This window comes from Panthera leo, chromosome B4, assembly GCF_018350215.1.
Source record: "Panthera leo isolate Ple1 chromosome B4, P.leo_Ple1_pat1.1, whole genome shotgun sequence".
NCBI classification, from domain to species: domain Eukaryota; kingdom Metazoa; phylum Chordata; class Mammalia; order Carnivora; family Felidae; genus Panthera; species Panthera leo.
In genome coordinates this window covers 75,811,819-75,882,574 of record NC_056685.1, presented here as the reverse complement: position 1 = coordinate 75,882,574, position 70,756 = coordinate 75,811,819, and the positions used below count along the sequence as shown (strand labels likewise).

The following is a 70,756-nucleotide window of genomic DNA, read 5'->3' as shown; positions in this document are numbered from 1 at the left end:
ACCCATATAATCCAGGATAACATCCCTGTCTCAAGGTCCTTAACCACATCTGCAAAATCCTTTTTGCCATATAAGGTACCACTCACAGATTCAGGGGATTGAGACGTGGACATCTTTGCGAGTGCGTCATTATTCAACCTACTACAGTTCGTTTAGTGTCTGTGTTTTTAATTTGTAGAAGTGGCATTACCATATGGTTTTGTTTTTACTTTTTTTTTCAGCCAGCTCTGTTTCTAGGATCCATCCTTATTGCTGGATTTAATACAGTCCTTTGTTTATAATAGTTGCATGGAATTCCATGGTAGGCATCCCTCATACTTTGCTTATCTATTCCCCACATCTATGAACAATGCTAAAGAATTATCCTCTTAAGTGGTCCCCCATGAACCTGTTCAAGGATTTCTCTGGGACAAATATCCCAGAGTGGAATTTCTGGGTCAGAAGGCTTATGCAAGCTTAACTCCGCTAAATACCACCAGATTATTTTCCCAAAGGTTTGTAACTGTTTACACTCTTAATATTACTTGAAGTTTCACCATCTCTCTCCTTCCCAACCCTTGATGTTATACAACTTTCTAATATTTGCAATTCTAATGGGTATTAGGTGGACTTTTGGTTATTTTCTTTCTTTCTTTCTTTCTTTCTTTCTTTCTTTCTTTCTTTCGAATGTTTATGTATTTTTGAGAGAGAGAGAGAGAGAGAAAGCACGTGCGAGCAGGGGAGGGGCAGAGAGAGGATCCAAAGTGGACTCTGTGTTGACAACAGAGAGCCCAATGTGGGGCTCAAACCCACAAACCGTGAGAACACGACCTGAGATGAAGTCAGACGCTTAACTGACTGAGCCACCCAGACGCCCCTGGTTATTCACAATTGCACTTTTCTAATTACCAGTGAGTTTGAGTGTTGCTTCATATTCTTGTTAGCCAACAGTGCTTCTCTCTCTCCCTGAAATGCCTGTCCGTGTCTCTTGTGCATTTTTTTTGTCATCTTTCCTGTCTTGAGTCTTGCTGATTTCTAAGATTTTACTGTATATTCTGCATAGTAATCCCACGTGTAAAGTGTAAAGTGTAAATCCCACTTTACACATTGCAAATATTTCATTTAGGCCTCCAGAGAAATAAAATTGATTTTCTTTCTTTCTTTTGTAAGTCATCTGTACGCCCAATGGGGGGCTCACACTGATGACCCCAAAATCAAGAGTCACATGCTCTACGGACTGAGCCAGCCAGGTGCCCCTATAATTGCTTTTCTTTTTAATTTAATTTTATTTTTTAATGTTCATTTATTTTTGAGAGACTTAGAGCACAAGTGGGGGAGGAGCAGAGAGAGAGAGGGAGACACAGAATCTGAAGCAGGCCCCAGGCTCTGAGCTGTCAGCACAGAGCCCCAGGCAGGGCTCGAACCCATGAACCCCAACATCATGACCTGAGCCCAAGTCAGACACTTAACCAACCGAGCCACCCAGGTGCCCCTATACTTGATTTTCTATCTGGCAGTTTTAATTAGCTCTTTCCTTGGTTTTCCTGGTTTTTCTACTGATTCTCTTGGGTTTTCTATAGAGATAATTATGTCTTCTGCAAATAAACAACAGTTACGGGATGGGGGGGGGGGATGTCATGATCTCATGGTCTGTGAGTTCGAGCCCTGCATTGGGCTCTGTGCTGACAACTCAGAGCCTGGAGCCTGCTTCGGATTCTGTGTCTCCCTCTCTCTGATCGCGCTCTGTCTCTCTCTCTCAAAAATAAACAAACATTAAAAAATAAAAAAATAAGAAAACAGTTACAGGGGCGTTTGGGTGGCTCAGTTGGTTAAGTGTCTGACTTCGGCTCAGGTCATGATCTCACCGTTCATGAGTTCAAGCCCAGTGTGGGGCTCTGTGCTGACAGTTTGTAACCTGGAGCCTGCTTCCGATTCTGTGTCTCTGTCTCTCCCTGCCCCTCCCCAGCTCACACACACTCTGTCTCAAAAATAAACGAACATTAAAAAAAAAAAAATTACATCCGTTCTCTTTCAGTCTTTACACCTTGCTGGGTTTTTTGTTATTCTTGTTTTGTTTGATTTCTTTTCTTACATTATTGTTACATCATTACAGAACTCCCAATATTATATTAACACAGTAGCAATGCCAGGGGAAACCTTGACCTGGGAAACCATCTAAAGTTTCTCCAAAGAGTAACCTTTTTTTCACCTTTTTTTTTTTTTTTTTTTTTTTTTTTTTTTTTTTCTGGTGAAACAATCTCAAACTCAGAGAAAATTTGCATGGGTAGCACCCAAAACTTTTTTTTCAACCATTTGAGAGTAAGTTGCCAATATGTTGCCCCACATCTCCCCCCAATGCTTTGATGTACATTTCCTGCTAATAAGGACATTCTCCTCCATAACCACAACACAACCATCAAAATCAGGAAAAGAATGCTGATACTTTCCTGCCATCTAACCTTCAGACCCCATTCGAGTTCCACCGCTTTTCTAAATGATATCTTTTATAGCAAAAGGATCCAGCCCAGAATCATGTGTTGTATTTAGTTGTCATGTTTCTTTAGTCTCCTTCAGTCTGGAACAATCCTTCATTCTTGAATTTCATGACCTTGACACTTTTGATCATTACAGGTCTGTTCTTTGCAGAATGTCCCTCAATTTGGGTTTGTCTGATGTTTCTTTCCTCGTGATTAGACCCAGGGTATGCATCCCCGGCAGGACTGTTGGGGAAATGATGCTGTTTTCTTCCTGCCTTTTTCTATCAGGTGGTACCCATCTCCATTTGCCCTGTTACTCTGATTATTTCATTAAATTAATGCCAGGTTTCTCTGCTGTAAATATCACTCTTTCCCCTTGTAATTTTTATTTTGTGTGGGGGGGAAAGTATGTTGAGATTATGTAAATATTCCATTCCTCATCAAACTTTCACTTTACTGAATTACATCAATATGGACTCATACTTTTCTATTATATTCAGTGGATTATTACCCAATTACCACTATGGTTCATTCTTGTACTCAGGTTGACTCTGGTTTGGTCAGCTGAGGTCCTTTCAAGTTGTCTTCTGTATCCTTTCACCTTGACTGCATCCTTTTAGCATTTGTCTTTTTTTTTTTTTTTTTTTTTTTTTTTTTTGCATTTCTTTTCTTCCTAGCATAGCAACAAGTTTCAGGGTCAAACTCTGTTTTCCCGACATCAGCCCTGGAATCAGCCATTTCTCCAAGGATCTCTGGTCCCTTTTATTGGAGTATGTTATTTAGAAGCCAAGAGATGACGCAAGTGAGTTGAAAGCTTATGTCCACATGACAACCTGCACATGGGTGCTTATAGTAGCTTTATTCATAATTGCCCAAACTTGGAAACAAGCAAGATATCTTTCGATAGCTGAGTGGATAAATAAACTGGCATGGCTATACAATAGAATATTATTTAGTGATCAAAAGAAATGAGCTATTAAGCCACAAAAAAGGAATCTGAAATACATATTGCTAAGTGAAAGAAGCCCATCTCAAAAGGCTATATACTATATGATTCCAACTCTATGACATTCTGATAAAGGCAAGAGCTTGCAGGAAGGAAAGTTGCCAGGAGCTGGGGGAGTGGGAGGGACAAACAGGCGGAGCACAGAGAAGTTTTAGGGAACTGAAGCTGTCCGTATGATAAGTAATAGTGAATACATGACATTGTGCATTTCAAAACACCCATAGAACCGTCCAACGGTGATCCCTAATGTAAACTATGGACATTAGTTAAAGAATAATGTGTCAACATTAGTTCATCAGTTGTAATAAATGTATCACACCAGTACACGACGTTAACAATAAGGGAAATACTAGGGCCCCTGGGTGGCTCAGTTTGTTAGGCATCTGACTTTGGCTCAGATCATGATCTCTTGGTTCATGAGTTTGAGCCCTGCATCAGGCTGTCTGCTCTCAGCATACAGCCTGCTTTGGATCTTCTGTCTCCCTCTCTCTCTCCCCCTTCCCAGCTTGTTCTTTCTCTCTGTCTCTCAAAATAAATAAATAAACTTAGAAAAAAAGTAGGGGAAATACTCTCCCTCTTAGTGTGGCAGAGGGAAAGTATTTGGAAACCTCTGTATTTTCTCTTCAATTTTTTCTATAAATCTAAAAATGCTCTAAAAAAAAAAAAGTAAAGCCTATTAAAACAATGAAAACAGAAACCAAGAGCTAGCACTAGCTGCATTCATGGCTATTAGGGTATTGGTGCCCCCAGTTGTTCTCAGTGAACAGAGCTGGGGAAAACAGTCTACACACACAAATATAATCTATACCCACACACACGCACGAACCCACCACATTTACATCTATATTTCTATATCTAAACATATTGAAAACCATGAATTCAAGACTAGCCTTTAAAAATCACATCATTTACCTGCTTTAAAATACTTCGAAGTTTTTCTGCTGTCCTTAGAAAACATCTTAGGAACTTCCCAAGTTAATGTGGACTCTCCTCTCTTTGCCAGACTCCAATTAATGAATCGAGATGGAGGGGCACCTGGGTGGCTCTGCCAGTTGAGCATCTGACTTCAGCTCAGGTCATGATCTCATAGTTCCTTCATGAGTTTGAGCCCTACGTTGGGCTCACTGATATCAGCACAGAGCCTGCTCCAGATCCTCTGTCCCCCTCTCTATCTGCCCTTCCCCCGCTCATTCTCTCTCTCTCTCTCTCTCTCTCTCTCTCTCCTCTTTCTTTCTCTCTCTCTCTCTGTCCCTCTCTCTCTCAAAAAATAAACAAAAATGAATTGAGATGGAAAATTTAGCAACAAAAAAGACAGAGATCAGCCAAAAGTTCATTTGTTTTAAAATTCATATACCCGGGGTGCCTGGGTGGCTCAGTTGGTTAAGCGTTCCACTTGGGCTCAGATCATGATCTCACGGTTTCTGGGTTTGAGCTCCGCATCGGACTCTGTGCTGGCAGCTCAGAGCCTGGATCCTGCTTCAGATTCCGTGTCTCTCTCTCTCTCTCTCTGCCCTGCTCACACTCTGTCTCTCTCTGTCTCTCAAAAATAAATGAATGTAAAAAAAATAAAATAAAATAAAATTCATATACCTGTTAATAATCAGACATCACCTGGGGCGCCTGGGTGACTCAGTTGGTTAAGCCTCCAACTTTGGCTCAGGTCATGATCCCATGGCTCATGGGTTTGAGCCCTGCTTTGGGCTCTGTGCCGACAGCTCAGAGCCTGGAGCCTATTTTGGATTCTCTCTCCCTCCCTCTCTCTCTCTCTCTCTGCCCCTCCCCACTTCTGCTCAGGCACTCACTCTCTCTCTCTCTCAAAAATAAACAAACATTAAACATTTAAAAAAAATAATAATCAGATACGGGGTGACTTGGTGGCTCAGTTAAGTGTCTGATTTCGGCTCAGGTCATGCTTTCATGGTTTGTGAGTTCGAGCCCCATGTTAGGCTCTGTGCTGACAGCTCAGAGTCTGGAGCCTGCTTCGGATTCTGTGTCTCCCTCTCTCTCTGCTCCTTTGTTGTTCACGCTCTGTCTCTCTCAAAAATAAATAAACATTAAAAAATTAAAAAAAAATAATCAGATATAACATAATCTAGTGTACTTTCTTTAACCTTCTGCTGGTGAGGTTTATTCTCTCATTTCAAATATTTGAGACTCGTTTGTCTTAAAAGAGGTGGTAAAGACGGGTTCATTTATGGTCAGGTTCTGTGGATGTGGCCTGATAACTATTTCCTTAGAAGAAAGGTGTCAGTATTCCTTCGTAGACTCTTTCCCAGTGTACAAATCATAAACTTCACTCTACAATCCAGCTAGACTTGGAGGGAAATAAGGAAATACGGAACAATTTTAGAAATCCAGCACCCCTAAATCAAGCACCCCTAAAATCAACCATTTTTAAGTGAGCAATTCAGTGGCATTTAGTATATTCACAGTGTTGTGTAATTACCATCTCTGCGTGGTTCCAAAACATTTTCATCACCTCAAAAGGAAACCTCATACCCATTAAGCAGTTACTCTTCATTCTTCCCTTCCCACAATCCCTGGCAACCACCAATTTGCTTTTTGTCTCCCTATTCCGGATATCTCATACAAATGGAATCACATAGGTGTAGCCTACCGTGTCCAGCTTCTTCCATCATGTTCCCAAGTTGCATCCACATTGTAGCCTATATAAGCACTCCATTCCTGTTTATAGCCGTATACTAGTCCCCTGTGTGGATGGACCACATTTTGTTTATCCATTTATCCACTGATGGACATTTGAGTTTTCTCCCACCTTGTGGCTATTATGAATGGTGCTGCTATGAACCTGCATTTGCAGTTATTTGTTTGAGTACTTGTCTTTTGGGTATATATCTGGGACTGTACTGAAAACAATAAAATGGGACCTCTAGGGAAAAAAAAGAATTATCTTGAGTTCTGGCCCACTAAGAATTCTTTTAGTTCGTTCGTTTGTTCGTTCATTTGTTTGTTTTAAAATGTGGCTAAGTATTCGTTAATTTGTTGGCATACGTTTTCTGCCATCTCTAAGGAGTTGCGCGTTCGAAGGTCAGTTCTATGTGTTGACCCGGCTAAACTACAGTCCCCAAACGCTAAGGTAGGTGTTGCTGTGAAGGTATTTTGTAGATGCGATTAAAATCCACCATCAGTGAACTTTAAGGGAGATTATCCTGGATCAGCTGGGGAGCCTGATTGGATCAGCTGAAAGGCCTTCAGAGCACAGCTGGGGCTTCCTTGATGAACAAGGGGTCCCACCTGTGGGCAGCAGCGCTGTCTCGGCCTGACAGCTGCAGCCAGCCCTTCCTAATGGCAGCCAGCTCTGCCCCAGGGGGGGTTGAAGACTGCCGTGGGAAGCCCCCCCAATCGTGGGATCCAGACCCTTGCAATAAATCACTTAATATCTATCTCCTGCTGTTTCTATTTCTCTGGTTGAACCCTGACTGATGCGGGTTTTGGTACCTGGAAATGGCTATTATAACAAACACCTAAAAATGTGGGAGTGGCTTTGGAATTAATTAATGGATAGAGTCTGGAATAACTTTGGAGGATGATAGGAAAAGCCTCGCTTGCCTTGAATAATAGACTGTTGGTAGTAGAAACAGGAATGTTACAACTTGCTAGCGAGGGCCTGGAGGGAGGCGAGGAAGCATGGTAGAGAATACCTAAGTCACCACAAACAGACTGTTGGTAGAAATATGGACAGTTAAGGTCCTGCTGGCATTGAGGGCTCAAAAGGAAATGGATAATATGTTATTGGAAGATGGAGGAAAGGGGATATTTTTTTAATACAGTAGCAGAAAGCTTAGCAGAATTGTGTCTTACAGTTCTATGAAAAGCAGCGTTTGTGAGGATAAACGGGGGTATTTATCTGTGTTGCCAGTGTTGAAGGTATGGCTTGATTTTTTTTTTTTTTCCTGAGAGGAACAAAAGAGGCAAAAAGGCACCAGAACTTGGTATTTTAGAAATTCTCAGCCTACCCAGATTGCAAACAATGCTAAAATTAGGCCATTCGCTGTCAGGAAAGTGTGCTCTGAGGAGACATCCGAGGATGTACCTGGACAATCTTTTGCTAGTGCCTAGGAAGGATCAAAGGTCAGAGTATTCAATCGCACAAAGGCCCCTTTGGAGAGATTAGCCATGTGACTTGTGGATTTCCTCAGCCATCTCGGCAGAAACCAAGCAGAGAAATGGGAGTGTCTAGAAAGATCTGTGGAGGTGTCTAACGGAGTGAATCTCAGAGCCATACACAGGAGACCCACATGGCTCTTGAGAATGTCTTGCAAACAAAGACACTGCCACCTTGTAGTGAAAGAGGCAGAGAGAGGGTACGATGGAAGAAAGCTCTCTGACCCCCCCACCCCCACCCCACCCCGAACTGTACGGCCAGGAAACGATCAGCTGAAAACACACAAGAAGGAAAGGGGGCCTTCAAGGTCAGGCAGTGAGGCTGGAAAGTAGGGCCAGGAGCCACAGAGGATTACTCCCAGGCCTTGAAACCTTATGTTGTTTTCCCGGGTGGATTTTCAATTTCCTTCACAACTTCCTTTTTTCTTTCCATTTCTACCTTTCTGAATGGGAATGTCTGTAGCTGTTATCCTCTGCCCATCCCGCTGTTGTGTTTTAGCAACAGGTAACTTGTTTTCTAGTGTCACAAGTCTGTGGATGGAGAGGAGATTCTCCCCAAGATCAGTTTCACCCAGAGCCTCACCCATACCTAATTTAGATGATTTCAGTGATGAATTTGAGATTTTTGGGCTGATGACATCTAGATGAGAATTTGCTCTTCAGCTGATGCTGCAGTGGGTTGAGATTTGGGGGAACCCTGAAACGGGGTGAATATATTTTGTGTGTGAGACCAACATGAATCTTTGGAGGCCAGAGGGCAGACTGTAGTAAGCATAATAATGCCTTCCCTTGTTTGCATCCCAATCCCCGGAACCTGTGAGTACTTCCTTATGTGGCAAACGGGATGTTAATGATGTGAGTAAATTAAGGATTTTGAGACGGAGAGATTATGCTAGATTATCTGGGTGCACCCAATGTAATAACAAGGATCCTTATAAGAGGGAAGCAGGAGGCTTGGAGAGGGAGAGGACATGATAAGCAGAGCAGAAATCAGAGATGAGATTGATGGCTTTGAAGATGGAAGAAGGCCACAGGCCGCTGAGCGTGGGCAGTCTTTAGAAGCTGAAAAGGCTTCTCTAAAGCTGCCAGCAGGAACACAGATCTGTCATCCCATTTTATTTTTTTTAATTTTTAAAAATGTTTTATTTATTTTGAGAGAGAAAGTGTGTGTGTGTGTGTGTGTGTGTGTGTGCGTGTGTGTGCGCACGCGCGTGCGTGCAGGGGGAGAGAGAGGGAGGGAGAAAGAATCCCGAGCAGGCTCTGCCCTTTCAGCGCAGAGCCCGACCCGGGCTTGAACCCATGAACCTTGAGATCATGACCTGAGCCAAAATCAAGAGGTGGATGCTCAACTGACCGAGCCACCTAGGTGCCCCCTTTTTAATTTTTTTAAATGTTTATTTTGAGAGGGGGGAGAGGTAGAGAGAGGGAGAGACAGAGAATCCCACATAGGCTTTGCACTGTCAGTACAGAGCCTAACTGGGGGCTCAGTCCCATGAACTCCAAGATCATGACCTGAGCCGAAGTCAGATACTTAACCAAATGAGCCGCCTATGCACCTCTAAATGCAGATTCTTAATCACTATGCTCTCAGTTAAAATACAAATTGTGCTTTTCACATTCTTTCACCAGTTTAAAAAATATTTGCTGCGGGATTACTAAACACGCATAAGCGTCAAAACAACTTTTATGCATTTATCAACATCTGTTAATCGGTAGGAAGGGAAGTGCACAGGGGATGAGAGCAGCCTGTCAGCCCCAAGAGCTCAGCGTTTGGGACATTTGTTGGTACGTCTCAGAGAGGGAATGGGAAATGTCAATTAATCTGTTAGGGCTCGTGAAGTGGGCATCTTCTGTGAAAGGAAGAGAAAGCAGAACCAAAGAAAGTCCCAGAAGTCAGCATGCAATCGCTATTAGGCCATGGAAGCCATAAGACAACCGAGACCAGAAGTAAGAAGGAAATAGGAGTTAGCAAAAGCCAGGGTGGAGGATGAGGTCATTTGCTCATTGTGACAGGACCAATGGAAGCAGTAGGGACCCTGCATCGGGGAGCAGTGGGCTCCTGCTGCCGAGGGGCCTGTCACTTCGGTTCGGTGAGGCCTGCGGGGCTACGGAGTCTATTCTTCCTGGGAGGCTAGGTCACCCAGGTGATTCTGGGTTCCTGTGAAGCCACTGTCACTCAGCCCCAGGCAGCGGCAATTCTCATTCCCCTCGTGCCCACGTGTAAGCCCACAATTCACCCCCCCTTGACTGAGATATTTGATTAGTCTCTGTTCCTTGCGACCCAGATAACCGAACTCCTCCTACCCACGGCAAGTGGCCCCTGAGGAATTATCCCTGCTGCAGTTGTGGGCACCTCCCTGGGCCCCGGGACACGCGCCCGCCACATCCGGTTCCCTCTAGGAACTACTAAATAAATGCGGCCACATCCTTGCTTCTGAGATGACCTTCTAATAGATGTCATGGATCTATCTCCCTGCTTCCAACAAGCTGAGTACAATAAAATCAATGTGGTATAAGCTTTCTTAATTACAGCGAAATCCCAGCCCTGTCTTCCGGAGGTTAACATCTGATCTCCTTGGTTAGAATTGGATTTGGAGTTTCCCTAAAACTCTTCAATCACAGCCAAGTCCGAGTTTGTGTCACTTCAATAGGTGGTTGGGCCTACTCATGACAACCCGTTTCTTTCCAGTTCTCCCCAGCATTTAAACGTGTTCACGTCTTTACCACAGTCCAAGATTTTAAAAAAATACATTTTATGTGACAAGCCAATACACATGTGTATAAATACATTGAAAAGTTTCACCCCACCCTAACACCCATTCATTTCCTTTTAAAATGTTGGTCTTGGGCTGGGCAGCTCAGTCAGTTAAGCATCCAAATTCAGCTCAGGTCATGATCTCATGGTTCATGAGTTCGAGTCTCACATCAGGCTCTCTGCTGTCAGCCCAGAGCCCACTTTGGATCCTCTGTTCCCATCTCTCTCTGCCCCTCCCCTGCTCACGCCTGCTTTCTCTCTCTCTTTCTCTCTCAAAAATAAATAAACATTTTTTTTTAATGTTGGTCTTGACCCAGCAATTTATATCACAATGTTTCACGATGCATGGTTTGAAAATCACGGGTCTTGTTTCTCCTTTCTTCAAAATTTCACTTCTCAGATGCAGGTCTTTCTTTGCTCTGGTTCTTTCTTGTCTTTCTTCCAATATCTGGAGAGAGTGGTCGGCTCTCCACTTTCTCATCTTGAATTCACTCATCAGTCGGCCACGTTTTGTCTCTGGCACCCTCCCCTGCCCTGAAGCAGCCCTCCCTGAGGTCTCTAACAGCTTCCTTGTTGATAGAGCCCAGATTTTCGAACTGTTGTCTAACCCTGGGTTCCCAGAATCCTCTGGTGCTGCCAGCCGCTTCCTCCTAAAAGCCTTCTCTTGCCTTGGCTTCCCAAGGCTGCATTCTCCTAGTTGTCCTCCTCCATCTCTGCTGGTTCGTTGTCAAGATTCTCTTCCACTGCTACTCTAGGAGTCTCCTCAAGGCCCTTCTCTGTTGTCACTTTATATACTGTTCTTAGGTAGTTTCATGCTTTCTCATGTGGGATACCAGGGAGGTCTCATGCCCTTCTCTTCGACTCAATCTCTCTTCTTTGTATCCAGTGCAAAACATAGGCCACAGATGTGAAAGTAGCCAAACTTAAAATCGTGCTCACTTGAAAGCCTGAACATTGAAATCCAAAGCTTTGGTCTGCTTTTCTGCAGTGATACGTCTCCTCCGAGGTAGTAAGTTGCAGTTGAACCTCAGCGGCTACTCCACATCAGATGGTTAGCCCAAGCCCATCAGTAGCTTTTCCTGGCAACTGTTACTGCTCCAGGATTGGGCACGCCAATGACCTCAGTCACACAATCTAAAGGAAAGGACTGTATCTCATACTGGGCAGGAGGCTTTTCTCTTTCCTCCGCTGGATGTGAAGGGAGAAGCATCACCAGGTAGCTACTGGCAGCCATCTTGGGACCATGAGGAGACAGGACAAAGCTTCAAGGAGGAAGGCTGAGTAGAACCTTGGCGAGAACTTGGGTCCTTGATGGTATCTTTGAACTGCTGAATCAACCAACCTCAGAGCCTGCCTACCTCTGGCTCCTTGTTACGCTAGCTATTTCTTTCTTTTTTCTTAAAAAAATGAGATATTATGTTACTTGTAGCAGAATGCATCCTGATAGATTCAGTATTTCAAAACATCCCATCACACCTGAACTCCAGACCTGTGGATCCAACTGCCTGCCAACTCTTCCTCTTGGCTCTTCCATAGCATCTCACACTCAGTCAGCCTAAAACTGACTGTCTGGGCCCCCACCTCCCCCTCTTCTAATCTTCCCTGTTTCTGTGAAAGACCCACCATCTGCCTGATTTAAGCCAAAACCTTGGGTCCTCTTTGCTATTTATTTCCCGTTCACCTACAGTGTCAATCTCTCCTTGGGTATTCCAGAATCCACCCCCTGAATACATCTCAAACCCACCCCCTTCTCTGCTCACTGTCACCTCTGATGCGTCTCACTGCAACAGGCTCTGACCTGGTTCTCCACCTCCTTCTAGTGGTTTCTGCACACTACAGCAAGAGGGGTCTTTTAAAAATGCAGATCTGAATACTTCACCTCCTGCTGAAACCCACTTCCTGTCCCTTTTCCTCGGGACATATTCCGAATGCCTCAATATGGCACGTAAGGTCCTCTGAGACCCAACTCTCATTTCATCTTTCCAACCTCAGCACTATTCCTCCTTCCAACCCTTCATTCCAGAATTATAGAACTAGTATAGTTCTGTATTCTCTTACCTCCTGGCTGACTTACCTACCTAGAAAGGCCTTCTCCTCTCCCTGCTTTAGCTGAACAACTCCTGCTTGCTCTTCAGTGCTCGGCGTGATGGTGTCACTTTTGGGAAACCGTGGCTGGGAACCCCAAGGCTGGGTGAGATGCTCTTCTTCATGTTCCCACAATGTCATCTTCTTTCCCAGTCATAGTACTCTTCACAAGGTTGGAACTATCTGCTTGTTGGTTTCTCTCCCCCACCCCCAGACGACCAGCTCCTTGAGAGCAAGGACTCTGGCTTATTCCTTGGCATGTAGCACTATAATTGAGTGAAAAGGATCATTTTAAACTCAGAAGTGGATTTTGACTTGAAAGTGAGGGCAGGGTGGAATAGAGTCGGAGGGCAATGTAGAAACAGACGTTTTCAAGTGGAGGGCGTGGCTAATGTGTTGAGTAGGTTTAGGTGGGTGGCAGGGCCAGGCCAGTGGCAAGAGACCACTGAGGGAGATGATGTAACTCAGGCAAATGATAACAGTGGCCTGGACTAGGGTGGTGGCAGTGGGGATGGGGAGAATGAAATAGACTTGAAAGATTTTAGAAGTGGAATGAACAAAATTGGGGAGTAGGTGAGGAAAGGAAAGGGGCAGAAGATGAGGTGAGTTCTAATATGGCAGCAGAGGTTCTTGGTGGTGCCTTCTTCTAGAGTGGGGAACCCAGAAGGAAGAACATGATTGCAGATGGTGGAGAGGGAAATGAGGAGCTCTGTTTTGGACATGTTGAGTTTGAGGGGTCTAGGGCACACCCAGAAAGCACTTGGACATTCAGGGCTGTAGATGGCAGACAGAAGCCGAGAAGGAGTGGACGTAGAACTAGAAGTACAGATAGGACCATAGATGCCAACATACGGGATTCAGAAAAGAAATGACCAGAGACAAGGGGAAAATACTGTTACGCCCCCTCCCCACAGGCACCCTCACTTCCACAGACACAAATGCACTGGCGAGGTTTCTCTTGACAGCAGTTTTATTTGATTCAAAAGCGAAACTCAGACCCCGGCCCAGTCCACTGGTCATGGGATAATGGTAGGAGTAGACTCGATCGGGGGATTGCTGGCCTCTGACTAGGACGCAATAAGGGGCACATATAGGTCATATATATGTATGTCAGGGCAGGGAGAGGGCTGGCTGGGTAGCACTTGGCCACAGGCCAGGGAAGGGGTGACTTGTGCCATCCCCTAGACACATGCAGAGTGAGAGAGGACTAATTCAGTACTGGTGTGAGGGTCTGGGACTTAGAGTAGGCCTAGGGCAGGGTCAGGAAACTCTGGACCAATGGGTTCAGTAGCTGTGAGTCGAAGACTTGTCCAGCTCACTGCGCTGCTCCTTCTGGGACTCAGTCACCACCTGCTGGGGGCAAGGCATGTGAAGGGCACAAACCATTAAGCACCACACTCTTTCAATCTCCTTTGGGGTATGGTGTCTCCTTCTCCAGCAAAACCAGCTGAGGCTCCAGACTGTCCATCCACCTTCTCTATCTCCTTGTCTCTCTGCCACCCCAAGGACCACTAACCTACAATACTCTAAGATGCAGCCAGGCTGGCGCTCAGAAATAATATGTGCCATGATGGGATCCTGGGCTTAAGTGGCCCATCTCACCTCCCCATCCTGAGTCTCAATGGTCTTGATCAGAACCATCTTCCTGCTGTGGATGTCCTGGGGAGGCTCCACCTCAGGCACTGGAAAAAGTAGGATGAGGAGTGGAAGAGAAGAGGCTTGGGGTTTCTCTCCTCTTAAGCCCTCACTCCCATCTGTGGGGGGAGGGGAGTGGCAGGACATGAGGAGTGGGGTAGCGTGTAGACCAGGACTCAGTAGTTTATGGACAGAATCGATCCCTGAGCAGGGCCATAGCAAGAGTCTGGTCAGGGCAGAAGTGGACAAGGGGACAGGTAGATTGGAAGCCAGGCATGGGAGGAGACTCACCAGTCGTCTTTATACTTAAGGATGCAAAAGAATGGACTGGCACGGAAATCCTGGGAGCGAAGCCAAGCGGTCAGTTACTGGGCCCAAGCCCCTCCCCTTCCCTGAACACACCCAATCCCGACCGTCCCCTACACTCCCACCCTCCAGCAGCTTTGCCCCCCACCTGCTCTCTTCGCCCTCCAGCAGCTTCCGGTAGGTGGCGATCTCGATATCCAGGGCCATCTTGACATTAAGGAGCTCCTGGTACTCGCGCAGGTGCCGTGCCATCTCCTCCTTCAGCTGTCGCAGCTCCTCCTCGAGCCTCGCGGCGCCCGCCTGATACCCGCCCGCCTCCAGAGCAAACTGCTCCTCCAGCTCCCGCAGCTGTCTGAGCAGCGCCTCGTTCTGGGGGGACCAGAGGGTCACCATTGGGGTAACAGCCTTCATCCTCCACCCACCCCACCCCCGCCCCCCGGGCCTGGGCGCGAAGCCTGGTACTCACCGTACCGCGGAGCCCGTCCACCTCGCATGTCAGGCTCTGTATCTGGCGTCGGGACTCATTCATCTCCTGCTTGGCTTGACGCAGGGCCTCGTGATTCCGGTTGGCGGCGTCGGACAGGTCCGCGTACTACGGCGCGCGAGGCAGTGCCGCTGTGAGCTGACGGGACGCGCCCTCCCCTTAGCGCCCAGCCTCCCCGACTCTCCCTAACCCTCCCGGGCTTTCGCACTTTGGACTTGTACCACTCCTCTGCCTCTTGCAGGTTCTTCGCCGCGATGCTTTCGTACTGCGCGCGGATGTCCCTCAGCGCCGCCGTCAGCTCAGGCTTCACGGTGGCCTCCACCTCGACCTGCTGCACCTGCTGGCTCTCCACGCTTACCTGCAGGTCTCGAAGCTCCTGCCGCCCAGGACAACAAGTTGTCGAGGTTGCCGCGCGGATCCCACGCGGGCCGCGCAGTTCACGCACAGAAAGAGAAGAAACACTCGAATGAACAGAAGGGGGCGCCAGGGAGTGCAGCGCGCATATGACGGTGCGGTCTGCGCCCTGGCCGGCTCCAAGCCAGCGGCCAAGTTTTACGGGGTGCAGCTCCGCTGCTCGCCACCAGGTGGCGCAGGGGTGGGAGTCAAACCACCTGTAGAGAGGGGGTTGAGGGGCTGCGTCTGCCCAGCGAATCTCACTACTCTTCCCCAGGCAATTCCTCCTCCCCATTCGCCAGTCTTCTGAACCAGCGCCTGCCTTCCAGCTCCAACGAGACCGCCTGCTACCTTCGAAGCCTCCCCTGACACTCGGATCCACCTACCTCCTCGTGCAGCTTCTTGAGGAACTCAATCTCATCCATTAGAGACTCAATCTTGCGCTCTAGTTCCAGGCGGGACAGGGTGGCGTCGTCCACATCCTTAGTGGGGTGGAAATGAGGGTTCAAGAGCCGGGAGGGGCTGCTCAGGCTGAGAAAGGGCCAGGACCTCCCTGCCTGTCTCTAGAGGTTTCTGGTCGCCTCCTCGCGCCCACAGATGCCACCCTAGTACAAAGGCGAGGGCAGAGGTGGGGAGTCGGAGTTGACATGGGGCCCGGGCTCACCTTGCGGAAGAGCACGAGGTTGTGCTCCGCATCCTCCCGCTTGCGCGTCTCCTCCTCTAACCTGGCAAGAAGAGGGGGCAGAAGCTGAATTGTAGGGTCACCGCGCACCCCAGGGTCTGGGCTAGAGGCTGCTTACTGTCCAGGACTCTGAAGAGGGGTCTTCATGCTGACCGATGGACTTGCCCACTATCTAACGGGCTGAGATGGTCAGACATAGTAACTCCCCCCTCCCCTCCCCAGAGAGTCAGCAAAGTGGTAGAGGGAAGGCAGGGGTCTTAGAGCCCACAGGCGAGCATGCTGCCTGCACACGCTGGGGTGGATGAGGGGAGCCACGCCCTTCGGCGGCTGGTGGGGAAGGGAGCAGAGCGACGAGCAGCCGCCTCGACGGCCGCCGCCCAGCCCCGGTCCTGCCCCCTGACCTCTGCTTCAGCGCCGCCAGGTCCTCCGCCAGCCCGTCGCGCTCCACCTGCACCCGGTCGCGCTCGCGGCCCAGCAGCTCTAGCTCCCTCCGCAGCTCGCGCAGCTCCTGCTGGCACAGCTGGTCGGCGCGCGCCGGCTCCTGGCCCCGGGCCTGGCTCAACTCCCCGCGCAAGGCCGCGTTCTGCTGCTCCAGGAAGCGCACCTTCTCAATGAAGTTGGCGAAACGGTCGTTGAGCTCCTGCAGCTCCTGCTTCTCGTTGCTGCGCGTGGCCAGGAACTCTTGGTTGAGGGCCTCGGCCATGGAGAAGTCGAGGCGCTCCGAGGGCAGGCGCAGGAGGGCGCCCGCGCCCGCCCGGGGGCCGCGGAAGCTGCCCAGGCGCACGGAGGAGCCAGGGGACGCCGAGCCCAGCAAGCGACTGCTCGAGAAGCGGGAGCTGGACGCGTAGGAGTAGGACCCAGGGGACAGTGAGGGCGGTGGCCCGAAGGTGCGGCGGTATGAGGTGGAACTGACGCTGGCTCGGAGGCCCGACGGGTGGCTCATGGTGGTCGAGGATGGGCAGTCACCGCTGGCAAAGCTGGTCCGGGAGCGGGGAAGGAGCCGCAGACCGCTGCGAGGCGGCTTTATAGCCCTGCGGGCACAGGGGGGGCACGGGCAGCTCCTCCCACTGGCCTGACGGCGGGGCTATGTGGGGAGGGGGATGCCCCACCCCTGCGGAGCTGCAGGAGCGCCGCACCCTCGCTCCTAGGTTTGCTGGCGCCCTGCCTAGTTGATTCCCCCTGTTGCAAGCGGGGAAGGAAGCAGGCCTGGCGACCACTGGCAGGCCTGGGCTGGGGTCAGCACCCTCCAGCAAGCATCTGGAGCTGGAGCCTTGGGTGGGAGGGCCTGACTGGAGCTGGGGTTCCTGCCTGAGAGAGCTATTGAAAATCGGAGATCTGCAAATGTAGAATCATTACATTGTCCACCTGAAATTAACGTTATGTCAGTTAAACCTCAGTTAAAAAAAAAAGGGGGAGATAGGAGGACTGGAAGTTAAAGGGCAGGCTTCTGGCATATGAGTGGGGAGGAGATGGCCCAGATAGATGGTGAGTTGGTCTGGCTTGGGCCCCAGGGCCTGTGCCTCCACTTGTCCCCTGAAGGCTAGGCTCTGCTTTTACCTGCTGTCAGCTACCCCTCTGCTACCACGCCCAGGGAGAAATAGGGGATGGGAGGGCAGGGGGAGCTGAGGGGGGTGGGAAGGGCTCATCCCTCCGTAGTCCCCAGGGCCCTGTGGAGGGCTGCTGCCTGGCGCCAGCTCTGCCGCTAATGGACTGGCCACTTCCCCTCCCCCTCCTCTGGACACTTGGCCAGGGGGTTGCCTGCTGATGGCTCAGCCTTAAAGACACAGCTCCCAAACTTGGACCTACACCAGGCCCCAACAGGGTGGGCACAACAGAGGGGGTTGAGGGTGGCTGGGCCCAACTCTGGGTCCCACTCACTCTGTGTCCTGCCAGAGGCTGAGCTGAGGGAGCTAGTTGTATGCTGTCTGGCTTTACTGGATTCTCCCTTCCCCCAACCAACTGCTGCTCAGTCATGGGCCTTACGGGAACCAAAGCAATTCCTGAGGTAGGAAGGGGAGGGGGCTGAGGGGCCGCAGCTGCTGCCAAGGCTGAGAGATGAATGGACTGGCAGGAACCGGTTACCCGTATGGAGGAGTTGCAGGTACCCAGGGATGGGTGGGGCTGGATGGGGAAGAGATGCGGAAAGAGAAAGTACTCATTCCTAGTGGTCCAGGGACTGAAAGAGGAGAGAGAACGTCCCAAAGCAGATCTACAAGCCTGTGCACACACACAGATGCATATGCACGCTAGCCACATTACCTATGTGCACACACATTACACACACACAACCACACATCCCTTCCTGCCCTCCCCCAACCCCGTTATCGTGAAGGCTGATGTCTGGCCTTTGCATGTCTGCGGCTTCCAGAACTCAGGCACAGGCCGCCCCGGAGTGGATAGAGGCAGCTCAGATGGTCTGCAGGAGCCAGGGTGCTGAGGCCTGCTGGGTTTGCCAAGAGCCATGGGGCTGCTGCTGCCGGGGACTCCAGGGCTTTCCAGCACGGACAGGTCCACCTCGACTGGCCCTGAGGATAAGAGCTGGGCATCTGGGGAAGCAGGTTTGAGACTCCAGGCTGACTCTCTGGCAGGGGAGGATGAGGAGGGCGGCTCCTTGGCCAGCCAGCTCCTCAGCATTGCAGGGCAGAGGAGCCGCCCCTCCTTTGTGTGTCCTCTGAGATGGGCCAACGCCCGCCTGCTCACAACCCTACCGCCTTCCTTCGCCTCCTCTCCAGGCCCCTCCTTCCTTCCGGGCCATTAGTCTCTCCCTGCACAGCTGCCAGGTCCTTCTCCTTGATGGGTCTGGTTTGGTTGCCAGGGGAATGGGAAGAGGGAGGATGGGAGAGAGGGGACAAGATGGATAAACCTGGGCCTGTCCCCTCTGACTTCTAGGAGTGGGGTGGGGTGGGGTCCAGCCTGGGCTGGGGGTGGGGGCTTGGCAGCTATGTGTGGGGTGGGGGAGGGGGTGATGGAGAAGCTTTGGTGTTTTCTGTTGCAACCCTAGGCTCTGAGCCCCAGCTGCCATTGGCCTGGAGTCCCACCAACTCCAGCCTAGGCCCTGCCCTGCCTCTGCCTGCTGTACCTAGGGAGCAAACTGGGAGTCTAAGCTGGTCCTTTATAGGGAGCTGCTGGTAGGTCTGGGCCTCTGAGAGTAGAGCAGAGGCCCCTTGGGCTGGGCCCAAGGAGTTCCAAGGGGAGTTCCCACCCCTTTGCTGCTTAAGCTCCCAGCTCACCACTCAGATGCCTCAGAGGAAAAGGGACCAGGACCTCCTCAGCAGGGCTCTGGGAGCTGTGGAGGGAGTAAGGAAGGCCAGGGCCTGGGTGGGGGAACTAGGCCTGCAGGCAAGTCAGAGGAGATCCCTCCCCCTTATTTACCCCTTACTCCTCCCCCCTTACGCCAGGGGGTGCCTGTGTAGCTTAGTTGATTAAGCATCTGACTTTTGATTTTGGCTCAGGTCATGATCTCATGGTCATGAGATGGAGCCTTACAATGAGCTCCGCACTGGGCTCTGCAATTCTCTCTCCCCCTCTCCCTCTGCCCACCCCTGCAACCCCCCACCATACTGAAAGAAAGAAAGAAAGAAAGAAAGAAAGAAAGAAAGAAAGAAAGAAAGAAAGAAAGAAAGAAAGAAACCAGCCCTGGGAGATCTTGAGGCCAGAAGAAAGGTAGGAAAGGGTCACCATTAAGAGCCAGGGTTCTGGGGGCACCTGGGTGATTCATCAGTTAAGTGATCGACTCTTGGTCATGATCTCGTGGTTTCATGGGCTCGAGCTTCAAGTCGGGCTCTGTGCTGGCAGCACGGAACCTGCTTGGGATTCTCTCTCTCTTCTCCTTTCTCTCTGCCCCTCCCCCACTCTCACTGTCTCTGTCTCTCTAAAATAAATACACTTTACAAAATTTTGAAAAAAGAGAGAGCCAGGGCTCTGGCATCCAGCTGCCCAGCTTCCCATCTGACTCCAACATTCTGTGTTGTATGAATTTAGGCCTGTTACAGTGTCCTTCCAGGTCCCCTAGTAAAACGCGGACAATTGTAACTTCTGCATACTGCTGTTGGGAGGATTAAACACTTAGGATAATAGAATAATGGATGAAATGTAAGTTAGTTTTATTATTATCACGGATCTCTCAAATGATCTTGTCAGCTGCCGAATGCAGTGAGGTTCTGGATTTCTTTTGGATTGTCCCTACTAGTGGCTGAGAGCAGTTCTGGACCCAGAGTGGAAGGAGCCAAGTACCTCCTTGCTGATCTCTTCTCAATGTCAGGGACTCTGGACAGACCTGGGTTTGATCATGGCCTCCTCAAATTAATTAGCTGTGTGCTTTTGAGTTTGGGTGAGTGATTTCACCTCTATCCACTCCATTTTCTTTATCCATAAATGGGGACAATAAGAATCGTACCTACCACATAGAGTTGGAGGATAAACTGAGTTAAATATGTGAAGCACTTAGCACTTGGCACAGAATATGTGCTGTGTACGCAGTAGTCAGTGGTATTATTACCCCTCCCCCTTCTGCTGCTCCAGTGAAGGGTTGGAGAGAAATGACAATCAGATGCATTCAGAGGTTTGCAAGGAAGGTGAGCAATGAAGTTTAGGTTGCTGGCAACAGTGCTACTGAATGACAGGCCATGGACTCAAAGATGGTTGAGGAAGGGCGTGTGGGCAAGAGGGTGGGAGATTGGGAGAGTAAAGAGGTCCGGAGCTGGCCTCCCAGGCAGGGCCAGAAAACAGTCACAGTACAATGGAATTGAAAGAGGCACCGAGAGGGTGGGGAGTGGATTTCAGAGAGCAAGATGCATGAATTTGTGATTCTGGAGCTGGGGTATTTATGGATGACAAGACTCCCAGGGCATTTCTAAGGGGGTGGACAACTGAGGCTAAAGCCAAATGACGGAAAAGGTCATGGGAAAAGAGATCAGGCCACCAGCCTGGGCACTTACTAGCTGCATGACGCTGGGCAACTTACTTGTCCTCTCTGAGCTTTAGTTTCTTCATCTGTAAAACAGGAAAAATGACACCTTCCTTCCTGGGCATTGTGGCCTCTAGGTGAGATATTGTACATGAAGTAATTAGCACGTCATGAGCCTCATAGTAGGTTCTCAACACTGTTGATGGCCTTCTTCCCCTCCTATGTGACAGAGAGGAAGCTGAGACACGGGGGAGCAGTGTCATAACCCTACTTACTTGTAACTAAGTGTCAGCTGGGGTCCCCCTGCCCTCCAGAGGTGTAGGACCGGCTCGACCTCCATTCCACATCCTGGGGAAAGTCCAATGTCATCCTCAAGATCTCTTTGCCTTCTTAGTGCTTCCTCTTTACACCCCTAGCTCCAAGTCCCTGCTGCCCCTGAATTGGCTGACTTTACAGCTGACTCTCCAGTGGTGTCCAGATGTGGAACTCAGTACCATCCCTTGGTTTCTGTGGTCCCCTTTCCCCACCACTTAGTAGCACTTGAAGCTCAGAGGGACAAAGTTGCCAGTCTGAGGTTGCACAGCAGGCTAATCGTGGCTCCCTCTGCTGGTTAGGCCCTGCTGATGTTCTGGGCTCTGGGCCTGTAGGAGCCAAGATGAACCTAGCCAGAAGGAGTCCAGCTCCACACCTCTCAAGCTGGGTTGTCTCCCAGGCTGGTCTGGCCACAGGGTCCCCACTGACAGAGTGGCTGCACCAGAGTGGAATCCCTTCCGCATTCATTATCTCCCTCTGGGGACTCTGCTCCTCCCAGTTAGGGAGTACTCTGGGTATCTTTTCCATCCCATCACTTTTCTCACTGTATCGTATAGTAATAGGTAACATTTCCTATGTGGTATACATTTTACACACGTTATCATTTCTAATCCTCGCAATCACCCTACAACATAGGTACTATTATGATTCCCACTTTACAGTTGAAAAGCCAGGCACAGAGTGGTTAAGCAATTTGCCCAAGGTCACACAGCTAGTAAACTAGCACTAATCTGTTTATAGGTCTGACTCCCCCCATCCCTGATAATATGATCTTTGGGAAAGGGATCGAATCTTAGTCACCTTTGTGTCTGTGGAGTTTAGCATATGATCTAGGTCAAATAAGTGTTGGTTAAATTGTGAAGGGAACTCTGAGGCACCTGAAAAAAAAATCTTTCCCATGGTAGGCGGTCTGGAAAATAAAGAGAGATGTGTTGCTGCCACCTTCTGGTCAGAAGTTAGAATGACATGTCTGCAGCAATCCATCTAAGACTCCAGGTTGGTTCACCAACATTGGAATTTGGGGAATTCACAATTATTTCACCTTCTTTCTACAGCTAAGAAAAATTCATAAGGTTGTGTAAAATAGAACAGCAACATTGGTATTAGGAGTTCAGAGCCCTGATTCTATTCTTCACCTGGTCTCTAGGAGCCTCCTCTGCACTGCCCCAGCAGCCCCCACCCCAAGCAAAAAGCCACGGAAGCAGGGCAAACTCTGTTCTCTGCCTGCAAACACTGCCCCCCAACCCAGCCCCATCTTCTACTATGTTCACAATCTCCAGTCCTGCCCCATCATAAAACCACGTCTCCATCTGCCTTCCTGACCTTTCCAACCAGCCACCCCTCAGCTGGAGAACAGGAGAGCAGCTTATGGCCATGGAATGCTAAGTGAATTTTCCCTCTCATAGCATGGCCTGGGGGCCTGACAGAGTCACCTGAGAGACTGTTAAAAAGCAGATGCCAGTGTCCAGTGCCTCAACCAGATCTTCTGAATCTCTAGCATCTGCATTTTAACAAACTTCCTAGATGATTTTTAATGTGCATGAAAATTTGAGTATTCCTGGATTAAGATTTTTTTTCTTCAAATTGTCTGTCTTTTTCCCCATTTTATTTTTAAGAGTTTCAAACCCAGAGAAGAGTTGAAAGAACATTGCTAGAGACCCCAATATACCCTTCTCCTGGACTTACAGTTGTATTTTGCCACAATTCCTTTGAAAGTAAGTTTCAGACATCATGATATTTCACCCCTAAATACTTCAGCAGGCATCTCCTAAGAACAAAGACATTTGCCTACAGTACTATTTCCCCACTCAGGAAATTTAACATTAATACAACAATATTATCTAATATACAGTCCTGTTCAAATTCCCCGTTATCTCAAGGTTGTCCTTCATAGCTATTTCCCCCAATCTGGGATCAAAGATCAAGAGTTGTATTTGGTTGTCACCTGGGCAGAGGAAAGAACCAGAGCATAAGGGGTAAGATTGGGATGAGCTTGGCATGTCTGAGGATTTAGAGAAAGGTCAGTGAGGCTGAGCGAGATGAGTGAGGAGGAGAGGGAAAGGTGAGGCTGGAGGCATGGGAGGGAGTCAGGGCACGTAGGGCTTTGTAAATCAGAGTAAAGAGTTTATAGCTTATTTTATTTTAATGCAATGAAAAGCCGTTGGAGGGTTTTAAGCAAGGGAATGACTTGATCTGATTTATGACTTTAAAAGGTCAATCTGAAGACAATTTCAGAATTGGGACATTCGATAATACAACAATTCCTAGACTTTTTAAAAAGTCAGTGTCATTTTTTTAAAGGGGGGGAGCATATGAATTTCCTATGAAAATAGGAAGGTCATAAAAGATTACCACAACTTGGTGGCTTCAAACAACAAAAATTCATTCTCACAGTTCTGGAGGCTGGAAGTCCAAAATCAAGATGTTGGGAGGGCTGTTCCTCCAAAGGCGGTAGGGGAGAATCCTTCCTTGCCTCTTCCAGCTCCTGGCAGCTCCTGGTGTTTCCTGGCTCGTGGCAGCGTCTCTAATCTCTGCCTCTGTCTTCACATGGCCTTCTTCTCGGTGTCTGTCTTCTCTTTTCTGTCTTGCCATTAAACTGGATGACCCGGCTAATCCAGGATAATCTCGAGATCCTTAACTACATCTTGCAAAGACCCTTCTTCCAAATAAGGTCACCATCACGGATTTTGACACGTCAACATCTTTTTGGTGAGCTACCATTCAACCCAGTACAGTGGGAGATTGTTCTAGACAAAAAAAGAGACCAAGAGCTATAACAACTAAATGCAATGTACAAACCTAGATTGGATTGCAGATTCAGAGGGGGATAAAAAAAAGCACTACTGGAATAATTTGTGTATTATATGCTATGGAACGATTATTCTGTTTTTAGCTGTGAAGATGGGAATATGGTTGTGTAAGGGAATGTTCTTGTTCTCAGGAGGTGCCCACAGGAGCATTTAGTAGGGAAGTGTCATGACATCCCAGACCTTCTTTCTAGTAGGTCAGTCCCATTGTCTTTGACGTCCTTGTGGTGCAAGGCAGAGGCTCTAGTTACTGGGTGAGTGAGACCGGGAAGGAGCTGTTGCAGGGTTGGTCACACCGCTTATGAGAACAGAAACTGGGCCTCTTACCTTGGCCTCCACCTGATTCTGGGGTCTCTTGTAACAAGACTGTGTCTGATGAGAGTTTGTCTCTACTCCCTGGCAGAGGATGTGCTCTCCACAGTTGGAGAGCCCCTGGAGCAGAAACTCCCCTCCCCTCAGCCTATAGTCTCCACGTGGAGTTGGCCTTGTCAATCAAACATGGGTGCATGGGATATTCTGAACTTACCTCATTTCCTAGCAGTTCCCCCATGGGTTCAATGCCTTTCAGAGTCAGTTTACAATTGATAGGCCATTCACCGGTCAGTAGGTCCCTGAGGAGGAGACAGGGCCACCCTACATGAAAGGATGAAGGAGGTCAAGGCAGGGGTTCTTCCTGGGCCAGCTGATAATGAGCTCTGTAGTCTTGAACAAGTCTCCTGCTCTGGTCCAACAGCATGATCATTAAGAACATTCTGTGCTGAGTAGACCCTAAGGCCTTGAGGGATGGCTGGGATTTGGATGGGTAAACTCCGGAGAACATGATGGAGAACAACAGAGACCCAGTAAGGACAGCCTGACTAGGGCCAAAGAGGTTTGTGGTACAGTTGTGGGCATCCTGAGTAGGTAGGGCTGGTTTATGGAGGGCAGGAAAGCTAGGCAGAGGGGTTTACACTTAGATGGCTCTTGTGGGAGGCGCCTGGGTGGCTCCGTCGGTTAAGCCTCCGACTTCAGCTCAGGTCACATTCTTGCAGTTCATGAGTTCAAGCTCCGGATCGGGCACTGTGCTGACAGCTCAGAGCCTGGAGCCTGCTTCGGATTCTGTGTCTTCCTCTCTCTCTGCCCCTCTTCCACTTGCGCGCATGTGCTCTCTCTCTCTCAAAAATAAATAAACATTAAAAAAAAAAACAAAACAGATGGCTCGTGTTGCATGGAAAGATGACCTAACCACAAACCAAGACACCTGGTCCCAGGCCTAGGCCAGTCACTGGGACTTGCCTTCCACATTGGTTAAAGAAAAGGGTGGGATTAAATGATATCTGACATTTTTTCCAAGCATACATGCTGTTGGGTAGGGGACTCGGGGAATAAAGGAAGCATGTATTAAACATCCTTGTGGCTTTCAGAGCCCTGCTCCCCAGAAGCTTGATGCTGTTCTTTGATCGGGTGATGTGCCAAGATTCTCTGAAGGAGAAGGAGCAGCAGTGCCTGTACAGAGAGGGGAAGTGTGGGGAAAGCCGGGGCCCGTGTGTCAGGATGGAGCCAGGGCTGGAACATACACGCGATCTCATCTGTGGTCGAAGGATGCATTTTCAGAGAAGACCGCAGTCAGGTGGTCCAAGGAGGGCAGTGATTTCCCCAACTCTCTGGTGACTTCGATTACCCGAAAGGAGGTGTAGACTTTATGCTGGCCCACCTGACAGACTCTGTGAGCCCTTCCATCTGGAGCAGCAGAAGGTTAGAGCCGGTGGAAAACTCTGGGACGCCTAGGCACTCCTCCCCCACTTTCCTCAAGAAGATGCTGAGTGGTCCTCACAATTCCATGGGAACGAGGAGGTAGGACCCCGGCTCCCGGCCCCCGCTAGAGGAGCCCTGGTTACCCCCTCTCTAACCAGGCACAAGCTGGAGCACATGCACGTGCCTGAAATGAGACAGGAAGGGGCTCCTGCCCATCAGGCCAGTCACCAGGAGGCTCTTTTTTGCGATCAGATCGTGACACTCTGCCATCCATCTCCCCCTACCTTCTGCGTGGAGAGGCCTAGTGACAGCTGAACAGTCAAGTTCAAAGAGTCTGATACCCAACAAACTGCCCTGCCTGCCCTCTGCCTGCAGGCCACACAGACTCTCATCTGACAGCTGGGCCCAGCCGGTCCGAGCTCCTGACTCGGGAGCCTGTGGGGCTCCCAGCCAGCGAGGGCCATTGCCTGTGTCTGTTACAAGTTCTCATAGTGGGGCAAGATGAATTTTCACAAAAAAATGTGCAACAATGTTACTAGCAACCAGAGGAAGAAATAAAATATATTTGCACATAAAAAAAAAAAAAAAGAAGAAGAAGGAGGAGGGGGAGGAAGAGGAAGAAGAAAGAAGAGGAAGAAGAAAGAAGAGGAAGAGAGGAAGACAAAGAAGTTTTGTCCCTCCCTAGGTGAATCTGTCTGCAGAACACTGTGGTGCCGACACCTGGCTTGAGGGAAGGGAGGTGACCGAGCAAATGGAGATGGGGAAAGTGGGAGAGAGAGGGAAGGGAGAAATGGAAGTGGAGAGAGAAGAGGAAGGGTGAGGTAGAGAAGGGAGAAAGAGTAGGGGAAACCAAGGAGGTCAGAAAAGGTGAAACAATCTCACAGGCTTTTTCCTCTCGAGGACGCAAGGGCCTCCATGCAGGGGAACAACCAGTGGAGTGATCCCTATTTATACCTTGGAGCCCTCAGACTCTGGTTTGGTTCTTGTCCCAGGCGTCATGCTCCAAGCTCCTTAGGCTGGGGAAGTTTTGGAACCGCCCTGGGATCAGAATCCTCTGGCTGGGCTTCCTGGGGGAGGTGATTCTTCCAGAGTGAGCCTCCTTGCTCCTCAACACCACCAGCAAATCAGGCTGCGGCTCCATTCACGGTTGCACGTAAAAGGAGAGAAGGTATATTTTCCGAACCTGCTGATGTTCTCTGTGTGCCTTCGATTTATGGTTTAAGTTTGGCCAAGACTCCCGGAAAAGACCAAAAGGAAGAAGCAGATCAGTTTGGTTGACCAGGAGCTGCAGGCAGAGGAAGGCCAAATGCTGAGGAAAGGAAGGGGGCATAGAATCTCTTTGCTCTCCCAGGGTTATGTTTGCACTGGCAGAGATATACATAATTAAAAGGATCTTAATATTTTTATTATTTCAATAGTTACATGCTCAGACAGCTCTTCCTGCCCACAGATCCTGCCCTCATGCTTGAATAGAATCACCCTTTTGCGCTGAAGATGTCTCAAGAATTCTTTCTTGGCCGTCGGCCCCAGGCCCCCATTACAGCTAAACCATCATGGACAATCAACAATTATTAGAATGAAGAGGGTCCAACTTAGAAAAAAATCACAGTCTAATACCTCACTATCAAGAAGTTAGAGGGCGCCCGGGTGGCTCAGTCAGTTAAGCGTCCGACTTTGGCTCAGGTCATGATCTCACGGTTCATGAGTTCGAGTCCCACCTCGGGGAGCACGAGCCCCTCTTCAGGTGAGCTCGAGCCCTGCTTTGGGTGAGTTCCACTTCTCTCTCTCTCTCTCTCTCTCTCTCTCTCTCCACCCCTCGTGGGATTCTCTCTCCCCCCCTCTCTCTGCCCCTTGCTCACTTGCTCCCCCCACCTCAAAAAAGTAAAAATAATAAAAAAAAGAGTTACATGCTCTAATGCTCTACCAACTGAGCCAGCCAGGCGCCCCTACGTAAGGCTCTAATATTAGTTAGAACGCTTTTGGCAGGAAGCAATAGAACACCTAACTCAAAATGTCCCCAACAATCAGGGGGTTTTTAATCTCACATAATGAGAAAACAAGAGGCAGAGAAGTTTCAAGGCTGTTAGTTCAGGGGCTCAATGTCCCATCAAGAACCCAGGTTCTTTTCATCTTTCGGCTCTGTCACACTCAGAGTGTTAGCTTTTTGTCCTCACGTTTGTCCCCTCATGGTCATAAGACAACTGCGGCACCATCAGGCATCATGAGCTCACACAATTACATCCAAACATTGCAAGACAGAAAATCCTTTCCCTGCATTCCTTTTCAAGAGCAAGGGAATCTTTCTAAGAACATCGTTCCCCCCCCCCAACCCCCAACCAGCAGACATTACCTCACCCCTCATTTCCGTAACTGTGTCACATGCTGCTTCCTCACCAGTCCCTGGCAAGAGAACTGGAATTACCTCGATCAGCTTAGACTCAGATTCACCCTGGTGGTGGAGAGGCCCAGCTTCCCCTGCTGCACATGGGTGCCCAACCCCTGAACCGAACCAGGTGGAGTTAGCAGGTAAAACGACCAGCTGGGAGGGCTCTGGGGTAGATGTGCCATCGTGGCTGCTACATGTGACAATGCCTTCAGACACATAGCATATACTGCCTTGAATTAGGGTTGTGCTCAGGTGATCTGTGTCTACAGTCAGGGGGTGGGGGCGAGGGGAGGCAAAAAAGCTAAATATATTCCCTATAGTACACAGCACAGAGACTTGCACCAATTAGGCTCTCCGAAAACAAGGAGTTCAGCTTAAAAAAGAAAATGATTGTTATAATAGTACAACCAGATGCGATTACCTTTGCCAAGGACATTTTAGTATTAGTTTACTGTCAGGCCAGACATCTCCTGTGAGCGAAATGAGATAGTTGATAGGAACAGAGCGCAGGGAGGGAGGTGAAGGGTGACAGCGATGAGACTGAATTTGCACCCACCTACCCACCCTTAGCGAATTAAGCTAATTTGCGAATGTAGACAAAACTCTTGTGTAATTAGGAAAGCTTTATATTCCGTTCTCATTTTAAAAAGAGAATGAGAAAGAATTCTGGTGGTGAGATGAGTGCTTAAAAGCTTTCTCTGGGGCGCCTGGGTGGCTCAGTCGGTTGAGCATCTGATTTCAGTTCAGGTCATGATCTCACAGTCTGTGAGTTCGAGCCCCACGTTGAGCTCTGTGCTGACAGCTCAGAGCCTGGAGCCTGCTTCGGATTGTGTCTCCCTCTCGCTCTGCCCCTCCCCTGCTCATGCTCTGTCTCTCTCTGTCTCAAAAATAAATAAAAACATAAAAAAAAAAATTAAAAAAAAAAAAAAAAGAATGGGTTCACTGAGCTCAGAGAGAGGCCTGGATGAAAAAAGCCCCTTCACTGGGGAAGCTACAGCCTGGATAGTGGGAGCCAGCTGGCTTTGCCCCTCTGGACCTTCACGCTGCCCCTGGGCCCAGGAACGGGGCTTCTAGAAAGCGCTCTGACAATCAACAGCATAACAAGATCTCCCTTCTGCAGCTGTGGCTCCAGCCAGTGCTCCGTGAACGGGCGTCAGGCCCACACCACCCAGGATGTGGCCCTTGTCCTCCAGATCTGGAGTCACCGCCAGGCAGGTTTCTCTGGGAGGCCACTGAGCAGACTGGAGTGAGTGAGGGCTTTGGAGTCAGAGTTCTGGGGTCAAATTTCAGTTTGGCCACTTGCTCTGTGGCCTTAGGCTAGATACTTAAGCTCTCTGAGTTTCCGCTTCCTTGGCTGTAGAAACGGGTGTAACAATAGCACCTTGCAGGGTGTTGGGAGCTCCTACCCTGACAGAGCCTCCCCTTCCTCCTGCAGCCCCACTTGGGGTTGCCACGCATCTTCTAGAAGTCAGAGGCCTGAAGACAGGCTCTCTCCAAGCTCGAACCCACCTGGCCACCTCTGGACCAGCCCTGGGCTGTTTGACAGGCTCCCCCTGGGGCAGAGGCATTTGCCAGCTGCTTCCCAAACACAGGACGGACGAGTTAGACAGCCAGGGCACGTCCCTCACAGCCGTTCTCTCCTCCTCACCCAGGCTCAAACAAAGCAGCTATGCCTGGGCCCACTGGACCCACGGTGGCCAGCAGCCTCCAGGGGGCAGAAGTCTGCTCCTCTGGTCAGGTCAGATGAGGGCAGCCTAAGGCCTCTGTCCACACAGAGGCCGGGGCCCTGGCCAATCTCAAAGGCTGCACTCTTAGGCTTTCTCCATTTATCCCCAGCAAGCCTCAGCAGCATCAACCACGGCAGCCGATCTGAGTCCAGACTTTCCATTTGTGCTCAAGGGCAGATCAGATGATTGTCAGCCACAAAGCAGTGACCTAGACCTTGGGGTGTATTTGTTCTTGCTGCAGGCTAACTTCTACTCACTCTCTCACCAACAGAGGAGGGGAAAAAGAATCATCACTGCAAGGACAGATCCCTCCCCAACTACTGGCACTTTGCTCTTCCAATTCCCCAGGTTCTGTCCTACTGGAGTATTTTTTCTCAACTAAAATCTTCTCTCACCTTCTTTCATCCCCACACCACTGGGGCTGCTTAAAGGTTTCCAACCTTTTTCACATCTTGTCACATGCAGAAAATAATTTATCTGTAAAGGCTTATGGAGGTCATTAGAGGGGTCGTTCCTGGCCAGGGGTGATTGGCCCCAGGACCTTCAGGTTTCACAGGCTGGTTTGAAGACCTGGTAACCCCTAAACCCCATTCTCAGGGCACTCTGCTTGGGAAACGCTGGCTTAGAGAATGGACCTCTCAGGTTCCATGAGGTGTCACGCTCGGCTGAAGCTGGATGATGTAAATCCACTCCTTCTCACATGTGAGTGTCCAGTTTCGTCCAGTGCTCCATCCAACTGTGGCAATTGGCAGATCTCCTAAATTGGGAAAAATATCCCGGTGCCCCTCTGGTGGCTGGGCTGCCTGGCCTTCCCAAGGTTCATTTTTATCCCAGACCCCCTATGCTCTGGCTGCAGGAGGAATCTGGCCCATCAGATAAGTAGCAATAGCTGCCTTTGTGCTCAAGGATGGGACTGGGCTGGCCCTTGCCCTGAAGGGCAAAAGACAGTGACTACTCTCATGATACAAGCTGTGAGACCAGGCCCACAAAGTTGAAACATCTTGGGGAAGCAGCAGCACAGTGCTCCCAGACAGAACCTGCCTATTTACTAGATGCTCTCCTCAAACAGTAAGGGGGCAGAAGTGAGCGATGTGTCAGGAGTAAACATCCCAGTGGGGAGAATAAAGAAGGCAACTGAGCCCCACTGGAATATGGGCTGACATCACGGAGCAAAGGTGAACACACCCAGAGCTGTGTACCAGCCTCCATTTCCTCCCACTTGTCTGGCATTCCCACTCAGGCCAGCACCCAAGCCTTCCTCATGAGGCTCAGCCCTTTTCCATTGCTCAGTTCAACCTTCTAAGCCCCGCAACTGGTACCTGAATACCCATCACCACGCTCTCCAGCCACGCACTGTTCCTGCCTCCTCCTCCCCCACCCTCACCTCATAGGTCTCTCCTGCCCCCTTCAAGAACCACACTGCTCCTCACATGTACTTGGAAAAGGGTTCAAATTAGGGAATCTTTCCTCTGCAATCTTTCCCACACTCTTCAATTTTCCTTTATTTTGCTACTGCAGATATTCCCCACCACACAAACTGGGTCAAGTATCAGTACTGTAACAACTTGTGACTACTGTAATTTTGTCTCAGCCAGCTCCACTTTCTCTAAACAGTAACTTCTTAAAATACAGTCTTATTTGTCACTGCAGGTTTTGGTTAAGTATAGAATAAATCAGCATGATTCCAAGTCCTTCCCACGTGACTCTAATAGGTTATTAAATACTGACAGCAACAGTTCTGGAAGTCTGGCTGGTTTCTTGAATCACTTGGCTCCCCCACTTACTATTATGTTACCTAACCCCTTGCTACTTCACACATAGTCACAGCAGACCAAGAGCAGAAGCTAGAAGCTTGTTAAAAAATGCAGGATCTTGGGGCACCTGAGTGGCTCAGTTGGTTAAGCATTCAACTTTTGGTTTCAGCTCAGGTCACAATCTCACAGTTTGTGGGTTTGAGCCCCACACCTGGCTCCACGCTGACAGTGCGGGTATGGAGCCTCCTTGGGATTCCCCCCGCCCCATACACACACTCTCTCTCTCAAAATAAACTTTCAAAAAGTTAAAAAAAAAAATGCAATTATCTTGGGGCGCCTGGGTGGCTCGGTTGGTTAAGTGTCTTGACTTCAGCTCAGGTCATGATCTCAGTTTGTGGGTTCCAGCCCTGGGTTGGCTCTCTGCTGTCAGCGCAGAGCCCCCTTCGGATCCTCTGAACCCTTCTCTGCCCCTCCCCACTCATGCTTTCTCAAAATAAATATTTTTTTTAAATGCAATATCTAAAGCTTCACTTTGAAGCTACAGATTTGGATCTACATTACCTAAAAAAATTTTTTTTAATGTTTCTTCTTGAAAGAGAGACACACACAGAGCATGGGCAGGAGAGGGCCAGAGAGAGGGAGACAATCTGAAGCAGGCTCCAGGCTCTGAGCTCTCAGCATGGAGTCCAATGCAGGGCTCAAACCAACAAACTGTGAGATCATGGACTGAGCCAAAGTTGGACACTTAACCAACTGAGCCACCCAGGCAACCCTGGATCTACATTTTAATATTTACATGTGATTCACATCCACATGGAAATTTGAGAAACAATGGCCCAATCTAAGCCTGCTGCCTCATTTACAATAGGATTTTATCACCACTCATCAATCCAGGTCTTAAGTGAAACAGACAAGCCACTAAGCACAGTGTGTGGCACACAGAAGCCACTTGAAATGTTGACCAAATGACTGGGTAGACCATCTGCCAGCCTCCCCCATCTCCAACTGGCCTTAAATAACTGAGGCTAGTACTTACTGCGATACAGAAGCCAGCTGGAAATTTAAAACAGAAACATCACTTTTATTGACAAGTTAGGGCCACAGTGGACAGCTTCCAGAACAGAAATAAGACAGTCCCAAGACAACAGAGTATAAAATTGTAGAGGACAGGTTAATACTCTTCACCCTCATCCTCTCCCTCAGCACTATCTGCTCCAACCTCCTCATAATCCTTCTCAAGGGCAGCCATGTCCTCACGGGCCTCAGAAAACTCTCCTTCCTCCATGCCCTCACCCACATACCAGTGAACAAAGGCACGCTTGGCATACATCAGGTCAAACTTGTGGTCCAGGCGAGCCCAGGCCTCAGCAATGGCTGTGGTGTTGCTCAGCATGCACACAGCTCGCTGTACTTTGGCCAGGTCTCCACCAGGTACCACAGTGGGAGGCTGGTAATTAATGCCAACTTTGAAGCCAGTGGGGCACCAGTCCACGAACTGGATGGTACGCTTGGTCTTGATGGTGGCAATGGCAGCATTGACATCTTTGGGAACCACATCACCACGGTACAACAGGCAGCAAGCCATGTATTTACCATGGCGAGGGTCGCATTTCACCATCTGGTTGGCTGGCTCAAAGCACGCATTGGTGATCTCTGCTACAGTAAGCTGTTCATGGTAGGCTTTCTCAGCAGAGATGACAGGGGCATATGTGGCCAGAGGGAAGTGGATGCGGGGATAGGGCACCAGGTTGGTCTGGAATTCTGTCAGATCCACATTCAGGGCTCCATCAAATCTGAGGGAAGCAGTGATGGAAGACACAATCTGGCTAATAAGGCGGTTAAGGTTAGTGTAGGTTGGGCGTTCGATATCGAGGTTTCTACGACAGATGTCATAGATGGCCTCGTTGTCTACCATGAAGGCACAATCAGAGTGCTCCAGGGTGGTGTGGGTAGTGAGGATGGAGTTGTAGGGCTCAACGACAGCAGTGGAAACCTGGGGGCTGGGTAAATGGAGAACTCCAGCTTAGACTTCTTGCCATAATCGACAGAGAGACGTTCCATCAGCAGGGAGGTGAACCCGGAACCAGTTCCCCCTCCAAAGCTGTGGAAAACCAAGAAGCCCTGAAGACCCGTGCACTGGTCGGCCTGCAAAAAAAAAAAAAAAAAAAAAAAAGTTTTAATTTAGTCTTGGTGAAAGTTGCAATGACTTCTTTGAATCCATAATTACATTGATCGAATTTTTTAAAGTTTTTATTTATTTAATTTCTACACCCAATGTGGAGATCAAACTCATGACCCTGAGATCAAGAGTTATATGCTCTTCCAACTGAGCCAGCCAGGCACCCCGATGGAGATTTTTTTTAATCTCCTGAACAATATTTGCAAAGAAAGTAGTCATAAAGAGCTTCTAAGTGCTAAGATTCAGAGAAACTTTTCACAATTCCGGGGGGTGGGGGGTGGGGGGGGCAGAAATCTGCTAAACGGCTATTTAAAAATGAACTATTTTCATTTCCACAGGCAGAGGAATCATGAGGTCTGGAATGGATGCAAGGCCCAAGTTTTAGCGACTGGGAAAGCAACCGCTGGTGCCCTTGCTGTGACTGCAGAACGAGTATGACTTTTCAGCAGCTGGAGAGCTACCAAGGGCAGGCCTGGGACCACCAGCCCCATACAATAGAGGTCTTAGAAAGATCTGGCAGCTGCTTTCTGAGCTGGAGTAAGACAGAATAGCGGAGTTCCAATGCACTGGTGTTGGGAGTCAGGCTGAGTCTGGATCCAGCTCTCCCAGTTCCTTGCTGTGTGGCTTTGACCAAATTTATTTCTCAATCTCCGTCTTCGCATTTATTGAGAATAGTAATCTCCATCGGGTCACTGAGAATTAAATAAGTACGTGGAACAGTGTTTGGCACAGTAAGCACTAGTTATCAGAGAGCCTATTGATTCTGAAAAAGGTGATTTACTGTGATAGGACCATGAGACCTAATGTCAGTGGGGCTTTTCACCACTTAACTGAGCTATTCCAGTTAGCAAACTACCATTCTGTGAAAGCATTGATTTTTGACTTTTCAAAGTCTTCTGCTGACAATCCTCACTTCTCAGAAGTGCTGAGGGGTGGCGGGGTGGCTGGGTGGCTCAGTCGGTTGAGTGTCTAACTTCGACTCAGGTCATGATCTCACAGTTGACGAGTTCGAGCCCCGGGCTCTGTGCTGACAGCTCAGAGCCTGGAGCCTGCTTCGGATTCTGTGTCTGCCTCTCTCTCTCTGCCCCTCCCCTGCTCATGCTCTGTCTCAAAAATAAATACATATTAAAAAATAAAATAAAATAAAATAAAATAAAATAAAATAAAATAAAATAAAATAAAATAAAATAAGTGCTGAGATTTGTGGAATTCTCTACCAATCCCTCACTATACTTCTTCTGTGGGTCCATACTCAGAGATCAATGTACAGGGCAGACTCTGGTCTACCAATTAAATCCACTCAGCCTCCTATGGACACAGTAATAATACCAAGGACAAATACAATTATTTTGGTAGTTAATCAACTTTACTCCAGAACCCTTGATGGGTTTTACTAGGTTTATTTGCCCCTAAAGGCAGGTCCTGATTTCCAAATCAGTGCTTGTAGCTGAAGCTTGATTTATAAACATAGAACCATTACCCCAATTTTGCTAGGAAGGGTGTGATAAACATCTGGAAAAGTATGAAGCTGTGAATGATGCAAAGTCATTCTTTTTAGACTAGACCAGTTGTGGCCAGGCTTAGAATGTGATTTTCTGGACAAACTACTCTACCAAAGCCTTTATTCTTGATTTTTGGTTAATTACTTACAAGCTGCCCACATGCCTCAGGAGTAGAGTCATCTGGATACCAGACTCTGAACGTAAAACGATCCAGGGGCGTCTGGGTGGCTCAGTTGGTTTTAAGCGTCTGACTCTTGATTTTGGCTCAGGTCATGATCTCACGGTTCTTGTGACCACGGTTCTTATGTTCGAGCCCTGAGTCGGGCTCTATCCTGACAGTGCGGAGCCTGCTTGGGATTCTCTTGCTCCCTCCCTCTCTCCCTACCCCTCCCCCCACCCACATGCATGCTTGCTCTCAAAAATAAATATTTAAAAAATAAATAAAATGATCCTAACAGAACATTTACTTATCGACTTTTACTGATGTGAATACCGTTGCCTAAGATTTTTCTGTCACAGTGCCGGTTCACACAGGTCTGAGCTCTAGTGGAAAAGCAACCATACTACTTTCTGTGAGTATATTTCAATACTTTCCAAGTTTCAAGGATGACACTAGCTTCCATAATAAGGGAGCTCCCTTGATTGCACTTTCAATGTTGTTGGAAGATTCCAGTGTCCACCATTTCTAGTCAGTGTTATACCGGCTTCTTGTGTTCTGTACTTTCTGTATCAACATAAGGCACCAACCCTGATAGACATATTTTTAAAATACATATAAAATATATATATACATATTTTTTTTAGGAGTTTGATCAATTAGTTACATTTCGGAGTCTGCCACCTTCTCATTCAATGTGACTAAGATAACCTAAAAGGAGGCATTCTTAGCTTGAAGCAGGGAAGCTGCTTGATTAATATGAATAAGGATGTTTAATGGTCTTAAATGTCAAACTGCTACAGCTCCCTGGTTCTCACCTTCACTTTAGGTAAACTGCCCTGCCTTAAGCATTTGCCCAAGTCTGCTTTATAACACATAGAAATAGGCAATAGAGCATTTAACCCTGACCTAAATAGTTGTTCCATAACACAGGACCATCTGATTTAAAAAGTCTGGTTACCTGGGGTGCCTGGGTGGCTCAGTCAGTTAAGCATACGACTTCAGCTCAGGTCATGATCTCTGTTCATGGGTTTAAGCCCCACATCAGGCTCTGTGCTGACAGCTCAGAGCCTGGAGCCTGCTTTGGATTCTGTGTCTCCCTCTCTCTCTGCTCCCCCCCCCCCCCCCCACTATCTCTCAAAATTAAATAAAATTAAAAAAACCTTTTTTTTAAATAAAAAATTAAAAAAAATAAAGTCTGGTTACTTACTGAGCACTCAAAGGTTCATTTTAGGATACAAAGAATGATTCTTATAGTCTGGTCTCCCTTAAAACTGTAAGAGAACATTCTCATCTCACTTTAAATAAAACACTACATTGGGGCACCTGGGTGTCTCAGTCAGTTGAGTGTCTGACTCTTGATTTTGGCTCAGGTCATGGGATCAAGCTGTCAGAGCTGAGCATGCTTGGGAATTCTCTCCCTCTCTCTCTGTCCCTCCCCCACTCACACTCTCCCACTCTCTCTCAAAATAAATACACTTAAAACTTATATATGTATATTAAATAAAACACTATGTTTACCAGTTTCCGAATTCGGTCCAAGACAAGGTCGATGATCTCCTTGCCGATGGTGTAGTGCCCTCGGGCATAGTTATTGGCAGCATCTTCCTTGCCTGTGATGAGCTGCTCGGGATGGAAGAGCTGGCGGTAGGTGCCAGTGCGAACTTCATCTGGAAGAGAAAAAAAAAGCAGCCACCCGTCACTCACAACCTGCACACGCCTGCCCAACCCCAGGGTGTCAATGGAGCCCTCACGACAGACCTCCTGTCTCAAGAGCCCTGAGATCTCCCTTGGGTTACTGAGGCCAACTCACCAATGACTGTGGGTTCCAGGTCTACAAACACTGCCCTGGGCACATGCTTGCCAGCGCCCGTCTCACTGAAGAAGGTGTTGAAGGAGTCATCTCCTCCCCCAATGGTCTTGTCACTTGGCATCTGGCCATCGGGCTGGATGCCGTGTTCCAGGCAATAGAGCTCCCAGCAGGCATTGCCGATCTGAACACCAGCCTGGCCAACGTGGATGGAGATGCACTCACGCTGTGGGAAGAAGAAAGGAAAATGTCAGAATATGACACATCAGATGGGATGTTTAGGAATGACTCACACCTAAATGACTAATTAACCTTCAGGATAGAAAGTCACCTTTCTGGAAGCCACTCCTGCCCAGGGTTTATTTCACAAGCAACAGTCTTTGCTGACTAATTCAGAGAAAATGCTTTGCAAAACCAAAGATATGTTAATGAACTACTAGGCAAGACCAGAGATCAGACTCTTGCTTTGTAGTCACATTAGATATTCAAGGTCAGGTTTCTACCATTTTAGAAAGACCTAAACTGTTCCACAGCAATACATTTCCCCCAGCTCCTGGGAAATATGCCTGCCAATTCCTTAAAGGCATGCAAAATTCCCCCTTCCAGTTCTGATTCATTCCATGTGACTGTATAACTGTCGAGCTCATTCTGGTCCCTCTTTAATCCTATTCTTTAAAAGACAAGAGCTTCTCCCTCTCCCTTTAAAACCAGCTTAAACCAGCAAACTATAGCCATATGACTCATGGAAAAAATGCCAGATAAGCAGCAGTTAGCTGTATTTTAAAAACTGTGGTCAGAGGCAGCTTTTTAACTCTGTGGAAGAACTTAATCGCAAGGAAGAACATTTTTCCTTCACTATCAACAAATCTTCAGTAAGGGGTGGTGGTGGAGACACATGGTAATAAAAGCTGAAAGTGTCAACAAAACTTTACTAACAGCTTAAGAAATTCGCTGTTTCCTACCAAAACATACATACATGTATCTCTGGCACTGTGGAAAAGTCTATGGTGCCAAGAATTTAACGATATTGGGAAAATGTTTTCTTTTACTTGATGAACAAGATCATCTATAAGTTACCAAATTCATTCCTGCTTAGTAAAATAAGGCCATGAACATAGAATCCATACCCCCAGATTTAAGAGGAAAACAAAAAAAATGGGTGTTTATTATATTTCATCATAAGTCAGATTAGCTACTTTGGAGATTGACAGAGGACTTTCAAAATTGATACCAAATATCTCCCATTACATTTTCCCCGAATAGGAGGGCTTCGAGTCCTTCGAAGCTGCTAACAGGAAACTAGTTAAAGAAAACTCAACACCGCTAAGATCTCAAAGGTCCTACTTTCATAACCGGAGATAATAAAAACCCCAATCACTCACAACCTTTGACTTATGGTCCCCTCCTTCCCACATACACTCATAAAACAACCATGGTCTTCTAACCACATCACTTGGCTCATTATGACCTGAGTCTACTCGCCCAGGTCTAGGGCTATGGGAGAAAGGGGAGTTGTTTATTCTAATGAGTCCATGAGTATTTATAATTGCATCCTGTTTACCTTTAACTGGACTTTGGAAATTTTACAGCCTGAGAAAGCTGGAGAGATCTGCCCATGACAGCCCCAGGCCCAAGGAGATAAAGTTTTTGAGAAGAACCTTTCATTCTAAATGAAGGGTTTCTTTGATGGATTTTTGAGCCCAAAAAACTTCCATTGGGCAGCAGTCTCAACAGCTTTCTCCTTTAGACTTTCTCCACTCTCCCCTGGCCACTCGGGGGATGAAGTGAGACACAGGTGATAGAGTCACTTAGTCTAACTTTCACTGGATAACCAGCCCCTGTCGCTAATTAAAAAACAAAACAACAAAAAATCCAAACTATTAACTTAGCCAGTGTTTGCCTAAATCATTGCTCTCCTGCCCTTTAAACAGTCCTACTACTTTCTGAATCGCACTTTTACCAGGTTTTTTTTTGTTTTTTTGTTTTTTGTTTTTTTTGTCTGCTTGGTGAAAAGCACTCAAGCAAGTTGTTACAGTCAGACTTAGTTTTTTAACAGCTGTGGTAGTCTCTGAAGAGGTGGCTGGCCTGTTCACTGTATCCCCTTTTCTTTAAAGATACTATTTTGAAACATTTGATACACAAATACTAGTTTAAAAGTACGGCTTATTTTAGGTCGACCTCCAACAGACCTTCTCCAAGAACACATTGTTAGTACTAGTTTGCTCAGAGGTTTTATACGAAAATATCTCTTCATGGACTAGTTTTTTAAAAACCTGGCTTAAGTACCAAGCTTCAGCTATAAACGTCCCACTAAGTTAACACAGAAACGCAAAATTAGACGTGACAGTTAAGAGTTCCCTTAAAAGGAGCAGCCTGTTCACATCTCTCAGGTGGACTGATGCAATTGGAAGCTCTCCCCAGAGGCCAGCCACAGGTGACTCAGCAGGCAGTCACCGGGCGCTGGAAAGCGGACGCAGGGAGCGTATGCACCTTGGGTGCTGGAGCGCACCTAGCGCTCCAGGGCGGTAGGTAGTGGGAAGGTGAGGTAGGTCACCGACGGAAATGGAGGGGAGGAGGGATTTTTCGTTTCCACAAGTCCTTGGGGGGCCGGTGTGAAGGCTTCCCGGTCTGCCTTAGGCTGTGGCGGGCCCTGGGGCGATGCCCTCTAGGATCAGGAGGGCTTTCCACTCCCACCAAAGGCAGTGTCCTGGCCGCGTTTTCGAGCCCGAAGAGGAGTTTGCGGGTGAACTCGGCTTTCCCAGCCTGGCCATCAGAAGCAAGTTTGCTCGGCTGCGTCCCACCTGCACCCGGGCTTCCCCGCCCCTTCGGACTGCTCTCACACCCACGCCACGTCCCAAGGACCCCCACTCACCATGACTAAGACTTGTAGGGTTCCTTGAGGCTGAAGGCGGCGAGAGGACGGCGAGAAGGCTCTCCCACTGACAGACTACCAAGGAGTCCGGGGAGAAGTAGTAAGAGCTTACGCCGCCTCGAGGGACTCTATATACCCCCTTCCCCGGCCACGTGGCCAGGGGGCGGGCACCTGGCCCCGCCCCGGCCGCCGCGGCCCCGCCTCCAAGTCCCGCGGCGCCGGGAGGGACACCCGGTCGCACCCTCCGGCGGAGGGAGGCGGGGCGCGGGCGCTGATTGGTGGGTTCAAAAGTTCAAACCAAACTCTTCGGAGAGAGCCAGATCTACGAAGGGAGGAGACGTCCTGGGGCCAGGGAAGGGCGGATGGGGCGGGGAAGAGGCTGGGGACTGAGACTGGAAGAAGGGAGGCGAAGCATCTGCGCAGTCCTCAGCGGGTGCGGGGGGCGTCGCGTGCAAAACCTCAGGGAAAAACGGGCGGAGTATAGGGAGCTCAGCCCCTCCCGCCGGTCTCCGGACCCTCGAGCGGCGGCCCTGCGAAACCCACACAGCCAGTCCCCGCCGCGCACCTCCCAGCGAGGCGGGGCCTGGCCTGCGGGGCCGCCGCTTACGCCCTGCACAGCCCTGGCGCCGGCTCCCGTGCAGCTGTGGGATTCTGGAGAGAGAGGTCCTTGCGCCCCCTCCCAGCCCTTAATTACCACCAGCCGGCCTGAAGCCCATATTCTCATCTTTTTGCTTGTTTGGTTTTTTTTTTTTTTTTTACTCGTTTTCCCACATTCTTTTAAATGAACTCTTGGTCTCTAACAACAATCTTCCAGTTGGTGCAAAAGCAGGTTTTTCGGTTCGTTATAGTAATAGCTTCCATTTTTGATCGCTTACTATTCAGAGTAGTTGGTTTTTCACACTATATCAATCACATTTCATCCTTGCGACGCTGTGAGTTATCTGCATTTTACAGATGGGGAAACTAGGGCTCAGAGGAATTCAACAAGTTTAAGGCCACACAGCTAGAGTAATGGGGCTGCCCATAAGCCCTCATTACCTTGTACTGCCTCGTGCTAAATATACCGTGCTGACCCTCCCTGCAGTGGTTTACTTCTCAGAAGCAGCCTTTTTCTTTCAGTTGTTATTCTTTCTCTGCAACTTCATCATGTTATCTTAGTTCTCCACCATCTCTGGATGATAGAGTTTATGGGAATATTCAGAGAACAAAAGTGACTGCTATACATAATAGAGGTTATAGGGATTTTCCCTGAAGTAGAAAAAGGCAAAATGACAGGAAAAACTGGGTTTTAGATACAGAATAGGCAGAACTCCAGATACACTCCAACTCACACAAAATGAATGCTGTTGGAAATACATGCAGAGATTCCTTTTCAAATTACAATGCCATAGTTCCATCATTAAATGTTTATTGCACACCTATTACTTATTGTGTGGCAGGATATTCTGAAAGTTGGAATAATTAGCATCTTGGTCTGTTGCTAAATATTTTACTCTTAATTAGTAAAGCATTTCAACTTTTTAATGCATTCCACAAATATATTCAGCATAGTTTCTAGGTTCTTGGGAATAGGTAGATGAACAAAATTGACAGATCTCTGCTCGTAGAGCCTATGTTCTAGGAGGGATCGGGAAGAAAGACAAACAATGAACACAGTAAATAAGTAAATCATAAAATTCATTAGAGGGTGAAGAGTTGCTATAGAAAAATACTGAACAAAGTGGAATGAGAGGGTGGAGTGGGAGAGGGGTTGTAATAGAACCATGATGATCACGGTTAGCCTTAATGATAACATGAGATGTGAACAAGACTTGTAGGTCATGAGGGGTTAGCCAAGTGGCTAAAAGCGAGCAGTTGGAGCCCAGACCCCCAAGCAAGAGTGAGCCGTTAGCGTTCCTGGAAGGAAGAGCAGTGAGGCCAGCTTGGCTGGAAGAGATGAATAACAGAGGATGATGTTGGAGAGGAAACAGGAGCCAGATCTTACAGCTTCTTGTAAGTTACTGCAAATCCTGTGGCTTTTACTCTGACATGGGGGGCTAATGTAGGGTTTGAAACGTAGACATGACATGACCCGACTGCTTTTTAAATTATTATTTATTTATTTAATATTTTTTTCAGTGGGCTCTGCACTACGTGGAGCCCGATGCGGGTCTCAAGCTCAGGACCCTGAGATCAAGACTCCAGCTGATATCAAGAGTCTAATGCTCAACCAACTGAGCTGCCCAGGAGCCCCCGCACCCCCCCCCCATGGCCTTTTTAGAAAAAGATGACTTTGGTTGTTGTGTTGAGAAAAGATTATAGGAGGGCACAGGTAGAAGCAGGAAGACATCTTAAGATGAGAACTCATTGCCATAATCCTTCTGAGAGATGAGAAAGACTCTGACCAGAGTGGTAGCAGAGGAATTAGTGACATGTGGTTAGACAGGACCAAAGTGATTTCCTAAAGGCTCACATGTGAGGGAAAGAGAAGCCAAGGATTATTCCAGTTTTTAGCCTGAATGAGTGAAAGACAATTTGCCATCAACAGAGGCAAAAGGCTGAGAGTGGGGCAGGCTTAAAGGTGGTTGATACCAAGGGTTATTTTTGGTCATGTTAAATCAAGACGTTGTTGTCCATGTGGAGGTGGAGATGGCCAGGACACAGCTGGATATGAGAGTCTGGATCTCAAAGCAAAGAGATCCGGGTGGAGGTGGACATCTAAATGCCATCCTCAAGTCATGACATTGGGTGAGATGTGAGTGGAGTGAGTGTAGAAACACGAGAGAAGACGACCAATTTCATAGCTCTGGGAAAAGAGGTAAAACCAGTAAAGGACACTAAAAAGGAACAGCTGGTGAGATAGGAGGGAACCCAGGAATGTGAGGTCCTGGAAACAAGGAAAAAGGGATGATTAGCAGGGTCGAGTGCCACTGATAGGTAAGCACAGAACTCAAAAATGACCATTGGATTTAGCCAAATGGAGGTAATTAGTAGCCCTGATGAGAACAGTTCAGTGTGGCGATTTAAAAATACTAGGCATTTTATTTTTAGGTTATGTTTTTCAAAGGATTCATTAGCAAAACACCTTTATTTTTCTTTTCACTCTCTATCATCTCATATTCAAGCAGATAGCCCCTTGAGGGACCTCAATAGGCTTAAGGGCTTTGCAGGCCTGATTGCTCTGATGTGGGCTCTGCTTTTTGTTTTCTTTTTCTAGCTGTAGGTCCTTAAGCCAATTTTGTAATCTCTCTACATCCCTTATAAAATGGAATAATGTATAACTCAGAGGTAGATACATTGTGGTGAGGATTAAATGAGATAAGTAATACAGAGCATATACACATAGCAAAGCACCTAAAATCGGTAGCTGTTACTGTTGGAGGTGATCGTGGTAGAGGACAAAATTAGAGATGAAGATGCATTCTCTTGCATTTTAAAATCATTTTAGGGGCGCTTGGGTGGCTCAGTCGGTTAAGCGGCCGACTTCGGCTCAAGTCATGATCTCACGATTGGTGAGTTCAAGCCCCGCGTCGGGCTCTGTGCTGACAGCTCAGAGCCTGGAGCCTGTTTCAGATTCTGTGTCTCCCTCTCTCTGTGGCCCTCCCCCATTCATGCTCTGTCTCTCTCTGTCTCAAAAATAAATAAACGTTAAAAAAAAAATTTTTTTTTAATCATTTTAAACATTGGGATCTATATTTAACTCTATTGCCCCCTACTGGATTGTTTTGGAGGGGGAAAAAAGTCTCTTTCCTGGGTGGACAGTGAAAAATTCAACTTTTATGTAAACAGGTCTTTCTGAGTCTAAAAATTACTGAGAGAGAGAAGAGGCAGAAGCCTGTCTTACTTTCCAGTTGAAATGGTCTCAAATTCACCACAAACATGGTGAGTTAGTAACAGAGAGCCTGTGCTCTGCCACCTCTGGTGATATAACATTGGAGGGGGCACTTCTCTTCCTTGGGCCCCAGGTTCTCATGTGCAAAATGAGGGGATTGGACAGTTTCATTCTAAGGCCTCTTCCAGCCTTTACATTCCGTGATACTCTGACTTGAGGCTTCTGCTGTACGTGTGTCCCAAAGGGAGTAAAGTTGAAAACATGCTTCCTTCGGTCAGGATCTTGTAAGAATCACTGGTACGTTAGATAAATATTTACAGATGGGACTTTTGCTGGAGTCTTACAATACATTAGAGAAAGAAATGGCAGGGATGCCTGGGTGACTCAGTTGGTTAAGTGTCCGACTCTTGATTTCCGCTCAGGTCATGATCTCATGGTTGGTGATGTCAAGCCCTGTGTTGTGCTCTGCACTGAGATGGAGCCAGCTCGGGATTTCCTCTCTCCCTCTCTCTCTGCCCCTCCCTCCCTCACACTGTCCCTCTGTCTCTCAAAGATAAATAAATAAACATTTAAAAAAAAAGTGGCATACCTACTCTGGCTCAGGAGAGCTTGGACTTCAAATCGCTGTTGTATAACATGTCCCCAAAACATTAGGAAAGAGGAAAGAATTCAGACAAAACCGAACCTTATCTTTTCTCAAACTCCCAGTTTCTATGCTAGGATACCAGTAGTGCTAAAGAATTGATTTTGTGTTCAGTTACAAATTACATGTTACAATAATAATGGTATGGGGATATTTTGTGCTCTATAGCAATTTATGATAAAGTATTTTCTACTCCAATAGTGCCTTCGAGAAGTTTTCAAAGATAAATTTTTAACAAAGGTATTCATTATACAACTGTGGGAAATAAGGTCCTGAGATGGAAATAATTTACCCTAAACCCAAGAGATGGGACTCAGAATAAATGCCTAAAATGACAGTTGCCTCTTTTCTTTCTAGGCCCTCCATGAGCCTGTTACTGGTTCTAGTTCACAAGGAAAGGAAGTCCTAGAAAAATCATTTAATGAATTTACTGTCCTAAGACAAGGATGCCACTAGTCTAGCAAGAAAAAGGAGAATTTTTCCCATTCCTAAGACCTCCAAAGGATAGCTAGGACTCCTTGAAGTTTAATTCAACCACCTTCTTCACAAGTATATTTTAAATCTCAATTTTTTTAAATGTTTGTTTTACTTTTGAGAGAGACAGAGAGAGCAGGAGAGAGGCAGAAAGAGAGGGAGACACAAAATCCAAAGCACACTCTAGGCTCTGAGCTGTCAACACAGAGCCTGATGCAGGGCTTGAACTCACAAACCAGGAGATCATGACCTGAGCCCAAGTCGGACGCTTAACCAACTGAGCCACCCCGGTGCCCCTTAAATCTCTATATTTTGAGGTGATTTGTTTTTTCTTCCTTTTCATTCCCCTGTAAATACAGAAAGGCAGGCAAGAGATTATCTTCTAGGTAATACATTGTTTTCTTTTATGGGAAAAATAACTCTAAGATTCTTTAGCTTTCACTTACTGCTCCTGTTATCCTGCAAATATTTGCAAACTTTATAGCTTTCTTGAACATTCTTTCAAAGTTCTCCTCCCCTGGGATCAGAGCCATGTTTTGGACTTCTTCCCCTTCATCAGGACTCCTTATGCTGGCTGTGGCCAGGGAGATCACAAAGAAGACTTGCTTTCTTCTCAGGAATTTCACATTTTATTTTCACGCAGACATCATCTGGCTTGTTCTAATCTGCTTTACATTCCCTAAAAATACAGTACTTCTGACCCGTGGCCTCTTGTAGTGACAAACCCAAACAACTGAATAGGTTGTGCTTCCTGGGTCTTTCCACTCCACGGACTGCTGCCAAGCCTGCTTACCTCAGGTTCTTTCCAATCTTTCCTGTAATTGGTCACCATTCCCTCTGTTTCCTGCCCTGCCCCCCATCCCTTTAGGAGGGACTGGTTAAATTCTCTTCCAGAAGATTAAAAGGAACTACTGGACTCAAATTCTTCAAGTATCTACATTATTATTCTAATAAGTGGATCATATCCTGGAGTCTGGAAATCTTCCCTATTTATAGCAATGCTTATTTAATAATTTTATTTATTCATGTACCTAAAAAGCACCCAGGCAGCCCGAAGTGGAAGGCCCCTCAGAGTTTTCTTTCCTTTTGACTGTAACTTCTTGCCAGCAGCTAAGACAGGAGGGGATTTACTCGGAGACTGTGCCTCTCAGGATAATTTTTTCCCCCTTTACTTCTCCAGGTTCTCTTTCTAGCTATCCCATCCCCCTCTTCCCAGGACACAGAACCAACTATATTTGGATGCACTAAGTGTTGTTTTTTTCCTACATGATCAGTATAGTAGTGCTTCAGTGCAAGCGAATATCAGTGTATCTATTATAAGACTTACAGGCAAATCAGCCTCATGTTATTCAGGTAGTTAGTTTAATTTGGCTGAACGTGTTTGAGCTCTTCAAATCAGTGGGCTTCTCCCTAATCTGACCTGCTTATGCTTTTGTGCTAATCCCCCTACTCACTGGTCTGCCAGAGCCAATCCTTAGATTTTCAGAATTTTTGACAACCAGTCGGACCTGGCGTGGGGAGCTTGAAATCAGCAATGCTGGCTATATGTCCATCGTAGAAATAAAACAGTGACTACTACAGATTAGGCTCTTATCCCCTCTCCCAGCCGGTTGTTAAACATCCACAGACACACAACTTGTAGCACTGCCCCTACCTCCACACTAGTCCAAATCAGACCATTTCCCTTAGTTCTTTTACTCCTGGCATAAAAAGGTTTTTTGTTTTGGTTTGGTTTGGATTTTTTTTTTTTTTTTTGTCTCGGAGCTTCATTCATTCTCTGGCTTCAGGCTGAACCCTCTCCTCACAGCCAACCAAAGCCAAAAACCCAGCCTGGTTTCTCCTCCCAATTCAGCTTTTTAGGGTTATGAAAAGGGTTAGCTCCTAACCATCTGATCCCAATCAACTCATTCTTTCCTGATTCCTTCTATTTCTTGGGTTACAAAAGTCCCCAGATCCTTTACTGCCCCCACTCTCCATCCCCCCCCCCCCCCTGGTATCTCCACCACCAGTACCAGTGTCACCATCACTCTGGGCTTTTGAAAATCTCCAGACTAAGGGTTTTCCCTGCTTTAACTTGTTTATTCTGCACAATAACCCTACGGGGTAGGAACTCCTGTTACTGCCATTTTACAGAAGAGGAAATTGAGGCTCATGGGGTTAAGTAGCTTATCTAAAGCCACACACTGGCTCATTCTGTTTTCAGTCTGGTCTTCCTCTCTGGGAAACTCAACCCTTTCCTCAGGAGGTCGGTTTTAAGACTTTCATTTCTGAACCACTGTTTTCTCTCTAAAAACATTAATATGGGACCACTTTTATAGCTACGACTTTAATTATATGTTTATTTCCCCAAATCATCCAAACCTGGAATGATCCCCAAACTTTTCTTTTTTTTTTTTTAATGTTTATTTATTTTTGAGAGAGAGAGAGAGTAGGAAAGGAGGAAAGAGAGGGTGAGACAGAGGATCCGTGCTGTCAGCACAGAGCCTGATGTGGGGCTCCAACTCATGAACCATGAGATCATGACTTGAGCCGAAGTCAGACGCTCAACCCACTGAGCCAGCCAGGTACCCCTTTATTTTTATTTGTTTATTTTTAAACGTTTGCTTATTTTAGAGCGAGAGAGAGAGAGCACCCAACCTTTTCAATTACAAGACATAATGTTGGAAGGAGGCTGGTATAGGGCTATAATATATGTGTGCCTGTACTCAAAGCCTTTATTTTTATAGCACTTTGCTTTTTTGACCCTTTAATCCATGTACCTTTTTCCTTATCCTCCAACATATTTTGTTCCCATAGAGTCAGGAATATAAGTTATTTAGAAATCCCAAAGGGCTTTGCTTCTTTCTGATAGATCAAGAGCTCCTCATTTTAGATTACATACTTCTTTGTTTTGGTAAGTTGTAGTCCCTGCTGACCTTGTAAATGGATTATGTGGAACAGCCTGTAACTACAAAAATCAACTTGCTTACCCTGTTCCTTCAGCAGCTCCGTTTATTTGTACCAAACCCAAGGGACAGAGCCCAGTTCACATATTGCGGGAAAAGAAAAAAGAGAATGAAGGAATTCTTTGTGCTCAAAACAAAGAAATTTTACATTCAGAATGCGCTTCCCCTTTACACTGCCTGAAATGGCTGAATAGTAAACCAAAGTTGTTCCAAGGAAAAAAAATTAACCTGGAATGTAGGTCACCTAACAAGCTATGAAACCTGTTTCCCTGATGCTAGTTTGCTTGATTCCATGGCAGGAGGGAGGAGGGGGTTGGTTCATGGCCTCTGGTCAAGGCCCAGCCTGCAATGGACAGAGTGTTTGTGTGCCCCCAAATTCATATACTGAAATCCTAACCTCCACTGTGATGGAAGTAGGAAGTAGGGCTTTTGAAGGTAATTAGGTCATGAGGTGGAGTCCTCAAGAATGGGATTAGTGCCCTTACAAAAGGAACCCCGAGAGCTCTCTTGTTATGTGAGGATCCAATGATAAAATGGCAGTCTGCAACCCGGAACAGGGCCCTCGCCAGAACTCAGCCATGCTGGCATCTAGAACTCCGACTTCCAGACTCCAGAGCTATGATCTGTTGTTTGTTAGCAGTTCAGTTTATGGTATTTTGTTAGAGCAGCCTGAGCAAAGACACAGCCTGCCCCCAAACACATTGTTATGGAAGCCAAAGAAGACAAAGTCCAGGTGACAGGGAAAGTAGTGGTTACTTACTTAGTAACAGAGTCATTCTGACCTCCAGAGACAAGGACAGAATAAAACACACAAGGAAAGACACTAAGTGTCTTTCCACACCAGGGAGGGTGTGCGTAGGGAGAGTAAAGATTAGAATAACAAAATATCGAAGTAAGGACTTTATTGACTCCTCAGTGGCATGCGTGTAAACCCTCAGAGCCATAGGACTACTAGGAACTGGGAATTCTGGATTCTAGTGTGATTAAACAGCGTGCTTTGGCAAGGTCCCTAGCTGTATTGTATTTGAGTTTCCCCTTCTGCAGTGTGAGGACAATACCTGCTCTAAAACAGCCGTCTAGGGGCGCCTTCTTTTTTTTTTTTTTTTAATTTTTTTTTTAACGTTTATTTATTTTTCAGACAGAGAGAGACACAGCATGAACGGGGGAGGGGCAGAGAGAGAGGGAAACACAGAATCGGAAGCAGGCTCCAGGCTCTGAGCCATCAGCCCAGAGCCCGACGCGGGGCTCGAACCCGCGGACCTCGAGATCGTGACCTGAGCCAAAGTCGGACGCTTAACCGACTGAGCCACCCAGGCGCCCCTAGGGGCGCCTTCTAGTCGGTTAAGCATCCAACTTCAGTTCAGGTCATGATCTTGCGATTTGTGAGTTCGAGCCCCGTGTCAGGCTCTGTGCTGACAACTCAGAGCCCGGAGCCTGCTTCGATTCTATGTCTCCCTCTCTGTCTCCTTCTTGCCCACTCACTCTCTCTCTCTCAAAAATAAAAACATTAAAAATTTTAAAAAAATAAGTAAAACAGCCTTCTAAATAGATTACTGGGTTGTTACTTGAGAGATCTGGATACGACTTATAGCACAACTGAGTGGACAGCCTCCAAAGGTTCCTTATGTAGTTCAGTCATCTTATATACTGCTCGGAAAACATGAAGATTATCTAGAAATGCAAAATTACATTATTCTTTCTTTTATTCCATAAATACCTATCTTGCCTCTAGTGTGTGCTAGGCACTGCACTAGTTGCTGAGGACAAGACAAAGCTACTCAAGGAGTTCATACTGCATTTGGGGAAGAGATACAATGTTGGCAGAAAAGTAAAGCCAAGTGAGAAGGCTAGAGAGTAACGAGGAGTGCCATCCTAGCTGATGTGGCAGAGGTCTCTGATTTGGAGGAAGAACCAAGCCACGTAAGTGTCTGGGAGAAGAGCAGTCGAGGCCAAGGCAAAAGCTGAAGCAGTGTGAGGGAAGGAGAAAGAAGCAACAGAAGATAAAGTCAGAGATAGAGTGGGGCCCAGATTGTGTAGGTTTAGGGGCTGTGTAAAGAATTTGGCTTTTTCTCTGAAGTGAGACTGCAAGTTGTTGGGAGGGTCTAATCTAGTCATGGCACGATTAGAACTTTGTTTTAACAGGGTCACTCTGGCCTCTGTGCTTAGGATAGACTGTAGGGAGGTGAAAATGGAAGCAGGCAACCAGTTAAGTGGCTACAATAATAATCTGGGCAGGAGCCCAGGGTGGTAGCAGAGGAAATAGTGAGAAGTGGCCATTCTGAATAGGAGAGGAGTTTCTGATGGATTGGATGTGGGGAAAAAAGAAGAATCAAGAAGGACTCCATGGGGCACCCGGGTGGCTCAGTCGGTTAAGCATCCGACTTCAGCTTAGGTCATGATCTCGTGGTTTGAGTTTGAGCCCTGCGTCGGGCTCGGTGCTGACAGCTCAGAGCCTGGAGCCTACTTGGGATTCTGTGTCTCCCTCTCTCTCTGCCTCTCCCCCACTTGTGCTCTGTCTTTCTCTCTCTCTCAAAAATAAGTAAAATGTAAAAAAAAAAAAAAATTTTTTTTAAGAATGACTCCAAGAGCTTGGGACTGAACAACTGGAAAAATGGAGTGCATACTAACATAAAGAACACTTTGGGAGGAGTAGGTATAAGGGAGATAAGAAAAAGGGAGATCAGGGTTTGCTCTGGACATGTTAAGTGTGAAACGCCTATTAGGCATCCAAGTGGGAACTGAGGTAGGAAGTGAACCAATATGTGTAAGGATCCCATGGTGGGAAGGGACCAAATCTCCAAACCCAGATCTTTAATAGCCCAGTGGCAGAAAAGGACATGGAGACCCAAAACAAAATCACCACCATAAGTAAAGGAGAAGTCTAGGCTAGTGATGTAGTTTAAGACAAGGTCCCATGTACTTATGTGGGACCACAGGTTGTGCTCCTGGATAAGCCAGATCTGGAGACTGGAAGCCCATTGGAGCCTAGCCATTCAAGTGTGTGTGTGAATTTGACCTGGGAGAGCTGGTTCTCTCTGTGCCTGGAGTGGGAACATAACCACTCTGCCTCACTCCCCGGCTTCCCAGTTTGGAACGTGTAAACCTCCTAAGGTTTTGGACAGTGTGTGAGCAATCCTAATAGGAGGAGGAGGAGCAAGCTTTGAGAGGTGTTCACACTGTAGAAATTGGTGTCTAATCGGATTGAGGAGTGAGGGACATGAAAAGGCTTTGAATTTTCTATCTCTGGAGACTGGGCTGATAATGGAAAATACTGGAGGAGGTTAGGGGTTACTTCTGTTTGTTTTTTTTTGACGTGAGGCTGAAGTAAGATTGTTTTTAGCTTTCCAGCAGAGAGTTCTGGATACCTTCTGAACACACAAATAGCAAGGGCTAGTAAGTGTAAGTACGGGGGTCTGGAACTCAAGAGGAACTTAAAGGCACCATTGCTGTAGTGCTTATGGTGGCAACACTAGTGACATTTCTATGTGATCAACCTTGTAATCCGTGTACGTTATACACATTAACCCATATAAGAAGCTTATTGTGTTTTCCACATTTACAGAGACACAGGAAATTAAGATAATCTCTCAACTTTCTCAAAGACTTCGACTTCTCACATCCTTCTCTGCTCCCCGCCCCCCCCCCCGCCGAATGATTTCTCCTACCCAACTCTTTTACTCAGTTCCCAAGGCATACCAGCTGCTCCCAACCTCTTCTATATCCTTCATAGCAGATAACCTAGATTCCTAATTTAGTGATAGGATTAAGGGATCTAACCTGAGCTCTAACAGCTTCAATCCTATCCTCAACAAAATGTCTTGGTTTCTTTCTTGTTCCTGATTTTATCCTCCCTCTTGTCTCATTAGGGTCCCTTCTAATTTTATTAATATTAATCCCATGCACTTGTGCCCTAGTTTTTATTCCTGTTCACAGCCCCTGGGATCTTGCTTTATTCCTTTTCCTGACCCTTCACTCTTTGTCTACACAAATTACGACTAAACTACCATAGTGTCATTTCCTGCTTGAGTTACTACCCTGTATCTCTCCCCTTTTATTCACACTTGTGCTTTTCTTTCCAACCTCCCATTCACTTCTTAGCTCCAATAAACATCCCCACCCACATCTCCCCCCATCATGATTTCAATTTTAAGCATCCCAGTGGCCAACAACCACCTCCACTTTTCCAGCAAGAGAAAGCCAATCCCAACAACACTTCCTTAAAGGGACTGACAAGCCATTGACCCTTCCACCTTTTCCTGTCTTTTCCCCCCTTGTGTCCTCCTTGTGTCTCTCCTTTTATGGTCCATCACTATAATTACATTCTTGCTTACACCTGCAACTCCCTTGCTCCATTTTCTTTGTTGTGCTCACTTAGCAAAACCTCAAACCTGATTACATCTAACCCTGCCTACCCCGTGCCTGCAGGCATGGCTGTGGCATGCTGACGGAGCCATTTAAAATTCATGACTAGAACCTCCAGTGGGCCTTACATTGCTCAGCAGTCAGAGTGTATTTCCTTAGCCTCCTCACCTTCTCACTCTCCTAAAAGTCTTTTTATATCTTCTTCACAACTTTCAAACACCCCAAATTTCCTCCCCATTGCTACTCTCACTTCATAACTCAGTTCATAACAGCAATCAGAGGAGACTATCCACAAGCCCCCACCAATACACCTTCCTCGTTAAAATATAATTTTCAAAAAGTTTAAATCACAACTCTTACAAATATAGAATAAACATATGTCTATGGTTTATTAACTAAGAAACCAAAAAAAAAAAAAAATGTTAAAGCTGGTGCAAAGAACATCTGAGGAACAGGAGTTGATAGATTTCATCAGGAAATGTGTTTATAAATATTAGAATAAGATTGCTAGGTTAGATACAAAAGTGGTTAATGCCCTACAAGGAAAAATACCCCCCCCCCCCCCAAAATCATAACTTGTGAGGTTATCTTTTCTACAGGACAGAAATAATTTGTATTTCTGTCAGACAAGAACTGTTTGCATTGCTATAAGTGTTCTACAGAAACAGACCTGCAAAATATCCTAGTCAACAGTAAATAGAGGGGCACCTGAGTGGCTCACTCTGTTGAGCATCGGCTCTTGATTTCGGCTCAGGTCATGATCTCACGGTTCGTGGGATCCAGACCCGGGTCAGGTTCTGCACTGACAGCACGGGGCCTGCTTGGGATTCACTCTCTCTTCTCTCTCTGCCCCTCCCCTACTCTCAAGTTCCCATGCACACGTACTCTCTCTCTCTCTCAAAATAAATAAACATTAAAAAAAAAAAAGTAAATAGAAAGTAAATAGAAGTCAAGCAAAGGTAACCACTCCAAGAAAATCAGGTAATCCCCAAGGGCCTGCTGGCCAGAGCACAGTTCTTCTCTAAAAAAGATACCCAGTAATCCTGTTCACCTATTTCCAAATTTGAGATGACTTTTCTTAACAATCTACCTAGTTGTGACTGTACCCATGTACAGTCTTGCCTGTCTTCTAGCTACTAAACTGTCCACACTCTTATTCAAGGCCAGCCTTTCCACTTGTATATTATGTCCCACCTTCGCCTACTCAGGCATATTAGTCTAGTGATTCTCTTTTCTATCTCCTGCCTCAACTTGCCCCTTCTATTCAATGTTTTCTTTTAGTATAAAGACATATTCTTCCATTTCCAAAACAACCTCTCTTGATTTCACTTCTGCCTGTGGCTACTATCCCATTTTTCTCCTTATCTTGAAAGAGAAGAAATATCTACAACCACTGACTCTGGTTTCTCTCCCTCCTTCCTTGACCCCAGTGGAATCAGCTTTTACCCCCCACCCCTTCTCCAACACTACTCTTGTCAAGGTCATCCATGACTTCCATATTACCAAATCCAATGGTCAGTTCTCAGTTCTCATCTTATTTAACCTATCAGCATCATCTGACACGGTTGATCACTGTGAAACACTTCAGCTGAAGTGCTTTCCTTGACTAGGTTTCCAGGACTTTTCTGGTTTTCTTCCTGATTGTCCTTTCTCAGTCTCCACTGTTGTTTCCTCTCAGTTCTCCTAAACGCTTAATGTCAAGGGCCCTTAGGCTCATTCCTATCTTCACCAGCTCCTTTGCGGATCTCATCCAGAGATATCCAAATACACACACACACACACACACACACACACACACACACACACACATATATATCTATATATCTCCACCTTGGAATGCTTTCCAGAATTCCAGATCTGTATATCCAACTATCTGTGGGACTTCTCTGCTTGGATGTCTAACCGATTCCTAAACCTAAGCTCCTAAACTTTCTGCTTAAACGTGTTCCTTCCTTATCCCATCTCAGTTAATGGCAGCTCCATTCTTCCAGCCGTCTGGGCCCCCAAACTGGGAGTTGTCACTGGCTCTTATTCTTCTATCACTCCCATCAGTCTATCAGAAAATCCCGACTGTTCTACCTTTATTTTCTTTTTTCCTTTTTTTATGTTTATTTACTTTTGAGAGAGAGGGAGAGACAGAGCATGAGCAGGGGAGGGGCAGAGAGAGAGCATCGGAAGCAGGCTCCGTGCTGTCAGTACACAGTTCGACTCAGGGCTTGATCCCAGGAACCATGAGATTACGACCTGAGCCAAAACCAAAAATCAGATGCTTAACCGACTAAGACACCCAGGCGCCCCTCCACTATAGCCACTATGGACCAGTGCCACTGTCCCTGCCTCTTCTACTCCTCCTGCCTATCTGCTGTCTTCTCCTGGCACAGCAGCCAGAAGGATCCTGTTAAAAAGTCAGATCATAACACTTCTCTGCTTAAAGCCTTCTAATGGCTTCCCATCTATGTTAGCTGTCTCCATGATGGCTGCCATCAATTCCTTCATCAATTGCCAGACCATCATGGACATGCAGCCCAGTCAAGCTTGCTCTCTACCCAATGTAACCAATGATCTGCTTTCTGTCTCATATATAAATTTTCCTTTTCTGGAAATTTCATACCAATAGAATCATATAATATATGGCCTTTTGCAGCTGGCTTCTTTCATTTACCATGTATTTGAGGTTAATCCATATTGTAGATGTATTAGTACTTCATTCTTATTGCCGAACAATACTCCATTATGTGAATATACCATATTTTGTTTACCCATGCATCAGTTAATAGACATAGGATGTTAGCTGTGGGTTTTTGGTAGATGTCCTTTATCAGGTTGAGGAAGTTCTCTTCTATTCCTAGTTTGTTGAGAGTTTTGATCATGAATGGGTTGAATTTTGTCAAATATTTTTTCTGCATGTACTAAGATGATCATGTGGGTTTTGTCCTTTATCCTATTAATATAGTGTATTACATTAATTGATTTTAGGATTTTAAACCAACTGTGAATTCCTGGGATAAATCCTATTTGGCAGTGGTATGTAATCCTTTTTATAAGTGGCTGGATTCAGTTTGCTAGTATCTTGTTGAGGATTGTTACATCAGTATTCATAAAGGATACTGAACTGTAGTTTCAGTAGTGTCTTTGTCCAGCTTTGATATCAGGATAATACTGGCCTTACAAGAATTGGAAAGTATTCCCTCTTCTATTTTCTGAAATTGTTTGTCAAGTATTGGTATTATTTCTTCTTTAAATATTTAATGGGGGAATGCGTGGGTGGCCCAGTCGGTTGAGTGTCTGACTCTTGATTTTGGCCCAGGTCATGATCTCGAGAGTCATGGGATTGAGGCCCATGTCGGGCTCCTCACTGAGTGTGGAGCCTGCTTGGGATTCTCTCTCTCCATCTCTCTGCCCCTCTCCCCGACTCATCCATGCTCTCTCTCTCTCTCTCTCTCTCAAATTAAAAAAAATTTTTTTAATTAAATATTTAATAGGATTAACAAGTGAAACCATCTGGGCCTGGGCTTTTCCTTGTGGAAAGATTTTTGAGTGTTAACTCATTTTTTTTTTACTTGATATAAGTTTTATTTGGGTTTTCACTTTCTTTTTAATTGATATTGATAATTTTTATCTTTCTAGGGATTTTTCCATTTCACTTAAATTGTCTTATTGGTATAAAGTTGTTCATAACACACCCTTACAATATTTTAATTCTTATAAGGTAGACATTTATGCTCCCTTTTTTATTCCAGATATTGGTAATTTGTGTCTTCTCTCTCTCTTTCCTTGGTAAATCTAACTAAAAGTTTGTCACTATTTTCAAAGAACCAACTGTTGGCTCATTGATCTTTTTTTATTGTTTTTCTGTTTTTTATTTTATTGATTTCTGCTCTAATCTTTATTTCCCCTTTTCTGCTTAACTTAGGTTTAGTTTGCTCTTTTTACGTTTTACTCTTTTTTTTATTTCTTCCTTTCCTAAGATAGAAGCTTAGGTTATTGATTTGAAACTTTCTTCTTTTCTGACATAGGTCTCCTTCAAAGCACCTTTTTAGCTGCATTCCATAAATTTGGGTATGTTGTGTTTTCACTTTTACTCAGTTCAAAATATTTTTAAATTTACCTGCTGGTATCTTCTTCAACCCATGGACTAATTAGAACTCTGCTTACTTTCCAAATACTCTGGGGTTTCCCAGACTCTTCTGTTGTTGATTTCTAATTTAATTCTACTGCAGTCAGAGAACATAGTGTGCATAATTTGAATTATTTTAAATTTATTGAATGCTTGTTTTATGTCCTAACATATAATATATTCTGGAGAATATTCCATCTGTGCTTGAGAAGGATGTCTGTTCTACAATTGCCAGTCAGAGTTCTATAGATGTCAATTAGGTCAAGTTCGTTGATGGTGTTGTTCAAGTCTCCTAGGTCCTCACTGATTTTCTGTATAGCTGTTCCATCCATTTTTGAGAGCGGGGTACTGGCGTCTCCTCTTTTACTTGCATGTATTTTGCAGATCTGTTGTTATGTACATATGTATAATTATTATATCCCCCTGATGAGTTGATCTCTTAATCGTTATTAAATGTCCCTTTTTGTTTCTAGTAGCCTTTTTAAAAATTTTGGTCTTAAGTCTATTTTGCCTGATATTAATATAGTTACTCTGGCTCTCCTATGGTTACTATATCCATAGCATAATCTTTTTTCAACCTTTTACTTTTCATCTATTGACGTCATGAAATCTAAGGTGTCTCTTGTAGACATATTATAGTTGGATTTTGCCTTTTTATCCAGTCTGTCAACTTCTGCTTTTGATTGGGGTGTTTAGACCTTTCACAATTTATTGATGTGATTTGATTTACATTTACTATTTTGTTATTTGTTTTCTATGTGTCCCTTTTCTTTTTTGTTCCTCTCTTCCTCCTTTACTGACATCTTTTGTGTTAAATAAATATTTTTAGTGTGCCACGTAATTCTTTTGTCGACTTTTCTTTTTTAAAAATATTTATTTATTTTTGAGAGAGAGAGAGAGAGAGAGAGAGAGAGAAAGAGGGACAGAGAATCTGAAGTGGGCTCTGTTCTAACAGCAGAGAGCCCAAAGTGGGGCTTGAACTCACAAACTGTGAGATCATGACCTGAACCGAAGTCAGAGGCTTAACTGACTGAGCCACCCAGGTGCCCCTCTTTTTAAAAGGTTTTTTATTTATTTTGAGAGAGAGACAGAGAGAGCGCATGCGCGTGAGCAAGGGAGGGGCAGAGAGAGAAAGGGAGCAAATGCCTCCCACACTGTCAGCTCAGAGCCCAACACTAGGCTGAACTCATGAACTGTGAGATCATGACCTGAGCCAAAAACCAAAGGCCAGATGCTTAACTAACTGAGCCACCCAGGCGCCCCTGTAGACTTTAAAAAAAATTTTTTTAATGTTATTTCTTTTTGAGAGAGAGGCACAGAATCTGAAGCAGGCTCCAGGCTCTCAGCTGTCAGCACAGAGCCCAATGTGGGGTTCAAACTCACAAACTGGGAGATCACGAAAAAGCGGCCGCCTTTGGCTCAGGTCACGATCTTGTGGTTTGTGAGTTTTAGCCCCGTGTTGGGCTCTATGCTGACAGCTCAAAGCCTGGAGCCTGCTTCAGATTCTGTGTCTCCCTCTCTCTCTCTGCCCCTCCCCTGCTCACATTCTGTCTCTCTCTCTCTCAAAAATAAACATTAAAAAATTATAATAATATTATTTATTTATTTATTTAAAAAAATTTTTAACATTTATTTATTTTTGAGACAGAGAGAGAGCATGAACAGGGAAGGGTCAGAGAGAGAGGGAGACACAGAATCTGAAGCAGGCTCCAGGCTCTGAGCTGTCAGCACAGAGCCCGACGCGGGGCTTGAACCCATGGACCGCGAGATCATGACCTGAGCCGAAGTCAGACGCTTAACCGACTGAGCCACCCAGGCGCCCCAGTATAATATTATTTATATTAAATAATATACACATTGCTCATTGTTATCATATATATCACACACATTACAACCTATCAATATAGAATTAAAATTATTACCTTATACGATTTCATATCTTTTAAAGAAGCTTTTGTGAAGAAATAAGAAAATATGTATTTATAGAGACTCTATAGTAACCTACATATTTTACCATTTCCAGTGCTCTTCATTTCCTCCTGTGGATTTGAATTACCACATCTGGTGTCCTTTCCTAATAGCCTGAAGGACTCCCATTAGCATTTCTTGTAGGGCAGGCCTACTAGCAACAGACAAACTCCCTCAGATTTGTTTATCTGGGAATAAATCTCTCTCTCTCTCTCTCTTTCTTTATTTTATTTTAATTTTTTTTAATGTTTATTTATTTTCGAGACAGAGGGAGACAGAGCCCGAGTGGGGAGACAGAGCGCGAGTGGGGAGGGGTAGAGAGAAAGGGAGACACAGAATCTGAAACAGGCTTCAGGCTCTGAGCTGTCAGCACAGAGCCCGACGCGGGGCTTGAACTCACCAATCGTGAGATCATGACTTGAGCCGAAGTCACACGCTTAACCGACTGAGCCACCCAGGCGCCCCATCTCTCTCTCTCTTTTTAAATGAACATGAACACCTCATTCATGGTTTCATCTTTAAGTTTATTTATTTATTCTGAGGAAGAGAGCACACAAGCAGGGGAAGGGCAGAGAGAGGAGAGAGAATCCTAAGCAGGCTCCAAGCTGTCACCACAGACCCCGATGTGGGGCTCCAACTTAGGTCTCATGAACTGTGAGATCATGAAATCAAGAGTCAGATGCTTAACTGACAGCCACACAGGCACTCCTCTCCTTCATTTTTATTTACTTATTTTTTTGTTCATTTATTTTGAGAGAGAGAGAGTGCAAGTGGGAGTGGGAGAAGGGCAGAGAGCGGGGGAGAGAGAATCCCAAGTAAGCTGCACTGTCAGCACAGAGTCCCATTCGGAGCTCAAGCTCACCAACCATGAGATCATGACCTGAGCTGAAACCAAGAGTTGGATACTAAACCAACTCAGTCACCCAGGTGCCCCAACTCTCCTTCATTTTTAAAGAATAGTTTTGTGGGATATAGAATTCTTAGGCGATAGTTTTTTTCTTTCACACTTTGAATATGCAATTCTACTGCCTTCCAGCTGCCATTGTTTCAGATGAGAAATTAGCTATTAATCATACTGATGCTCCATTGTTACATGATGGTGGTTTTTCTCCTGATGCTTTTAAGATTTTCTTTTCGCTGTTGGCTTTTAACAGTTTGCATCTTGTATTTAGGTGTGGATCTCTTTGTAGTTATCCTAGTTGGATTTGTTGAGCTACTTGGATATGTAGATTAATGTTTTTAATCAAATTTGCCAAGTTGGGGGGACATAATTTCTTCCAAAAATTTTCTGACCCTTTCTGTCCTCTCTCATTACACACATACCAACTATGTAAGATGTCATCCCACAAGTCTCAGGCTCTGTTTATTTTTCTTCAATTTTTATTCTTTCTTTTCTTCAGTAGGTAATTTCTGTTGATCTCTCTTCTAGTTCACTGATTCTTATCTTCTGCCATCTTGAATTTGCTTTTGAGCCCCTCTGGTAAGTTTTTCATTTCAGTAATTGCTTATTTTCACTTCTAGAAATTACATTTTAAAAATGTTTAATATTTTCCTTAATAAGCACCTTTGTGGATTTGTTATTGTCCTATTTCTTTTGATTCTTTAAACATGAGTTCTTTTAGTTCTTTGAACATATTTATAATAACTACTTTGATGTCTTTGCCTGCTGAATCCAACTTCTGGGGACACTTAGGGATAGTTTCTATTGACTTTTACTTTTCCTGGGTGAGTCACACTTTCCTATCTCCGTGCATATTTTATTGAAAACTAGATTTTTAAATACCATATTGTAGCAACTCTGGATTCTGATTTTCCCCTCTCAAGGCTGTCTTTTGTGTCATGCACTTAGTGCTTTGCCTGGGTTAAACCTACAAAATATGTCCCTCTGAGGTGTGTGGCTGCTGCTACCTCTGCTCAGTTTATTTTTATCTTGTTTTTATTTTATTTTTTTATTATTTATTATTTTTTAATGTTATCTATTTTTGAGAGAGATAGAGACAGCACAAGGAGGGAGGGGCAGGAGAGAGGGAGAGAATCAGAAGCATGTTCCAAGCTCTGGGCTGTCAGCACAGAGCCCGATGCAGGGCTCGAACTCACAAACCGTGAGATCATGACCTGAGCTGAAGTCGGTCACCTAATTGACTGAGCCACCCAGGCGCCCCTCTCTTGTTTCTATTTTCGTCTGGCTGCATAGGGGTCACCCTTGTGTCTAAGTAGCCCCATGGTCAGCAAACCATGGGATGGAAATTGTGCTCAAACACCTCGAGCCAATAAGGCTTCCGTCTTCTGATAATGAATTTGTGTGGGGAGAGGGGAGTACATTCAAAGTTCACGCTTTTACTTTTTACTTTCCACTGGGCCCTTTCATAGCTCCTCTATTCCAGAATCCTCAAGGTCAGCCAGGAGTGTGGGGTGATCTTAGGCCCTCTGTTCTCAGCTGTAAATGTGCACAATCTTATCCAAGAATACACTTGCCCCGACCACAGCTGTAACCTCAGGTTAGCAGAACCACTGGCTCTCTCCTGCTCCAAATCAAGTGAGCCTACTTTCGCTGCGGCAGCAAGGCCGCTGGTCCTTATGGCAAAATCTCCAGGTGACTGGGCTGGAAAGTGGGAGCATCCCCAGGCAAAGGTGCCACAGATTCCCACTGTTATTACTGAATTTCACCTGTGGCTCAAGCACAGACACTTCTCGTATTGTTATATACCTCTGACCGATTTTCCAGAGTGCTAAAAATGGTTGTTTTCATCAATGTTTTCCAGCTTTGTAATGGCCTTTTCAGGGAAAGGATTTGCCCATCCCACCTCTTCACTCTGCCATGGTTGGCAGTCCCACCCTCCTCAATAAATATTTGAGGAAGAGTAAGTGACTAAACACTGTGTCATCTGTCTTCTCCCTCTACCACTCTACGGAAACTGTCCCATCAAAAATTATCAGTTGCCTTCCAGGCACTAAAACAGGTTCTGAGATAGACAGACCTGGGTTGAATTCCAGTTCTGCCACTTAGTGACTGTGCACTTGGCAAGTGTACTTACCTTCTCCAAGTTTTGTTTCTCTTTCTGTTAAATGGCTAAAATAATGCCTATGGTGTTTGTGAGGACAGTGAGGTCTGAGTAAGCGTCTGGGCGGACACTTCAGGGTTCTTTCCAACAGTGTCTGTTCTGTTCAGACTGTGAGTCTGGGATGCCGCTTGACCTTTTTCTAGCCCTTACACTCACCGGACCCGTGACGGGTGGAAACACAGGATAAGTTCATGAAAATCCTTTGAGATGGGATCTATTATCCCACAACTGTAAGGTATTATTATGCCTTCTTATGATGTTCTCTGGGAACTTTTTAAAATCCCTCTCTGGGAATTTTGGTTATAGAATTTCTAAAAATAGGGAAGCTACTGAAATCACTTCTCTAACTTCCTTTTATCCTGGACATTTTAACCATTATACTGTGGGCATTGTCTGAAAGATCAGGACTACAGATGTAAATCTTTCTTAATAAGAAACTCTCACATTTTCAGGTGTTTATTCCTCTAAGAACTGAAGAACATCCCCCCCGCCCCCACCTCCAAATCAGAAATAAAACATCAACTTGGGGGTTAAAGATGGAGAAGAATGAACATGGCCAAATAGAATGCTCGGAATTTGAAATAAAAATAGTGTGGTGAGGCCTTCACCATTTAGGGCCTTGCTGAAAGTTCAGTTCTTTCTGCAGGAAATCCATGTTTAAAAACAGAATATTGGGGTGGCTGGGTGGCTCAGTCAGTTAAGCGTCCAACTTCAGCTCATGTCATGATCTCGTGGTCTGTGGGTTCGAGCCCCGCATCGGGCTCTGTGCTGACAGCTCAGAGCCTGGAGCCTGCTTCGGATTCTGTGTCTCCCTCTCTTTCTGCCCCACTCCCTTGCTTGCGCTCTGTCTCTCTCTCCCTCTCGAAAATAAACATTAAAAAAAAAATTTAAAAACAGAAAAAACAATTGCTTTTTCCATTGCTTAACATCTCCTCCTTATTGGTATCCCTGTAATTAGAGATGCACTATTTATTATTCACTATTGTTACTTGTTTTTTTCAACAAGGCTGCCAGCGCTCCACAGGCAGGGATGGTCCTTTTGCGTATCTTCCTCTATGCTTGCTATCACTCTTGCTATCACCTACAGTCGATGATAATGCTCACTGTCACTCCTTTACTCTGAAACCTTCAGTGATTCTCCACTGCACCTAAAGTGGTCCTCAGACTTTTTTTGATTCCATGTGCTTATCAGTGAACCGATGCTTGCACATCCTCTAATACCCACATATAATTTATTTTAATATCGTACTACCACCTTCCATAAGTGATAAACATCCACCGATATAGGAAATTTAAGAGGATGACATAAAAATAGTATAAACAGAATTTGTAGTATTTTCTCTCTGTACCTTGTAATACTCCACTCTGGAGACCATTGGTCTGTGGGATAAAATCCAGGTTCTCTAAAACCACAGCCTTCATGGGGCGCCTGGGTGGCTCAGTCGGTTAAGACGCCGACTTCTGCTCAGGTCATGATCTCGCGGTCCGTGAGTTCAAGCCCCGCGTCGGGCTCTGTGTTGACAGCTCAGAGCCTGGAGCCTGTTTCAGATTCTGTGTCTCCCTCTCTCTGACCCTCCCCCGTTCATGCTCTGTCTCTCTCTGTCTCAAAAATAAATAAACGTTAAAAAAAAAATTAAAAAAATAAATAAATAAAACCACAGCCTTCAAACTGGAGTCTAGGTATCCTGAGAGTACAGTTGAGCCTTGAACAACATGGGTTTGAATCGCACAGGTCCTCTTCTATGCAAGTTTTTTCCCAGTACAGGGCTGTGAATGTATTTGCTCTTCGTTATGGTTTTATTAATAACACTTGCTTTTCTCTAACTTTATTGTACTAATACAATTCATAATACATATAACATACAAAATACGTGTTAATCAATGTTTTATGTTATCGGTAAGGCTTTTGGTCAAAGGTAGGCTATTTGTAGTGAAGTTTGGGGGGGGGAGTTAAAAATTATGTGGATTTTCTTTTCTTTTTTTTTTAAGTTTATTTTTTTTTTTTTAAGAGAGAGAGAGAGAGAGAATGCACACAGGAGGGGCAGAGAAAGATGGAGAAAGAGACTCCCAAGCAGGCTCTACGTTGTCAGCATGGAGCCCAATGCGGGGCTCGAACTCATGAACTGTGAGTTCATGATCTGAGCTGAAGTCAAGAGTGGACACTTAACCAACTGAGCCACCTAAGCGGCCCATTTTTCTTTTTTCTTTTTTTTTTTTTTTAAGTTTATTTATTTTGAGAGAGAGAGACAGACAGACAGAGAGAATGAGTGGGGGAGGGACAGAGAGAGAGAGGTAGAGAGAATCCCAAGCAGGTTCTGCACTGATGGTGCAATTTGATGCGGGTTTCGAACTCACAAATCATGACAGCATGACCTGAGCCGAAATCAAGAGTCGGATGCTTAACCGACTGGGCCACCAGGTGCCCCACAAATTATGTGGATTTTCAGTGGCATGGTAGAGTCAGTGCTCCTAACTCTATGTTGTCTGAGGGCCAACTGTATATACTATAGACAGCACAGTATTAAGTGGCTCAATTTCCAGATTCTGAACTACAAAATGTACCCTCTCCTGAAAGTGATCTGCCTGGGAATGGCTGGCATTGAGCTGATTTCTTTTATCTAGCCTCCCCTTCCCAATTGCTCAGGCCCACCCCTCAGCCATCTGAACTGTGCTTTGCCCCCAAACGAAGGGATAAAATGGGAATGCACTATACTTGAGAGAGAATTTCTTGAGAGCCAAGTAAGAAACACTGACAGGGAAGCACCTTATTTCATTCCCTGGACAAATACTGGCAAGCCTCTGTGATGCAGACAATTCCTTGTAGGAATATAGTGTTTTTATTTATTTATTTTTTTTTTTAAATTTTTTTTTTTTCAACGTTTTTTATTTATTTTTGGGACAGAGAGAGACAGAGCATGAACGGGGGAGGGGCAGAGAGAGAGGGAGACACAGAATTGGAAACAGGCTCCAGGCTCCGAGCCATCAGCCCAGAGCCTGACGCGGGGCTCGAACTCACGGACCGCGAGATCGTGACCTGGCTGAAGTCGGGCACTTAACCGACTGCGCCACCCAGGCGCCCCAGGAATATAGTGTTTTTAATTAAAAAAAAAAAAAAAAAATGAAGTTAGGGTGCCTGGGTGGCTCAGTTGGTTAAGCATCCAACTTTGGCTCAGGCCATGATCTCACAATTCATGAGTTTGAGCCCCATGTCGGGGATTTTCTCTCTCCTTCTCTCTCTCTGCCCCTTCCCTACTTGCACACATGCTCTCTCTCTCTTAAAATAAATAAACAAACCTAAAAAAAAATGAAGCTAAACTTTAAGCCATGCAGGTTGTTTTTGCCAAATGATACTCCACAAGCAGAATGGACTAGATCTCTGGCTCCGTGTTTTTGATGAAAATATAAGCAAAGCACTTATCCAATACACAATACACCAGAAATGTCATCATTTGCAACTATTTCATCTTTTGATGACCGCTGCCCTACACTAACATTCCCAATATTCACGACTGCCCAGACTCTTTCTCGTCTCTTCTCCTGTCAGCCCCCTCAGGCTGCAGCCACACTATCTTCATGCTCCTAGGCACCCTTCCGGGTCTATGCCTGTGCTGTGTTCATGCCAGTTCCTCCCTTGGAAATACCTACCCTTCCCTCTCATCTCCATGGGTTGAGTTCCTACTTAACATCTGTGTGATCTGAGGCACTAATTAGGTGCTGAAGATGGAAAATGAGCATAATGATAACTGTGACCCTGTTTTCATAGGATGTAAGAGTCTAGTATGGGTGACAGACAGATAAGCAGTGACGATATAATATTACAGAACTGTGACGGGGAGCCATGAGGGCACCCTCCCTTCACCTGGGGCTCAAGGAAGTCTCAAAGGGAGTGACCAGAAAGCCAAGACCCAGAGCTAAGCACAAGTCAGCCTGACATTTTGCAGGAAGGGGAAAGAAAAGGACTGATCTATGCTGACAGAACAAAACTGAGTTTCACCGACACTGTTAAGGCAATTCCTCCGTGAAGTCAGGATTTTGACCTGGAGAGACACACTTACTTAACTGTAGGGTCCAGATAGAAATTCCTATGAAGTTCAATCTGTTCCATGCTCTTGAGAGATTGGTCACATTCTCTCTCTCTCTCTCTCAAAAGCCCAATTTAGAATAGGCCAAAAGTCAAGGGAGAGGTCATCCCTAGAAAAATTTTCTCTTGTTTTCCAAAAACAAAAATATTTGAACCCCAGGCTCGACTGCTGGGGGACCAGGCAGCCTTTTTATATTAAGTTCACCAGAAATAGCGCAAAGTGAATACTCTTGGGAAGTCTGTTAAGAAAGTGACAGGTGGTTTATATATGTGGCTCTGCTCTAAGGATGGAGACACCCTCTAAACAAACAAGTTAATGAAATAAGTAGAAACACAGAAGACACAACATTCCGTTTCCAGGGACTGCCTTGTGCCACAACAGAGGTAAGACGGTGAAGGCTTCGGGTATCTGGTTCCTCACGGCTCCACCTCTGATCCTGTCCCTCACTGTCCTGAGCCAGAGGCTGTGGAAGGACCTTCACTGAGGGATGTTCGATCCTCCACTTCATGCCATCACTCACAGTGCTGATTTGTTATCAAGCTATTCATATCTATGAAAGACTCTCCTTTTATAGTAGAGGGCAGCCTGGGTGGCTCAGTGGGTTGAGCGTGGGACTTCGACTCAGGTCATGATCTCATGGCTCATGAGTTCGAGTCGTGAGTTCGGGGCCGACATGGGGCTCGCTGCTATCAAAGGGGGGGGACTGCTTTGGGTCCTATGTTCCCCTCTCTCTCTGCCCCTCCCTCACTTGCATGCGCACGCACTCTCTCTCTCTCTCTCTTACAAAAAGTAAACATCTCTTAAAAACCACAACTACATTAGTAGGAGAGAGGTGTGATAGATGTAGTATCAGCCATCAAATCTTTCCCATACTGGTCACAATTTGGTACCCCAAAACCTCTTTGTTGATTCAAAACATAAAAAATACGCAGTCTTGTTCTCTGATACAAACATCATTGCAGTGGATTTTTATTTTATTTCTCATCTGTTTTCTTAGTTATGTATCTTCTTCAAGTGGCCATGTGGAGGCTGAACATTTTCTCTATGAAACTACTCACTAGGGCAGTAGAATCAGGTAAGTCTCAACCATGAGGGCTTAGTCATTGAAGCACCAAAGGATGTCATTTTAAAACATTTACCGTATGTGGAAGTCACATGACATGGACCCGGAGGATGCACATAACTAGTTATGTTCCTGTAGACTATACTGTTGGTAAACCTACTTAATCTTTCAGGAAAACCATTATAAACTCACCCCAGAACACAAAAGTTCATTTGTGCTAGAAAGTTATCATCAAGCGCTGGAGGGTCAGAACTATGTTTGCTAACATTGTTCCATTCGAAATGTATCCTATCAGTGATACCACATTTTTTCAGATGGATGGGCCAACTGTAGTTCTGCTCTAAAACTCTGCTTTCTATCAGTCCCCCAAGCATTTTCTGATTATGGCCTATAACAAAGTTTTCAACAATGGTGAAAACGTCTGCGTGGAAGTATGTATATAAATGCATTTGCAAATGGGTTTAGACCTTTGTGGGAAAAGGGCCTGAAGTCTCCTAAATAGAAAAATCTTCAAGTAAATCAGAACTGACTCACAACTTTGGAAAATGGTACAGGGCTTAGTGACCTTATATCAAGCCACAGCCAAGGCCACATTCTAACACGTCCCCATTCCCAGATTAATTTTATTTCTGTCACCCTCTTCACCTTTGAAATTCCTTCCATTCAGCAAAATCACTTCCATTCAGGAGAACAAATACATTTTGACTTCTGTCCCCGCTGCTTCCCTGTGTGCCTTGATGAAAAATACAGTTTTAGTTTTCAGCCCTGCAACCTGAGAGACGTGCGGGTGAAATGAAATGAATCACGCCTCCTCTTTTCCCTCAAGCCCCAGGTTTTCCTAAGAGAACACTCATATAACATATGCCAGTACATTTAGGCCTGAGGGCTCCTCAAAACTCTGCCCATTTTATTACAGAGGATCAGTTTAGTCTCTTTTTAGATAAGCAGACCTGCATGTGAATGCTACCTTGGTGCCAGAGCTTTTCCTGGGGAAAAGGCCAGGCCTTCTTCACCTGCAGCCGACACCTCTCCTTCCAGGGCAGGGCCTTGCAGCGGCGCGGCGCGTCCAGCAGATGGAGCCGCAGCTGAATTTTCGTGAGCTGCTCTCTACACTGGAAGAATCTGGAATAAACAGGAAGGGGAATTTTTGTTTGTTTGTTTTGAAGCATTCTAAATTTCAACATCTATTGCCTTCTTTGTCGGGTCAGAGACCCTTTTTATTTAACTAGGTTGAAATGCGTTAGAAGTTAAAAAAAAAAAACAGTGATTACGAAATCCCAAATACATGTTTTTTTTAAGATTTCCACTTTTTCAGAGGACCCAAGCAGCAAGTTTTAAAGTAGCATAAACTATCATTAGAGCATAGTGTTTCAGAAACGTTAGTAGGCAGCCCTGGATAAACAAATCCTGCCTCAGAAAAACACCAGAAAGGAGTGGCAAGAGGAGGGAAGCCTCCCCAGGCCGCGGCGGAAGTGACCTCCGAGCTGGGTGGTGGCGGTGGCGGGCGCCGCGAAAAACAGCGCCGCCTGCTGGGGAAGAGGGAAACAGCTCGGATCTCCCCGGAGGCCGTGGCGTCGCCAAGGGGACCGCTTGGACCGAGCCAACATTCCAAAGTCCGTTGCGCTTAGGATGCTACAGGATATACCCCCCCCCCCCCCCCCCCCCCGCCAACGAAACTGAAAGTAATGGGCACAGCCCGAGCAGCCTTTCTGTCGAGAAGGGAAACCTACAGGACCGTTATGGTTTTGGTACACAGTGTTTCAAAAGGCTTGACTGTTTTTAATGCTTCCTGAAGCTTAAAAGGATAATTCTATTTAAGACCGTCCTAAAGAGTGAAAATAGAACCTGATAGAAGCTCTCTTTCATTTATCCTGTGCTGCTTTAAGTTATTTACAAAGTATTGTAAGAGGTTATCAGAAGCAAATTGGAAAAAAACGGGCAAGGGACTGAGTTTCAAGGTGATTGTGCTTATCATTTCCCATAATGGCCCCTCATTTTTATTCCAGGGTTGTTGCAGTGCTGTTTCTTGAGTCCCTCCTCCTCTCCCCACTTCCCTTTTCTCTCCACTCATTTGACAGGAGCCTCCGCAATCATCTGCTTAGAACACGTCATCATCATCCACTGGGAGAGAGTTGTGGCACCACCTTTCTCCCCCTATGGCTGAAGCCCACAGAAGAAAGATGAGGAGTTGTGCTTCTGCGCTGGAGCCGCGCGACTGCCCGGAATTGTAACCTGCAAGATGATGCCCAAGTGCAGCTTCCCCCTTTTTGTGCCGCATAGAACTGTATGCTGCCCTTCTTGAAGCTGATGCTTTCTCCTTTAGAGCCATGCCCTCCACATTGCCCAGATGATGTGCTAAGTCCCTTCCACTTGCAGAGATTCAGTGGATTAAGTGTAAAAACCACACATCTCTGTTTTTTCTTTTAGTAAGGGAGTAAAGACCCAGAGGTGGATGGTTTCATTTGGATTAGTCATGCTGTTTATCGGGTCCCTATCCTCTGACATGAAAATTCCCATCTCCCATCGGGGTATAGCTGTCGGCATAAATTATAGGCTCTGGTTCAAAACAGGGCCCTCTCTTTTGTCCAGTAGCACCAGAAACACATTAATTAGGGACCTTGCTGGAACAGAAGGCTTCTCGAGGCTCCTGGAAAAGGAAGGTTGGGCCCCCAAGTCCTGTATGTGATCGCTTGGGCTGTAGGCTTCACAATCTGGATCCAACCAGATGAGCACTGAGAGCTCAGTGTTTGGAGCACAAAGAAGAGCAAAGAATATATAGTAACTTAGTGAATCAGGGACAGGATCCAAGGGGAAGCCTGACATTTGTTTATCAGCAGAGAAACAGAAGTAAAGGAGGGAATGTCTCCCTAAGTGCTACTGTGTTATAAAAGTGTCCTCTAGAGAGAGGCTACATGAACAGGGCAGCTGATAACATTAATACTGTGCAGGTAGGCACACATCTTCCCACATGGCCAGGACTGCTGAACCAAGTGGCCCTAAACTAATGGGCAGGGATACAGCTCTAAGCCTTTCCTGCGGCAATCCTCAGAGGGAGTTGGCTCAGACAAAGCATAGCAGCTTCTCCCTCGGTTCTTTGTTCTTCCTTGGAAAATGGGCTCTCTCTCAAGTCTCATTCCCCAGCTGCTTTCCCCTCTTGTACAAGGGCAAAATAAAGTAATCGCCAATAATGATTTGGACAGCATATTTTTGGAGCCCTGAACTCTGTGAAACGCAGGGTCGAATTATTTTTAGAACTCTAATGTGCTGCACATTTTTATTCTGGGTTCATGGGGGAAATTTTCAGAAAGGTGCCCCTCTTCAGCAAAGAAAAATAAAGAGATCGCCTTCAGAAAGGGGTAGTGGAGACAGTGTTTTGAATCCCACTTAACAACTACATGTGCTGCACCTTATGCTTAAGAATCTCTTTCTCACAGGGCTTATGATTTAATGAGCAGATTCCTTTGTCTGCTAAGAAATTCCTTCAACAGTAAAAAGGCTGTCTGGGAAATCACACCTTTTTATACAAGTGACTTTTTGCTAATAAGAATGATTTTAACATAGGTCCTTTAAAAGTAAAGACATTCAGAATGGTCTATCCCAGATTTAAGTGCGGAATTAAGACAAAGGATGCTTGTTCTCATATCAGAAATAGGCATGCCACTCCCCAAGCACTCAGAGCATCTGCTGGCTGGACTGATTCTTAAACCAAAAGCCACACATGACTTCTGTGCTTGACAACTGAGGTGGCCTTTTATGTCCTGTTGGAACTCCAGTCTGGGCTGGCCAGAATGGGTTCATACACACGACAGAAAATGGGCTCTATGGGTCCCAGAAAGCTTACTGGGCTGAGAAGGACTAGGCTGACGTTTTGGAAATATTGTAGGTTTACTTCTTGGGAATTTACTCCCCCAAATAAGTACTTTCAGGCCCTTTATGTGGCATCCTCAGGCTCTTTACAACAGTTCCTACATTTTTGGGATTTTATCTGCTCACTAAATATCAGCTATTTTGTCCAGAAGAACAGAAAAATCTGCATGTTTTTATTCACTCAAGACTTAGGCCGAGTAGAGAGCAGCTTCTCTCTGCCAGTTCCTGGTGACTTCATTCTTTCCAGCTCTTTCCAGAGGGAGTGAGAGCAACCCCCAGCCTGGAGACT

The 70,756-nt window shown here is 46.1% G+C and overlaps 2 protein-coding genes, 1 long non-coding RNA gene and 1 other non-coding gene across 5 annotated transcripts; 1 reads left to right on the top strand and 3 right to left on the bottom strand.

The window, feature by feature from the left end:
- Window positions 1-13,379: 13,379 nt before the first annotated feature.
- Window positions 13,380-17,131, bottom strand: PRPH (peripherin). 2 transcript variants are annotated; one of them, XM_042946419.1, is made up of 9 exons: window positions 16,329-17,131; window positions 15,910-15,970; window positions 15,632-15,727; window positions 15,061-15,228; window positions 14,835-14,960; window positions 14,517-14,737; window positions 14,354-14,403; window positions 14,030-14,109; window positions 13,380-13,780 (listed from the first exon to the last, which is right to left on the bottom strand). In XM_042946419.1, exons 1-9 carry the CDS (start codon window positions 16,868-16,870, stop codon window positions 13,712-13,714), a joined length of 1,413 nt encoding a protein of 470 aa, XP_042802353.1. In that variant the 5' UTR covers window positions 16,871-17,131; the 3' UTR covers window positions 13,380-13,711. The 2 variants fall into 2 exon arrangements, with proteins under 2 accessions (XP_042802353.1, XP_042802354.1); XM_042946420.1 differs by having other exon boundaries at window positions 13,380-13,777.
- Window positions 17,132-32,613: 15,482 nt separating this feature from the next.
- LOC122224508 (tubulin alpha-1C chain-like) lies at window positions 32,614-67,585 on the bottom strand. The gene is given in 5 exon segments (XM_042946417.1): window positions 32,614-33,554; window positions 33,557-33,698; window positions 36,913-37,061; window positions 37,205-37,427; window positions 67,568-67,585. Coding segments are annotated over 4 exon segments (1,242 nt in total). The 5' UTR covers window positions 37,326-37,427; window positions 67,568-67,585; the 3' UTR covers window positions 32,614-32,724.
- On the bottom strand, window positions 49,178-49,262 carry TRNAQ-UUG. Its single transcript has one exon. It is a non-coding gene; the product is annotated as a tRNA-Gln (tRNA).
- A 686-nt stretch (window positions 67,586-68,271) lies between the features above and the next one.
- On the top strand, window positions 68,272-69,802 carry LOC122224509. Its single transcript, XR_006204825.1, has 2 exons — window positions 68,272-68,558; window positions 68,679-69,802. It is a non-coding gene; the product is annotated as an uncharacterized LOC122224509 (long non-coding RNA).
- The last annotated feature ends 954 nt before the right edge of the window (window positions 69,803-70,756 follow it).

What these genes read in the sequence shown, in the direction of transcription:
- PRPH (XM_042946419.1), bottom strand. Translation starts at nt 16,870, where the DNA reads ATGAGCCACCCGTCGGGCCTCCGAGCCAGCGTCAGTTCCACCTCATAC. An exon ending in CTGGAGGGCGAAGAGAGCAG is followed by an intron (nt 14,404 to 14,516) that starts GTGGGGGGCAAA and finishes CTTCGCTCCCAG; the next exon opens with GATTTCCGTGCCAGTCCATT. An exon ending in CTTAAGTATAAAGACGACTG is followed by an intron (nt 14,110 to 14,353) that starts GTGAGTCTCCTC and finishes TACTTTTTCCAG; the next exon opens with TGCCTGAGGTGGAGCCTCCC.